This window comes from Danio aesculapii, chromosome 7 (genome assembly GCF_903798145.1).
Source record: "Danio aesculapii chromosome 7, fDanAes4.1, whole genome shotgun sequence".
NCBI lineage: Eukaryota > Metazoa > Chordata > Actinopteri > Cypriniformes > Danionidae > Danio > Danio aesculapii.
Window position 1 is genome coordinate 2772270 of NC_079441.1, and position 71778 is coordinate 2844047.

The window sequence follows — 71778 nt, forward strand, 5'->3', positions numbered from 1 at the left end:
ACAGTACATGTTTTTGTTTAATTTAAATACATTTTTGTTTTACTTTTTTGTAAAATAATATGTTTATATATAGACTTATATAGGGACCCTCCATTTAAATGCAATAAATGAAAATGTATTACTTAATGTCACTTTTTTTTCTAAGAGTTTGTACTCACTGTTGTAGCAGATGAAGAAACGGGTGTTATTACATGCCTCATTAATCCATTGTCCATTATACAAAACAGTACACTCATTACTGCCGACTTTTTCTTTAGATGCCCAGTTCAGAAAGAGCGCAGGATCACCTGAAGACCAATGCCAATTATAAACACTCGTCCTCTGAAGACCAATCCAGACATACTGATTACTTCTATCATTCACAGTCTTGTTCAGCTGGATCATGTCGTTCATGTTGTCAACAGTGGCCAGATCTGTGTATTTCTCTCTGCAGTATCTCAGAGCATCAGCCCAGGTCTTGTTCTCATTTATAAAGTGATACTGATGCTGAACACATTCAGATATGGAGCAGAGAGCTGTGAAAGAGACACTTTGCTTTAATGCTTTTCAGAAGATATTAAAAATCCAAAGAAACTATAAAACATAAATAAAATTACAAACACACTCACCCATGAGAAGAGGAAAATATAATAGTTTGGCCATTTCTGAGGATAATAATAATAATAATTAGATCCATTTAGGAGCAAAACATTTCAGTAAAATCGAAGCATGAATACAGAGTATTAGGGGTTGGCGGATCGATCCTAATATTGATAGTATCGATACCAACGTTGGTATTGATATCGGATCGATAGTAGCTTTCCAAGATCGATACTTTTATTTAAATTTCATCTAATTTACGCTAAAGTACTGTGCTCCTGTTTCATAAAAGAGCGGACATGTCTCTAAACACCCCGCGCTCCTTTTATATCTCGTATGCACCGTTGCTCCTTCTTGCTCTGCTGTCTTTTCAACACGTGACTCAGCAGCGCCAAAGCGCACACACTTTTGGCTGTTCTGAGATGACGGAAAGGAGGATCGCTGTTTGGAGTTATTTTCCTGCAGTAAATGAAAATATTGTAAACTGCGATGTTTGTAGAAAGTCTATTCGATACTATGGCAACACCACAAATCTACACAAACACATAAAACAACACGAAAAAGAAAACGCCGAGCTGCAAAAAAGGAGGGGAGGCAAATCCTCCAGACAGACCCCCAGCAGTGCCAGCCCTGAAACAGAGGTCACTGGCCGAGTCGTTTTGGAGAGGCAATGAATGTCCAGGTAGCTAGCTACAGTGGTGAAATTAATATTAGAGTTATATAGGACATTCAGTATTAGTTAAAGCCAAAAAAAAAAAAAGATTACTTGGTCATAGTTGAACTTGTTACTTTCATCATCAGGCTAATTAAATATAGCCTATATAGTCAGCACATTAAAACCTGCTATTTATATGGAATTTAAAAATATACAGTGGTGGCCAAAATTATTAGAACAGTAGTTTTTTCACTAGCTAAAAATGGTTAAGTCATTTATCTTTTGTGTGTTAGTAGGAAATAATAATAAAAAAACATTTAAAAAAACTTTTTAGCTGGTGAGAATACAGGTGTTCTAATAATTCTGGCCACCACTGTATACCATAAACTTAAATTATGAAAATGTCTGAATATCCCTCATTATATACAAGCAACTGTCTGCACTTTGTTTATAAAATAAGGCAATGTTAAGTGTCTAATGAAAGAGAACCACTTTATTTTGTTATTTTGAACAAAACAGTTAACAAAAACTGAAAATGTTTTAAAATATTTGTTCGCCACTAATAATTTTGTGGTCTTTGCTTAATAAAAACGTATTTGAAATGCATATTTGTTTTACATTTATTTGTTGAAAGGCATTGAAGAAGTGCTAAAAGAGAAATGGATTTGTTATTATAGTATTGTTTCTGAACAAAAACTCCAGACGGAAGGAAAGTTAAAAAATTCATCGTTCTCTAGTAATAAGTTTGTGTTTGCAAATCCAGATCATTACAATAATAAAAATGTTTTTATTTGGCTTTAAAGTGTTTAAAATTTGTCCTGGGTTTTAACATATACATTTAATTATAGCTGCTTTGAAAGCATTCAACTCATAAATCATCACACACTGTTTTCCCTTACAGAAAAGTACATTTAGGTTCAAGTGCATGCTTTTTAAAGTTAAAGTAGCAGTATTGGTATCAACGATACTGGCCCTGGTATCGGATCGGATCGATACCAAACTTTGCAGTATCGCCCAGCCCTGCAGAGTACACAACTGTAGAGCCCTACTAATATTAGATCTGATTATTTAAGCAATTGGTTTATTCCTGTAATTTATTTTTGAATGAACTCTTATTTCTTCTACATTTAAAGTGGTTTAAAATAAACTTAAATCTGATCTTGTATTTCTCTCAGAAAAAAATAACACGTATTAATAAATAAATACATTTTGGTATGCTCAAGTTGATGACCTGAGAAAGAATCCTGAGAAAAGCAGGCAGGATGGAGGTTTACTGTTGTGTTTGGAGTACATGGTGGTGAACATAAACAGCTTTGTGACCGGATTGTGTGATTTATGGGTATAAATAATAAGATGGAGCTTGTAGTGAGTAAGGACTTGACAAGAAATGCAATGGGTGAAATGGAGGAAATTTGGGTGCTAGCCAAACCAGTAAATAAGGATGCTGTCAGAGAACATGGGGTAACATACAGTGGATGTGATGTAAGGAAGAGAGCTGTGGAAATCGAGCAAATGAAAGTTGTAAACAATCTAAATATACTGATCTAAAAATACTGACAAAACAATAGAGGATGGCAAACAGAAGAAAGTAGTGCGACAGTGACGGTGGATAACTGACCAAGTCCAACACAAAACCCAGATAATCAAACATGTTTTAAATAGTTTTTGGGTAAAATCAATATATCTTGGGAGGTAATCAATGAAAGACTGGAAGCAGGAAGACAGGAACAGCTGGAGATAAAACAACCTGAAGGTTATACAATGGAATGCAAGAAACCTGTTAGTAAATGGTAAAGAGTTTAAAGGTTTTATAGTGACTAGAACAAAGCCAGATATAATGTTTATTCATGGCTTAAACCAGTTTCGATTTTAGTATTAAAGTAGATGAGGATGTACATACAAAGATAGAGAAGAAGTGATGGGGGAGGGTGTATAATATTTGTTAAACAAGGAGTACAATATAACGTTTTAGAGAAAGGAAAATATAATGTTAATTTTATAATCCATACTAGATGAATTAATGTTACACTTAGAAAGGAAAGATGTACACTGGAGATTTTAATGCTCTATATAATAATGTTATGGGATTAATGGAGCAGTGATTGGTATGTTTAAATGATGAAAAGGCAAAAGAAACAGATATTGATATTACACTTGTTATAAATTTACTAGCAGGTATATGTTTATGTGAAATGTTAAGGGAATCCTTCCTGCAGGGGAGGCTCGACTTGGCTGTGGCAGGGGAGCAGATTTGAAAGCCACAGACTGACGCTTTTAAATCTGTTTACAAAGATGCCTTTGCCAACCGTGTTGCTGGTGTTTTTGGGAATATTATGTTGTAAATCTTTGTTTACTGTGTTTATTCTTTAGATTTTGTTGTTGTTTTTCAGTGGAACAGAGTTAATTGGATTATATAACTTAAATAGATTTAATTGATGAAAACAATACAATAGCATCACAACAAATAATATGTTGTTTCAAGAGTCCTACTCTCACCTATGGTCATGAGCTTTTGGGTCATGACTGAAAGGACAAGATCTCTGATACAAGCAGCTGAAATGAGTTTCCTTTGCAGAGTGGCAGGACGCACCCTTATAGACAAGGTGAGGAGCTCTGTCACCCAGGAGGAGCTCGGAGTAGAGCCGCTGCTCCTCCACATCAAGAGAAGTCAGCTGAGGTGGCTCGGGCATCTGTTTCAGATGCCTCCAGGAAGCCACGACCTAGGGAGGTGTTCTAGGTATGTCCCACCAGGAGGAGACCTCATGGAAGACCCAGGACACACTGGAGGGACTACGTTTCTCGGTTGGCCTGGGAACGCCTCGGGATCCCCCCGGAGGAGCTGGAAGAAGTGTCTGGGGAGAGGGAAATCTTGGGTTCTCCTAAGACTGCTGCCCCCACGACCCGACCCCGGATAAGCAGATGAGAATGATGATGATGTAGAGTTCACACTTAGTTGATGATTGATTATAAAGCGTGTTTGACATGCTGTCCCGGGAGAGAGTGCTAAGCTCATAAGATCCTCAAGCCTCAAGGGGAGTTTGAGCTCAGGTAGATCTCGAGAACTCCCCTGCTTATTTATGGATACTGCCAAATTCAGGATTTCTATGGAGAGATATACTGCTGATTAACAGCTTGTCAATGGTACCAATTTGGTTAGGCCAATTCACCTGTTCCAATGTTATTGGACTGTTGGAGAAAACTGAAGAACCCAAGCAAGCATGGGGAGAACGTAAACTCTGCACATAAACGTTGACTTGAACCAGTGACATTCTTGCTGTAAGGCTTCATTCCTAACCCCTGGGCCACCGTGCTGCCCTATAGAGGGAAAGGTGGAGGAGTAAGGTTGGAAAGGGGGAATTCTTCAAAACGAAGATGACTGAGATAAGAAACTCTGGTTGTTTATAGTGAGTTAGGAATCATCTGATTGGTGAATCATGCATTAGTTAATGCAGGACCAGCCGTGATCAAACGCATAAGCATGTGATCCTCTCTAAATTACTTTATGAATAAACATCAAATAATAATACATGTAAAAAGTTAATTAAACATCTTCCATTTGTGATTTTCCTGTGAAAATGTGTTGGAACTGAATAGTTATAAAGGTCCAACATGTAAATAAAATTAGGAAATTTAGAATTATATTGTGTAATAAGGATAATGTAAGGAGTCACTTTTACAGTCTAAATAACATTATATTTATATCTGAGACGTGGTATCCTGGTATTGGTATTTCAGTATTGTTTACTCATTGGTAAACAGACATTTCTAATTTAAGAGGTATTTGGATTTACCTCTAACCCAGTTTTTTTCTTTTTATATGTACTGAAATTCTCCTTAGACATACTAGCCAATAACTGCAGAGAGCTTTACACAATCAAATAAGAATATCAACAGATGTCAGAAGTGTATTTGTGTGTAAAGAATGAAGATGAGTAGTTCTTACCTCAGAGGTGGTGTGTTTCTGTCTTTAGTCTGATGTTTCTGTCTGCAGTTTCAGACTGTGATTATTCTATATCTGCTCTCATCTGTCATTCAGCACGTCACAATATTTGTTTAGTACTCTAAACAAAAGACGCATTCAATGTTCTTCCTCGTTCACATATTTGTTTCTGTACATCTGTAGCAGCATGTTCATTTTAATGTGGTCAAGAGACTGTATGTTTCATAAAAAAAAATATTTACATACCAGCTACAAAGGAAAACCCTACTTGGGGTTTTGTTCATGAGTGAGAGAGGGATGGAACGTGAGATTGACAGGCGGATCAGTGTAGCAGTAGCAATAATACGGTTGATGTACCGGTTTGTTGTGGTCAAAATTTTTACCCAGTCAATCTACGTTCCTACTCTCACCTATGGTCATGAGCTTAGGATCATGACCGAAATGACAAGATCTCAGATAAAAGGAGCCGAAATGAATTTCCTTTACAGCGTGCCAGGGCGCACCCTTATAGATAGGGTGAGGAGTTCTGTCACCCAAGAGAAGATCGGACTCAGACCCAGAGGAGCTGGAGGAAGTGTCTGGGGAGAAGGAAGTCTGAGGTTCTCTCCTGAGACTGCTGCCCCCATAACCGGCCCCAGAAAAGTGGATGAAAATGAATGAATGAATTTCTGTTGTCGTTCAGTTAAAGCTATTTTACCTGTTGAAATATTTTCTTTTGTGCAGTGTTTATGTAATCTTACAGAGTTAATTATATAACTTATACAATATCTGAATGTGACGCAGGAATATTTCCTGCTGTGTAGAGGAAAGTCAGTTAGAGCTGCTGTGGAAATTTGAATAGGCAAAGGATCTTGGTCCTCACTTTCCATTTTTTTTATGTCTCCTTACACACAAATGGGTGTATGAGGTTGCTCACCTTATTTTTTTGAAACTGTAGAAGAACTGTAAGGGTGCAGCATGCTATTCACGGTGGATTCCTGAAGATAAACTACATATGTGAGCCTTAAGGCCCGCGCACACAGAGATGTTTTTTGCTCGAGTTTTCCATTGACGTTTAACGCCTCGTGACTAAAAACACCAACGCACAAAATGGCAGCGCCATTTAAAAAAAAAAAAGCCTCATGCTCATTTTTTTGTTTTGACGTGGCACGTCAAAACCTTCTCCACCAATCAGATTGGCACTTTTGTTCATGTGCATGGAGCTGCTGAATTTACAGTAAACAGCACTTGGAGGCGCTCAACCGCAAAGCTGTCAATGCGAGCGCACATTGAAGAAGAAGCCTAGAGGCGATATGAACGTGGAGCTGCTTATTGCACACCTGAACAATAATCATCTCTTCATTGCTAGAGCTGCTACATGAACAATTCATAACAGCAAGCATGTCAACTTTGTCAACTTCTTCTGTGTTACAAGCGGGTGTCTGAAGCTTACAGTTGTAGCACCATCTAACGTCAAGGAGTGATTTTTCATACTCTTTTGCTCAACGCCTGTGAAAATCACTTGGGTTTGAATCCGGAAAAACATCTTGAAAAACGCTGGCGATAAACGCAAACGAAAAGCGTCCCGGTGTGTACGAGCCTTTAGTCTAACATGTATCCTCCTCACCGAATCTAATAAAGTAAGGGAGACTCCCCTACTCCTATATATATATATATATATATATATATATATATATATATATATATATATATATATATATATATATACTATCAATTATTCTAAAAAAAAAAAAAACAATTTATTTTTAGTTGTGTTTGTTCGTGTTTCAAGTAACCCATTACAATTTTAATCAATTTGCAGTTACTGGGCCCTGTCATACACCAGGCACAAGATGTGTGTGGCGCATATTGTTACTATTTTCAGACCAGTGCAACCCTAATTTTCACGTTTTGCACCACATTCTTTAAATAGCAAATCTATTTGGGCCACTTTGTGGACTCATGGCTGTTCCAGTCTATAAAGGAGGTGTGTTAAGGCGCATTGTTGAGACATTGCTATTTGAGAAACTGAAATAGACCGCACCATTGACCAACTTAAACTGCTCTAAAGTCCAGCAGAGCACATCAATTATGTGCCTATGCAGGTCCAAACGCTTACACATTGCTTAATACACACAGGATGTACAGCAATACGCAAATATCTTTACAGATGAAAACAATTAAAGGATTAAAATATTACAAACATTATTATTTTCTACATAAATATAAACACCACTGCCTTCATGCCTTCTTCACCTCGGGGGGCTTTTTCAGTTTATTCATGACGATCTCCATCGGTATAATGTTATTATTATCAGCAGTATTATTGATTATCTGCAGATTTATATTTGTTTAATAAACACAAGTGTAGATTTGTCCACCTGTGGGGTTTTAGAGACGTCTGCATCACCATATGGGTCATCAGAACAGGACGTGTGTTTGGATATAACTCAGTGTTTTGATCACACTTCATTATTATTGTTCATTTATTCCTTTGCTGGAGATTAGAACTGAATTTAGAAATAGTTCTGAAAAAAATCTTAACAAACACAATTAAATATGTTAGTTATTGGATGTCTTCAGCTGAGCATGTTTCCAACATTTGATTAATCCCTCAAAGTAAAGGAGTATCCCTCTTGAAAGATTCATTTAAAGAAATTGAAATGTCCATGTTTATACCTGATGACACACTTTAATCATCCACAGAACAAACCAAATATCTAAAGTGTTTTCTGTATTTAAAATAACAACTAGTCAAGAGACACGAACACTGGCTGTAGATCAGTTTATTTCAGCTGGTTCACATCTTTATCTCATGATTTATGAATATTCATATTTTATATACAGTTGAACGCAGAAGTTTACATACACTGTATAAAAATGCACATAACCACATAAAAAAGTCAGATGTTAATGTTACAAGATTATTCTGCCTCTGAAAAAGCTCAGATGATGGTTTTGGAAGTTTCTGATTGGCTAATTGACAACATTTGTGTTAATTGGAGGCACAGCTGTAGAATTGTATTTAAGGAAAACCTCAATCACACTGCTTACTTGTGTGACAACATGGGAAAATCAACAAGCCAGGATCAACAAAAAAGCCAGATTACAATTAGCTAAATTACACTGGGAAAAAGACTTTTTGGAGACATGTCCTGTGGTCTGATGGAACTAAGATTGAACTGTTTGGCCATAATGACCAGTGTTACATTTGGAGGACAAAGGGGAAAGCTTAGTGCCTAGGAACACCATCCCAACTGTGAAGTATGGGGGCGGCAGCCTCATGTTGTGGGGCTGTTTTGCTGCAGGAGGGACTGGTCCACTTCACAGCATAGATGGCATCATGAAGAAAGAACATTAAGTAGAAATACTGAAGCAACATCTCAAGACATCAGCCAGGAAATTAAAACTTGGCCACTAATGGGTCTTCCATACAGACCATGACCCTAAGCATACTGCCAGATTAGTTCAAATGTGCTTTAAGGACAACAGAGTGAATGTTTTGGAGTGGCCATCACAAAGCCCTGACCTCAATCCTGTAGATAATTTGTGGGCAGAGTTAAAAAAGCTTGTGCGAGCAAGACAGCCTACAAATCTGACTCAGCTACACCAATTCTGTCAGGAGGAATGGGCCAAAATTCCTTCAAACTATTGTGAGAAGATTGTGGAAGGAGACCCAAAACATTTTACCAAAGTTATACAGTTTAAAAGCAAAGCTAAAAAAATACCAAGGAAATGTGTGTAAACTTTGACTGTCTAGAAATTAATAAAAAATTCTCAAAAAAAAAGAATTCTTTCATTATTCTGGCATTTAGCAAATGTAAATCATTTAGGTAATCCTTACAGACCTAAAATAGTAAACGTATGATTTAACACCAGACATTTAAAAAAAATGGTTATGCTCCTTTTTTAGAGTGAATGTAAACTTCTGGTTTCAACTGTATAACGTTTTCATCTGCCTTTTAAAATGTGTACTTACTCTAGACACTATGCTTCGAACTGTGCCTGGCTACGATTGCCCCCCTCCACTCTCCCCTGACGGCCCGCACTAACACTGCATTTTGACCTTTCGACCCGAGCACGCTTACATCATCGATGATGCGACTGTTCAGTTTAACAGAAGAGAAGTGCTCTCAGTCAGTACAATGAAGACTGATTTAGTTCTATTGCTTTGTATTCTTATTAGTTGTTTGGGATGCAATGACACACAGTCAAATCTTTAGCTGAACAGATTCAACACTTTTGATGCCCATAAATGTTTATAAACATCATCATGCTGTAGTATTAGGAGGTTTGCTGAAGGTGGCAGCTGAAGTGCAGTGAGGGGTTTTAGATCTTAGATGAACTATGACAATTTGCGTTTGTTAAAAAATAAGAATAATTGATAAATTCATATGAAATCATTGCTTAAACGTGACATCTCGTCTGCAGTTTCATGTTCGGGCACGCACAACTGAACCACACTCTGGTACACCTCTTCCAACCGGACCAGGGACGACCAACCACACCACACCCAGGCATGGCACGGACCACTCACACTTGTCAAATGAAACAGGAAACGGGTCAAATGCACTCAGGCATGGTTTGGATAGCCTAGTGTGAGTACGCTTTTAGATTAAACCAGATTTCATTCAGCTGAGACACAAATCAGGATTTACTGAAGATCTGCTGCTCACAGAATCACATTCAGCCAGTCATTTATATGATCAGAGCAACACATAAAGATACCAAACACCAGCAGATCTAGAAAACAGTTTCACTTAAACAGACTTAGACATAACTAAAATCTTCACCAGAAGAACCTTAAATCTTAAACAGTGGTGTTAAAACTTTAAAAGAACTTTATATAATGAAAGATAAGTACAGAAATTAAACTGTTGGCTAATTTTAAAGCACAAAGTTCACTGAGAACTTAGACTACTTTCCAAGAACAGAGTCACTCCAATGTCACTCTAGTGACAGTACTAGAGTTATGTCACTCCCTAGCTCTAGCTCCTGCAGGAGCATTCCTCAAGCTTCGACTACCCCCCCCTCCTGCAAGTCGCCCCGCCCACCGATGCTGACTCCCGCAGAGAGTTACCCCGAGCTTCGACTTAATCCCTTTATGACCATCTTCTAATGGCTACTTCCAGCAGGAAAACATGCCATGTCATAAAGCCTGAAACATCTCAGACTGTACTCAAATGGCCTCCACAGTCACAAGATCTCAATCAAATAGAGCACCTTCGAAATGTGGTGGAACGGGAGATTCGCATCATGGATGTCCAGACGACAAATCTGTTGCAGCTGTGTGATGCAATCATGTCAATATGGAGCAAAATCTCTGAGGAATATTTCCAGAACCTTGTTGAATCTCTGCCATAAAGGTTTGAAGGTGAAAGGGGCCCAACTGAGTTTTAGTATGGCGTACCTATTAAAGTGGCTAGTGAGTATGTATATGTGTATATCTATATACTTACCGGCCACTTTACTCTGCATAAAAAAATACTTTTGTTGAACCACATTTGAAGATATAACACTACACTAGACTTTGGGAAACACTGAGAACAGAATCCATCTTGTTGTCAAACTCTCAAACACCAGCAGGAGGCGCTACAGTGAAAACCATCATCCCTGCAGAAACATTCATTCCAGGAAGCTGAAATTTCAATACTAACTCTGAGCCAAACAAATCAACAGTTAAACACACTTTAATATATGCACTACATTAAACTTTCTGATTACTGTGATGCTGGAGAGACATTAGCAAATAAACAGGAGGCAAGAATACTGACTGTAGATCAGTTTATTTCATCTGATGTTCTGTTTACGTCAGGATTTAAGATCAGTCACATTTTATACCCAAACTTCTCTTCTGCCTTCCTGAATAAAGCAGATTTCATTCAGCTCAGACACAAATCATGTTTACTGAAGATCTGCTGCTCACAGAATCACATTCAGCCAGTCATTTATATGATCAGAGCAACACATAAAGAGACCAAACACCAGCAGATCTAGAAAACAGTTTCTGTAAACACTTAAACAGACTTAGAAATAACTAAAATCTTCAACAGAAGAACCTTAAATCTTAAACATTGGTGTTAAAACTTTAAAAGAACGTTATATAGTAAAAGATAAGTACAGAAATTAAACTGTTGGCTACTTTTAAAGCACAAACAGCAGAATCACTGAGAACTTATACAAGAACAAATCTAACATATACGAGTTGAAAACACAGTGAATGTAAGTAAACACAGACACATCTTCTCTCAGTAGTTAGTGCAGATGAAGTTGAGTCTGCGAGATTCAGGAAGGCTGATCCAGGTCTGATCTCCTCCAGACTGAACTGCTCCTTTTCTGTTCTCCAGTTTGCAGTTTTCCGGTGTGCTGCCGTTCCCTGGAGCCCAGTTCTGATAGCACACCATGTCTCCACTCACCCAGAGCCACATGTTCATGCTGCAGAAGTTGTGTAAACCCAACCACACCGCCTCAGTAGTCGCCAGTTTAACCACGTTCATCACACGACGCTGCATCTTCACTGACTGAACCGAGACCAGATCCACATGATTCTGTCTGCAGTATCTCAGAGCTTCAGACCAGGACAGATTCTGCTGGATCACAATCAGTTTATCTGGACACAAAACAAAGCAGAAACTAGAGAGAGACTGATCAAAAACAACATGCAGAACAAACACTGTGGAGGAATTTGACATGTCAGACATGTAGAGTCAACTTTAAGAGATCTGGAGCTGATGATGGATTGAGTGTGTTGAGAGGATCTGCTCACCTTCATGACACACAAAAGGAAGCTGCCATTTACCACTACACAAGTAGTCACTCCATCGTCCCTGATTGACCTTTTCAGTTGCTGCACAGTGTTCATTATCTGGAAGGCTAGGTTTGCTAGTTTTCCAGTATCTGAACGAGGAGTTGCTCTGATCTGACCACTGCCATGAGTCTCTGAACAGACCGATCCAGACTGCAGATCCAGATGAGTTTCTGTCATTAATGAACTTCTCCAGCTGTTGATTCTCATTCTGGTTCCTCACAGTGACCAGATCAATGTGATTCTGTCTGCAGTAATTCTGAGCGTCTGTCCAGTTCATTGACTGATTGACAAACACCAGTCCTGCGCTCACTGAAGTCAATGAATGAATTGATTAATTAATAAAATTACTTGATTAACAGGAGCATCATTAAAATGTTTGTTATTAATTGAATGAGTTGTTATTTTTATCGATATTACAGAAATCTGCCACAACAGAACTTCTGACAAACATATTCAGAATCATATAATGTGTTATTATACAGAATCTTTTTATAACACATGCAGTATCTACATATTTTATTATCAATATTATAATCATTAGAAAAGCAATATAAAGACTTAAACATATTCAGCAATATGTGTACTCACTGTTGTAGCAGATGAAGAACCAGGGGATATTACATGCCCCATCAAACCACTGTCCATTACTCAGAACAGTGCAATTATCACTGCCGGCAGGTTGTCCAGATGCCCAGTTCAAAAACAGTACAGGATCACCTGAAGACCAATGCCATTTACTATCATTTGTACCCTGAAGACCAATCCAGACACCATCATTATTCACTTTCACACACTTGTTCAGCTGGATCATGTCGTTCATGTTGTGAACAGTGGCCAGATCTGTGTAATTCTCTCTGCAGTATCTCTGAGCTTCAGTCCAGTTCTTCTTCTCATTTATAAAGTGATACTGACGCTGAACACATTCAGATATGGAGCAGAGAGCTGTGAAAGAGACACTTTGCTTTAATGCTTTTCAGAACAGAGTCAAACCTAATGAAACTATAAACCATAAATAAAACTACACACACACTCACCAATGAGGAGAAGAGGGAAATATAGACTTTGGGCCATTTCTGAGGAAGAAACACATTGAAAAACTCAAATCAGGATTCCAACATGATTTACAATCATCAAGATAACATTGGTTAAAGACTGTAGATGTGAGTAGTTCTTACCTCAGAGGTGGTGTGTTTCTGTCCTCAGTCTGATGTTTCTTTCTGCAGCTTCAGACTGTGTGATTATTTTATATCTGCTCTCATCCATCATTCAGCACGTCCCATAATTTCCATTTTTTTTGCATATTGAACATCCGTGAAATAAATATATATATATAATCATAATAATAAATAATTCTGAAATGTTAAATATAAACTATGAAAAAATTATTTTAAACATAGTTTACATTTTTTATTTCATACCAAATCAGCTGTTTTTATATTTGTATATCTTGTTTAACTTTTTGGATCACATTTGTTTATTACTCAAAAAACCCTGCTCATATTTAACTTCCTCCATATTAGTTTTCTGTCCTCTTCTTTCTTCTTTTCACATATTTGCATGCTGACATCAGTGTCATTCAGAATCAGTCACGAATGTAGACATTGAGCAAAATATTATTTACATATGAACTTTAATGATGTACTGTATGCTTCATTGGTCACAAATAAATAACTAATGTGATGTAATAACAGGGTTTTTGATGTTATACCATCAGTTTTAGTGCAGGGATGCCCAAACTTTTTTGTATGAAGGGCAAAAAACCAAATATCATTGAGAGCCGTGAGCCAAAATTAAATATACCAAACTATTTTACAATAATGTTGCCATGGTTAATCTTCTAAATAATTTAATAATATTTAAAAATAAATACCAAATATTAACAATAACTTATTGCAATACAATCAAACGATCACATTTATAACACAGAGTTGTTCAATGCTGAATACACAAGTCAAGCAGAATCTGCCTGTTACAACTGGCTCAAAATTGTAACATAAGAGAGACAATGCTGACCAGGTGAATTGAAAAGAGAAATTATTTAGTAGCAAAATAGCACAAGAAACACAAGTATTTAAAGTAATCAAAGTCAGTATGAATGGAAGTCAGTAGTGAAAAGTGTGTGCAAAATAAAGTTATAAAAACACCAGGCTGGGAGGTCCGGCTAATCAAGCTCTCTTCTCATGTAAAATGTTGGACTCTTTATACGCACCACATTATGGGTCTCAGTTGAGATAACCCACCCACAAATCAGCAACCATGCACGCTCTGCAAATCACAAAAAAGAACCAAAACAAACAGCAACACCGTTGCCTTGGGAAACTCGCATTTTGCTAAATTTACTGTGAGTTTCACGAACACGCTCCAGATGCTGTTGCCATGTATCACTGCAAACAACCATGTCATCTAAATAAACTGCACAACCTGAAAACCCAGACACTGGGTTCATTAATCATTGAAATGTTGCTGGTTACAACAGAATAAGAGTATAATCCTGAAAAGATATCACAAATGCAGTAGTCTCTTGTGCTTGAGGTGTTAAAGGAACCTGCCGGTAACCCTTCAACAGATTGAATTTACTTACAGACTTTGCCTCTATCTGTCGGGTGACAGTATGTACATTTTAAATTAAATCTGATTAAATGACATCATTTGAATTGATACATTTAATTTAAGCTTTTTGTAGCAAAAAAAAAAAACAAAAAACAAACAAACAAAAGGTTAAATTAAATTTGAAATGACAATCTCTAAACCATACCCATCATTCTCTCTCTCAGATAGTATGGCAAGCCAAATCAAAGGTTACCCACAGGCCCTAGTTTGGGCATCTCTGGTTTAGTGTGATGTATAGACTAATTACCATGTTTGTAAACATTCAGGATGCATGCACAGTGAGGTGGCAAAAAAAAAAAAACGGGAGCGCCAGCATTTCCAACGAGGGAATGACATCCGATGCAGTACAGAGTTTGTTGTGGTCTTAAAAATAAGTTATTTTGATTACAGATTATATGTATAATTTACATAATGCTTTCAGCGTAATATAACAGCATGTCACCCAGTGATAAGCGCAGTGATTTGGCAAAATTTATGTTAAAGTGAGCACCCTCCAAATGGATATTGGATAAGACGACATGGCGAAGCATGGTATGTGAACTTACAAAAAGAGGTAAAGTTGGTTTTATATTCGCATATTCGGACTTTCTCCTTATGAATATAATTTCATGAAAAGTATTATTTGCAAACTCGAAATAGCGAAATCATATTAGCAGCCAATGACTATCTAAGTCACATTTGCAGGTTATTTCAGACCAAATATTCAGTGCCGTGGTAAACAATATAGGGAGTGTGTCTCACAAGTTGTCACTGAATGAATGTGTGAATATAAAACCAACTTTACCTTAATATCTTACACTTTCACGTTTCATTCTTAGCAGTCAGTATCCGCAGTTTAATTAACCATGTATAACAAATAATGTTACTAAAACAAGTAATGTGCATGATTCATCACAGCGTGAACTTACCTAATATAACATGAGAACTGCAGAGTCCAGCATTTTTAATTAGGTCGTCAATTCATTCAGCTCTCTTTTAGACAGATGTCTGTGGTTGCCAGTAAAAGCCGTGTGGTGTACGGTAAATGTGAAGTTTTCTATTTATGGACTTTGAATTTGGCATCCTAGGTTGGTAATTCATCTATACAGTTGGCTTTTCTATTTCTCTGATGAGCCTCTTTTTATCTTACTTCTAAACAACAGTAACAAATGAGCAGACTGAAAATACTAGTGGTCTGTGGAAATGTTGTGATCTGAGGTTGATTTGCTTTTTATCTCCAAAGTCACTGCTTTAAAGTGTAAATTAATCTAATGGAAAGTAAAACAACACTCCCCTAAACACGTACTTAACATGTTTAACCAGTGAGTCCTTGTTTGCATGGGAATTGGTTGCTCTAATAAGGAAGCTAAAGAGCTGGCCTCAGTTACACATGCACATGTTGTCATCTTTTTTAAAGACTTGTTTAAAGACGCTTCTGGATACTTAAAAAAAGAAAAAAAAAACATGTTATCTCTCTCTTTAATCATCCATCACACTCAATAGCCTCTCTAAATGCATTTCCATCCTCTGCAATGGTTATCTGTCTCCCCATACAGAAAGCACTCTCAATGCTGTGTTCACCCTTTCATTTTTTGGTTTCCTTAGATGCTCAGAAAATCCCTATAACCTCTTATTTCAACAAAAGCATCCACAGTCTCAGATGTAACCTTTATTGATTAGAAAACTACTTTCCTCAATAAACAAAGCAAAACAGATCAATCAATCAAAAGACATTTCATTTACATATTTGATTTTCCCTCCCCCACACGCCTCTTTTAAACACTCAGTTTTTATACATTTCAGGAAGTCCCAAAATCCCAGTCCCCTTTCCCCCCCATCCGTGGATGACAACAATAGCCCGGTAACGCGATTCTGGTTCCAGAAACACCTCAAAGAAATCATCCGCCTTTCAGGCTTCTCTCTAGATTCATACTCCAGACATTCCTTTAGAATCGAAGCAGCCACCACAGCAACGCAAAAAGGTCTCTCGCAACAGCAAATACAGACCCTGGGAAGCTGGTTATCTGACGCCTTCAAGACCTACATACGTCTCAGCCAGTGCCTCAAATAAGCTCAGAAGACCCTCACCAGTCGACACCCACCTCCGGTGCAGCCTTTGTATGGTCACATAGCCCTCTCTGTGGATAATGCAGACACGCACCTCTCAAAAAAATTTAACTAAACATTGCAACATGTAGCGCAAGCTCTGTGATTGGTCGGCTTGATACAGGTGTAAGGCTCCATAATTTCAAACCCTGAGAACTGTTGTGAAAATTCTACGCGGTGAGAATTGTCAGGCGATAAAAAAATGTACTTTCTGATCTGAGAAGATCAAAAAAACAGCTGTTCAACTGTTCATCCTGAGCCCCCCTTCTTGACTGTAAGATTCAGATACCACAGATACTTTGATGTCATTGACAATACAAGCATGGGCTGGAAACACAGAGCTACACCTCACCAGATGGGAATGCGAGAATGCTCACTCCTCTCCTTTCACCATGAGTCCCCCCTTTCTTTTTGAGTATTAGTCTAGTTGAGTAGTAGACTACAGAGTGCCGAGATAATGTCCATGAGAAGAAACGCAATCCCGGTGCGTGGAACTTTGTAGGGCGTTTGGTCCCTAATGAACGTATAACTGAAGAGTATAGGATCCGTTCTTACAATTAGAAATACAGTCTAAATTTAACGATCACTTAAAATTGGAGTCAGATTAAATTCGGAGCTGAAAATAAAATATAAACAAATTCTCATAAATAACACAATTGTTTTCAGAAGCACTAGAAAAGGCTTACATGGATTTAACCTTCGACCATGCTGTTAGTTTCATCATTGGGCTAATAGATGATTATACAGTTGGCTTGGTACAGGTGACGAGCGTGGGCTATGCTGAGAGCTGTGAGCCCGATGTTGCGAGTGTTTACAAGTGTCGAGTCCCATGAAGAAACTCCAGATGGAAACTTTAGTTATGCGATTACCTTATGATTAAAGTTGTTCCACATCCCATGGTTCCTGCCTCTGAATAAATTTTTAGCTACTTGTAGCGTTCAGAAAAAACAAAATACCAGCAAAGAAATGACACGGAGGAACATAAACACCTACTGCCAGCTACCGTTTCAGAAGTGTTATTGCATAGCAACAGAAACAACACGCAGTACTATAAATGCATGACTACATGCAAGACAGGTGCCGTGGGTCATGCCGATCACTTGACACAGAATTATAAATTAGCCTTAACTCCAGCAGGACTTTCCCCTCCCCAAGCCCCCATTGTCACCCCTGCCCACCCCAACATGTCCCCCAACCATTTATATAGTGCTGTTACTCCCCAGCTCTAGATCCAGCAGGAGCATTCCCCAAGCCTCAACTACTGCAGGAGTCAACCCCCCCTATCAGCCCTCCCTTCTCTCCCCTATCCCGCAGGAGTCTTCACAACCCCTCACCCTTTTTCCCAGACTCCAACAGGATTCTGCAAGACCCCGCCTACCCATGCTGACTTCCGTAGTGTTACCCTGAGCTTCGACTTAATCCCTTTATGACCACAGTGTACGTGTACCCATCTTCTGATGGCTACTTCCAGCAGGATAACGCGCCATGTCATAAAGCGTGAATCATCTCAGACTGGTTTCTTTAACATGACAATGACTTCACTGTACTCAAATGGCCTCCACAATATTTCCAGTTATTGAATCTATGCTACGAAGGCAAAAGGGGTTCAACCAGGTTCTAGTATGGTGTACCTAATAAAGTGGCCGGTGAGTATGTATATGTGTATATATCTATATACTCACCGACCCCTTTACTGTGCATGAAAAATATATTTTTGTTGAACCACATTTGAAGATATAATTTGAGGAAATGACCTACACTAGACTTCAGGAAACTTGGAGAACAGAATCCTTCTTCTTGTCAAACTCTCAAACACCAGCAGGAGGCACCACAGTAAAAAAACATCATCCCTGCAGAAACATTCATTCCAGGAAGCTGAAATTTCCATACTAAATCTGAGCCAAACAAATCAACAATTAAACACACTTTAATATATGCACAACATTTAATTTTCTAATTACTGTGATGCTGGAGAGACATTAGCAATTTAACAGGCTGTAGATTAATTTACTTCATCTGATGCAGGCCTGTAGCCAGGGAGGTTTTGGGTGGTTCAAAAGACCCATCCTTTGATGACAAATTTGAAAATAACCCATTGAAAAGGGCTTTAAGACTAAATTCTCTGTGAATTCTCTGACCGTCACACTGGTGTGACTTCAGCTAATCAGTTTTGGCCAATGTAATTTTTCACGAGTCCAACATCTACACTCTCAGCAGTGGCGTAGCGCAAAATGCGGGGGCCCCCCTGCAAGGCTTACTGACGGAGCCCCCTGGTTATAAGCGGGTGGCGGGGCCGGGGTGGGGGGGGGGGGGTGATGTGGGGGTAATAGCCATATGAAACTGAAGAGTGGCGGGAGGGATTTAAGCGATCTGAAACTATAGAGCGGGGGGGGGGGGGGGGGGTGTAATACTCAGAAACTTGACAGCTTCTGTACCTTTATTTCTGAGAGTGTAGTTGTGCAAGAAAACATACAATTGGATATAAGTCATTTTTAGCTATTGTGTTGTTTTTTAACTTAGTAACTTTTACTCTAAATCTTAAACCTTATTTTTGACAGATAAAAAGGTGTGAAGCACCAGAAGCAGGCCATATTAAAATGAATTTGAATATTAATTTGGCTATTGTTGTTATTATTTTCAATCAAATGTACTTTTTTTTACAAGAGAAGCTAGAAGAATCATGAAGCTCTTTTATTATTATTAAATATTGTTTTTTATTATTATTCAAATAGCCAAATCTTGGTTGAGGAAAGTTGAATGTGTTTAGTTATTTGTCAAATAAAGTCTACAGGTTTTTAATTTAAAACTTTAACAGATTCAATTTTTTTATGGAATAATAAATTTTTATTTTTAAAATAAGTATTTATTCATATTTCTTTATTCTAAACTTTAGGAAATATTTTGGTACATTAAAAAGTGTGGTTATGATGACCACCCGTCAAGCTAATCCAGTTATAAATAGTGCTTAAAATGTCACTAAAATGCAGTATTTAAAGCTCATTTTTGAGACATTATGAGAAAAAAGGACCTCACCTTTCACCAGGCTGTCTATGGGCCTGTGATGTTCTGTTTATTTCATAATTTAGGATCAGTCACATTTTATATCCAAACTTCTCTTCTGCCTTCCTGAATAAAGCAGATTTCATTCAGCTGAGACACAAATCAGGATTTACTGAAGATCTGCTGCTCACAGAATCACATTCAGCCAGTCATTTATATGATCAGAGCAACACATAAAGAGACCAAACACCAGCAGATCTAGAAAACAGCTTCTGAAAACACTTAAACAGACTTAGACATAACTAAAATCTTCACCAGAAGAACCTTAAATCTTAAACAGCATAATATATATTTGATAGATCAAATATAAAAATAAAATATTTGACTACTTTTAAAGCACAAACAGCAGATTCACTCGGAACTTACACAAGAACTAAACAAATACATAACAGCTTAAAAAACAGTGAATGTAAGTAAACACACAGACACATCTTCTCTCAGTAGTTAGTGCAGATGAAGTTGAGTCTGTGAGATTCAGGAAGGCTGATCCAGGTCTGATCTCCTCCAGACTGAACTGCTCCTTTTCTCTTCTCCAGTTTGCAGTTTTCCGGTGTGCTGCCGTTCCCTGGAGCCCAGTTCTGATAGCACACCATGTCTCCACTGACCCAGAGCCACGTGTTTATGCTGCAGTAGTTGTGTAAACCCAACCACACCGCCTCAGTAGACGCCAGTTTAACCACGTTCATCACACGACGCTGCATCTCCACTGACTGAACCGAGACCAGATCCACATGATTCTGTCTGCAGTATCTCAGAGCTTCAGACCACGACAGATTCTGCTGGATCACAATCAGTTTATCTGGACACAAAACAAAGCAGAAACTAGAGAGAGACTGATCAAAAACAACATGCAGAACAAACACTGTGGAGGAACTTGCATTGTTAGACTTGTAGAGTCAACTTTAAGAGATCTGGAGCTGATGATGAATTGAGTGTGTTTGGAGGATCTGCTCACCTTTATGACACACAAAAGGAAACTGGCGGTCACAGGAGATGTCATGCCATTTTCCCTGAGCATGCTGATTCATTCCTACGCACTTTTCATTACCTCCATAATTATCAGGTTGATTGGTATCCCAGTATCTGAACGAGGAGTTGCTCTGATCTGACCACTGCCATGGGTCTCTGAACAGACCGATCCAGACTGCAGATCCAGATGAGCTTCTGTCATTAATGAACTTCTCCAGCTGTTGACTCTCATTCTGGTTCCTCACACTGACCAGATCAATGTGATTCTGTCTGCAGTAACTCTGAGCGGCTCTCCAGTTCACTGTCTGATTGACAAAAACCAGTCCTGTGCTCGCTTTAAAATAATCAAATGGAAACATTTTTGTCAGAATAACATTGTCTATATTTTTGGGACCCCTTCACAAATCATGTTTTCAGGGGAGCCCATGCCTTATTTAGGGGAGCCAAGCTCCCCCTAGCTCTTCTGTAGTTCGCACCCTGGGACTGGTGCCAAAACAGTGTCTGGACTGATAGTTTTGAGCCACAAATTTATGGTGGATGACTTTTTATTTGACAAAAAATATTTTAATTGAACAATATAATTAGAGTTTAAAGTATTTATCAATTCATTCATTCATCCCTTTATCTGCGGTCAGCACAGCGGAATGAACCGCCAACTTATCCAACATATGTTTTACGCAGCGGATGCCCTTCCAGCTGCAACCCATCACTGGGAAACACCCGTACACTCCCATTTACACTACGCCAATTTCAAACAGTCTTTGGATTTGTATGGGAAACCAGAGAACCGGGAGGAAACACAGGGAGAACGTGCAAACTCCACACAGAAATGCCAACTGACCCATCCGAGGCTCGAACCAGCAACCTTCTTGTGGTCAGCCCCCAAAACAGGGGGATGAGGAATGGGAGGCATCTGGACCTGCATTGCTAGCTGAGGCAACTTCATACTAGAACTGTCTGAAGGGGCTGTGGCCCAATAGTAGAGAAGAGGGTTAGGAGTTGGAATAATAAAAGACGCTGATGATGCATATCCACTGACACGCTTGAAGTACAGAGAAGAGAGCACTTCCAATTAATTCCTCTAAACTTTAAATACTCTAAACCAATGGTCAGGAATCTTTTTTCAGCAAAGAGCCATTTCAGATATTTTTTTTTATCAAATGTGTTTTTAAAGAGCCATATGGGGTGTGTGTATATAACAAAACCTTTATTTATTTATAAACAAAACCATTATTCATGTCCATGCACAACTCTAAAATAAACAAATATGATGTATAATAATGTATAAAGAAAGGACAATTTACTGATTTATTTTTTTCTTTTTGCCAGTCACTCATGAATATTTGAAGTTATGTTTGTGGGGTTACAATAGAAATGTAAATTACCATAGAAATGTAAGAAATATAACTTGTCCTTTATTGTTGTCGCGATTCAAGTTAAACCACAGCACCACATATGCGCATTGGTTGAAACGTCCTTTTAATGTAAACAGAGTTTATTCATTTTGCTGTAGAAAATACAATATTTGTAATTGTATTTTCAATAGGAAACTAATTTCTAGTAATAGTTATATTTAAAAAAAATCTGAAATATTATTGAAGAGAGACAGCAGGAGAGCCACATACTTTTGGTCAAAGAGCCACATGTGGCTCCCGAGCCATAGGTTCCCTACCCCTGCTCTAAACTATACTGTTGGCCCAGTAGAGTTCAGTCTGCTACAATCCATCCCAAGTTCTGTTCCAGCTCAGGACAACACAGGATCTTCTTTAGGTCCAGTGAGCAGACGTCGACTCTGACTAAGATGGGAGAACAGCACAGCCGAACGTTTCCATCTCCATTACATTTCTCAATTTTCTTTCCATCAAGACTCTAGTTAAGTTCGTTCAGTGTGCCGCAGAATCGCAAAGTCTTTTGCCGCATAAAACTTGCACATCCAGCCTTCACTCCAAGCGTTACAGGGACAACATATTTTAAAAAAACAGTGCCTGTGCATATTTATAAATCTACCGCCTTAATCTTAGATCTTGATACCCTGCTTAAATATTAAAGGCTTTTACTTTATTTGGATAGCAATATCTGTCGGTGGAGTCAACTGTCCATTTGAACGATCGCTGGAAGATTCGTTTGCTCAGATCTAAAGAGTTGATTCTTTTGAAGTCCCCTTTAATTTAATCTTTAATTCCTTATGATGAGCTAATTTATACATAGACACCCCACATGGCAAACATTGTAAAGCTGCGGTCACACTGGGCTTTGTGTGTGCAAAATTCTGTTGTGCGGCGCTGCGAAAAGGGGCGGGATTAAACAAGATGATTAGACATTAATAAAAGTGAGCGATTGTTCCATATTTTACATTTCTGCCCAGAGAGATCCTGTTTTGATCCTCGTTTGGTCTCACGCAGTCAAGTGATGCGATTTCGCAGGTCAGAGTTCACCAAGCTTGAACTTTGCACTGCAGCAACCTGCGAAACTCGACGCATGACCCTGCGTTTCCGGTCTGACGCATTCGCGCGCGTATGAATGGAAGTCTATGGGAGGAAAAGTCAAGTGTGACCGCAGCTTAAAGCGGTGGGCTGACACTTGATTGATCCAGGCCAGCAACACATTGATTGGTTTGCTCTGCTGAGGAGCTGTGAAAGAGGAGCTGTTTTGTTAAAGGGAATAATATGATTGTCAAATATGAATTAGCCTAGTTAATGATCTGCTTATGCTCCTCTCGAAATTAGTTCATGAAACTTCCCTACGATATTCTTTGACTTTAAGTTATATCTTTTAGATCAGGATTCAGTTTCTCTTTATATTTATTTTTGTTTTCCATTTAGATTAGCCAGATATTCAAAACGTTTTCATCTTTATTTTTTCATAGCTCTCTCTACAAAGAAGATTGTGTCAAAGCAGCTTAACATAGATGACAAAAAGAGAATTAAAAAGCCACAGCAGTATTTCAGATTGTGGAACATTTCAGCAAACTCAAGTCAATTAATCCATTCTATTCTTCAGCATTTTCACAATGTAGAATGTGTAAAGCAGCTTAACATAGATGAAGCTCTAGTTAACTGAAATTGGTCCAGTACAGATGCAAATGTCACTGCTGAAAGCTGAAAATCATAGAGTGGTGTAGTTGTAGGCTAGAATGGTTCTAGTTAAATTAAAACTGATTCAGTTCAGTTTAGTACAACTGTTATTGTTAAAGACAGATGCACTGAAGAGCAAGTCCACTATAGGTCTTTCACCGAGAGACAGAACAGCCCGACACAGAAACAGTTTCTTTCCTCAGGCAATCCATCTCATGAACACTTGATGATAATTGTGGAACCAACATCACTACTTGCTATACACTTTTATACACATATACACTTATTTAACAACACACTTTACATGCCAATTTGCACATAACAGCTGCACATATAACGTTGTATATAGTAATAAACATGTACATACACTTGTCAATCTGTATATTTGCATTCACTACTTCAATTTTTTTTTAATATATTTATTATCTGTTTTTTGTCCTGTCTCTGTAATGCTGTTGCACAGTAGAAGCTCTGTCACGAAAACAACTTCCTAGTATGTGTGAACATACCTGGCAATAAAGCTCTTTCTGATTCTGATCTGATTCTATTGAAATAAGAGCGCATATATCTGCCACAGCATTACAAATATTTGACTGTTTTTGTTTTGCATTTATACTAATTTAGTTTATTATTGTCTCATATACATTTCAATTTGAAGCTTCATTTAATAATAAAAAAGTTACTTTAAGGGTTTGTACTCACTGTTGTAGCAGATGAAGAATGAGATGTTACTACATGGTTCATCAAACCACTGTCCATTTTTCATAACAGTACAGTTATTACTGCCGGCTGGTTGTCCAGATGCCCAGTTCAGAAAGAGCGCAGGATCACCTGAAGACCAATGCCATTTATAAACACTCGTCTTCTGAAGACCAATCAAGATAATCTCAAAACCTCTCACATTCACAGTCTTGTTCAGCTGGATCATGTCGTTCATGTTGTCAGCAGTGGCCAGATCTGTGTATTTCTCTCTGCAGTATCTCTGAGCTTCAGTCCAGGTCTTCATCTCCTTTATAAAGTGATACTGACGCTGAACACATTCAGATATGGAGCAGAGAGCTGTGAAAGAGACACTTTGCTTTAATGCTTTTCAGAACAGAGTCAAACCTAATGAAACTATAAACCATAAATAAAACTACAAACACACTCACCAATGAGGAGAAGAGGGAAATATAGAGTCTGAGCCATTTCTGAGGAAGAGAACTATAGACAGTCAGATTCTAAAACGCATCAGCTGGTTAAAGAAACAAATGCAGAGTACACAATCAATGAGAACATCAACAGATGTCAGAAGTGTTATTAATCCTGATAAAAGACTAGATGTGAGTAGTTCTTACTTCAGAGGTGGTGTGTTTCTGTCCTCAGTCTGATGTTTCTGTCTGCAGCTTCAGACTGTGTGATTATTCTAGATCTGCTCTCATCTGTCATTCAGCACGTCACAGCATTTGTTTATTGCTCTAAACAAAAGGCTTTTTCATTTTCTTCCTGATCCATATGCTTTCTGTATTTCTGTGGAAGTCTGTTCATTTGAATAAAAAGTCATAAAAGTAAAAATAATACAATACTTCTTCACGTAAAAAATCCACCTCAAAATGGTGTGGTATTTTCTTGTCTTTTGTATTGATGTCATTCATTTTCATCTATTTTACCAGTAGAAACACTTTCTGTTGTGCTGTCTGTATTTTATCTTAGAAAGTTAGTTTCTAAACCTCAACAAATACTGTACCTGCAGTTTTCATATATGCCTGTTGAAAAATTGGTTGGCTTTTAGTAGCTCTGCACCATAGACTTTTAGTTGCCAGTTCTGATTGCTGACCCACTAGAGACTATCCGATTAGAGATGAGGCAAAGATGAACATTTGTGTGAACAACCCATTTATTGTCACCACTCAATAGACTGGTTTTATAACACTTGTGTTGTGGTTTTTCAAAATTAAAAACACAATGAAAAGAAATATGAATATACATCATGATAATCAAACAGATCACAATAGTAAATTACAGTCAATAACACAGCACAAAACATTAAGCTTGATAATAACGTAATGTGCGAATGATTGTGGGCAAAATGTGACAAGCTGCTACTTCAACATACCCAAGCATGCATAGATGTAACTTGACACCTTGTTAACAGAGCTCAGATTGTACAGCGCCTCACTCACAAAGGCTATAAGGGCGCATGCGCCTAGCGGATTGTTCAGAACAAAGGATTAGGTTACACTTCAACACTCAACTGTACTCACACTAAACATGTTTGCCTTGAACTGAGCCTGGACATGATTGTTCCCCCTCCCCACTCCCCTGATGGCCCACTCTCACACTGCATTTTTACTTTCCGACCCGAACAGGCTTACATCATCGATGATGCGACTGTTCCATTGAACAGAAGAGATGTGCTCTCAGTCAGTACAGTCGACATTGCTTTAGTTCTATTGCTTTGTATTATTTTATTCTTGTGGGATGCAGTGACACACAGTCAAATCTTTAGCTAAACACTTTTGATGCCCATAAATTTGAATAAACATCATCATGCTGTAGTATTAGGAGGTTTGCTGAAGATGGCAGCTGAGTTTTGCATCTGGGTTAGCATCTTTGATGAACAATGACCATTTATGTTTGTTGAAAACTAAGAATAATTAATAAAATTCATATGAAATCATTGCTTAAAAGTGACATTGCGTCTACAGTTTCACGTTTGGGCACACTTTGCACTCATACCGAGCCTGAACCCAACTAATTCACGCTCTGGCATACCTCTTCCAACCAGACCAAAGCCGACCAACTGCACCGCACCACACCGGGGTGTGGCATGGAGCACTTACACTTGTCAAGTGAAACCGGAAACGGGTCAAATGCACTTAGGCATGGTTTTGATAGCCTAGTGTGAGTACACTCTTTGATTAAAGCAGATTTCATTCAGCTCAGACACAAATCATGATTTACTGAAGATCTGCTGCTCACAGAATCATATTCAGTCATTTATATGATCAGAGCAACACATAAAGAGACCAAACACCAGCAGATCTAGAAAACAGTTTCACTTAAACAGACTTCAATTTAACTACAATTTTCAACAGAAGAACCATAAATCTTAAACATTAGTGTTAAAACTTTAAAAAAAACTTTATATAATAAAAGATAAGTACAGAAATTAAACTGTTGACTACTTTTAAAGCACAAACAGTAGATTCACTCAGAACCTATACGAGAACAAATCTAACATATATAAGTTGAAAACAGTGAATATAAGTAAACACAGACACATCTTCTCTCAGTAGTTAGTGCAGATGAAGTTGAGTCTGCGAGATTCAGGAAGGCTGATCCAGGTCTGATCTCCTCCAGACTGAACTGCTCCTTTTCTCTTCTCCAGGTTGCAGTTTTCCGGTGTGCTGCCGTTCCCTGGAGCCCAGTTCTGATAGCACACCATGTCTCCACTCAGCCAGAGCCACATGTTCATGCTGCAGTAGTTGTGTAAACCCAACCACACCGCCTCAGTAGACGCCAGTTTAACCACGTTCATCACCTCATACTGCATCTCCACTGACTGAACCGAGACCAGATCCACATGATTCTGTCTGCAGTATCTCAGAGCTTCAGACCACGACAGATTCTGCTGGATCACAATCAGTTTATCTGGACACAAAACAAAGCAGAAACTAGAGAGAGACTGATCAAAAACAACATGCAGAACAAACACTGTGGAGGAATTTGACATGTCAGACATGTAGAGTCAACTTTAAGAGATCTGGAGCTGATGATGGATTGAGTGTGTTGGGAGGATCTGCTCACCTTCATGACACACAAAAGGAAGCTGCCATTTACCACTACACAAGTAGTCACCCCATTGTCCCTGATTGAACTTTTCAGTTGCTGCACAGTGTTCATTATCTGGAAGGCTAGGTTTGCTAGTTTTCCAGTATCTGAATGAGGAGTTGCTCTGATCTGACCACTGCCATGGGTCTCTGAACAGACCGATCCAGACTGCAGATCCAGATGAGTTTCTGTCATTAATGAACTTCTCCAGCTGTTGACTCTCATTCTGGTTCCTCACACTGACCAGATCAATGTGATTCTGTCTGCAGTAACTCTGAGCGTCTGTCCAGTTCATTGACTGATTGACATACACCAGTCCTCCACTCACTGAAGTCAATGAATGAATTGATTAATTAATAACTAGATTAACAGGAGCATCATTAAAACTGCTTATTATCAATAGAGTGAGTTGTTATTTTTATCGATATTACAGAGATCTGCCACAACAGAACTTCTGACAAACATTTACAGAATCATATAATGTGTTATTATACAGAATCTTTTTATAACACATGCAGTATCTACGTATTTTATTATTAATATTATAATCATTAGAAAAGCTATATAAAGACTTAAACATATTCAGCAATATGTGTACTCACTGTTGTAGCAGATGAAGAACCAGGAGATATTACATGCCCCAACAAACCACTGTCCATTACTCAGAACAGTGCAATTATCACTGCCGGTAGGTTGTCCAGATGCCCAGTCCAGAAACAGCACAGGATCACCTGAAGACCAATGCCATTTACTATCATTCGTACCCTGCAGACCAATCCAGACACCTCTATCATTCACATTCACAGTCTTGTTCAGCTGGATCATGTCGTTCATGTTGTGAACAGTGGCCAGATCTGTGTATTTCTCTCTGCAGTATCTCTGAGCTTCAGTCCAGTTCTTCATCTCATTTATAAAGTGATACTGACGCTGAACACATTCAGATATGGAGCAGAGAGCTGTGAAAGAGACACTTTGCTTTAATGCTTTTCAGAACAGAGTCAAACCTAATGAAACTATAAACCATAAATAAAACTACACACACTCACCCATGAGGAGAAGAGGGAAATATAGACTTTGGGCCATTTCTGAGGAAGAAACACATTGAAAAACTCAAATCAGGATTCCAACATGATATACAATCATCAAGATAACATTGGTTAAAGACTGTAGATGTGAGTAGTTCTTACCTCTGAGGTGTTGTGTTTCTGTCCTCAGTCTGATGTTTCTTTCTGCAGCTTCAGACTGTGAGGTTATTTTATATCTGCTCTCATCCATCATTCAGCACGTCACACAATTTTCCCTTTTTTTGCATATTGAACATTCGTGAAATAATTATATATATATATATATATATATATATATATATATATATATATATATATATATATATATATATATATATATATATATATATATATAAAGACAGCAAATTAAGTCTGCAATGTTAAATATGAACGATGATTTTTTTTATTTCAAACATAGTTTACATTTTAAATTTCAGAACAAATCTGCTGTTTTATCATTTGTATAACTTGTAGGATTGTTTGTATAACCTTTTGTATCACATTTGTTTATTACACCAAAAATCCCTGTTCATATTCTCCATATTAATTTTCTGTTCTCTTCTTTTCCCATATTTGCATCATGACATCAATGACATCAGTGTCATTCAGGATCAGTCACGAATATAGACATTGAGCAAAATATTATTTACATATGAACTTTAATGACGTACTGTATGCTTCATTGGTCCCAAATAAATAACTACTGTGATGTACTAACAGGGTTTTAGATGTTATAACATCTGTTAAGTGAAGGGATGCTCAAACTTCTTTGTATGAAGGGCCAAAAACCAATCATAGCCATATCATAGTCATGGGCTGTTTTACCATAAAGTTGGCATGGGTAATTTTCAAATTAATTTCATAATATTTAAAAATAAATACAATAAACAAAATAAACAAAATGCCAGGCAGGGAGGTCCGGCTAATCGAGCTCTCTTCTCATGTAAAATGTTGGACTCTTTATACGCACCACATAATGGGAGTTTCAGGTGAGATGACCCACCCACAAATCAGCAACCATGCAGGCTCTGCAAATCACAAAAAAGAACTGAAACAAACAGGAACGCCGTAGCCTTGGCAAACTCGCAATTTGCAAAATTTACAGGGAGTTTCACCTCCAATAACCGCGAGAACAAAGCACGAACACGCTCCAGATTCTGTTCCCATGTAACAACTATGTCATCTAAATAAACTGCACAACTCGAAAGCCCCTACACAACCTGATTCATTAATCTATGAAACGTTGCTGCGCGTATCACAATCTGAATCTTATTACAGAATAAAAGTAATATCCAGAAGATGTCATAAATGCAGTAATCTCTTGCGCTCGAGGCGTTAAGGGAACATGCCAGTAACCCTTCTATAGATCAAATCTACTTACGTATTTTGACGGTATTGTGACGGTATGTACATATTAAATTAAATCTGATTAAATGGCACCATTTGAATTGATAAATTTAATTTAAGCTTTTTGTAGACTAACAATACAACAAACAAACAAATGGTTAAATTAAATTTGAAATGACAATCTCTAAACCATCCCCATCATTCTCCCTCTAAGATGGGATGGCGGGGCAAATCAAAGTTTACCATGGGCCAAGTTTGGGCATATTTGGTTTAGTGTGACCTATACATTTCGGTTTCTATTTCTCAGATGAGCCTCTTTTTATCTTACTTCTAAACAACAGTAACAAATGAGCAGAAAATACCATTGGTCTGCATGTGGAAATGTTGTGATCGGTAGGTTTGGCTCATCTGAGGTTGATTTGCTTTTTTTCTCCAAAGTCAGATGTTAATAGAAATGTAAAACTAAAGTCACTGCTTTAAAGTGCAAAATAATCTAATGGAAAGTACCACAATATTCCCCTAAACACGTACTTTGCATGTTTAACCCACGAGTCCTTGTTTGAATGAGAATTGGTTGCTCTAACAAGGAGGCTAAAGAGCTGGCATCAGTTACACATGCACATGACATCTTTTTTAAAGACTTCTTTAAAGACGCTTCTGGATATTTAAAAAAACAAAAAACATGTTATCTCTCTATTTAATAACCATTTATAAACCTTAGATCAGTTTTCTAAAAGAGTTTTCTGATGTTAGTTCCGACTTACTAGTTAAAACTGATAAAATACTAATTGTAGGAGATTTCAACACTGACTCCAGGCTGTCCATCACACTCAATATCCTCTTCAAATGCATTTCCACTCTCCACAATGGTTATCTGTTACCCATACAGACAGTACTTTCAACGCTATGTTCACCCTTTCATTTTTTGGTTTCCTTAGATGATCAGAAAATCACTATAACCTCTAATTGCAACCCAAGCATCCACCCCATGGTCTCAAATCTAACCTTTATTGATTAGAAAACTACTTTCCTCATTAAACAAAGCAAAACAGATCAATCATTGACATTTCATTTACATATTTGATTTTCCCTCCCCCACACACCTCTTTCAAACACGCTTAGCCTTTATACATTTCAGGAAGTCCCAAAATCCCAGTCCCCTTTCCCCCCTATTTGTGGATGACAACAATCGCCCAGTAACGTGATTATGGTTTCAAAAACACCTCAAAAAAGTAATTCGCCTTTCAGGCTTCCCTCCAGATTCATTCTCCAGTCACTCCATTAGAATCGGAGCAGCCACCACAAAAGCGCAAAAAGGTCTCTCACAACAGCAAATACAGACCCTGCGAAGCTGTTCATTTGACGCCTTCAAGACCTACATACGTCTCAGCCAGTGCCTCAAAGAAGCCCAGAAGACCCTCACCAGTGGCCATTCAACGAGGTCGAGGGCATGACACAGCCACTTTTTCTTCTCTTTCTTTCTTCCTTCCTTCCTTCCTTCCAGCACTAAGTACTACTCAGCTTTTTACCCATATCACTCATCTAAAGGCTGATTCATACTTCTGTGTCAAGCGCATGCTCCGGCGCAGCCTTCACGTGGTCACATAGCCCTTGCTGCGGCTGACATCAAAAAGTTGTCGCTCGTCCGCCGGTTCCCGTCTCTGAATAAGCGAGTTTGAGCTAATTGTAGCGTTTAGAAAAAACAAAATACCCGCAAAGAAACTCAACATGGGGGAACATAAAAACCTACTGCCAGATAGCGTTTTAGAAGCGTTATTGCAGAGCAACACAAACAGCATTTAGAATTATAAATGCATGACTACGCACAAGACAGGCGACATAGGTCATGCTGATCACTCGACGCTGAAGTATAAATAAGCCTTAACTCCAGCAGGACTTTTCCCCTTTCCAAGCCCCCCTTGTCACTCCTGCCCACCCCCCCTGTCACTCCACTATCATTCTAGTGTCACTACAATGTCACTCTAGTGACAGTACTAGAGAGTGCTGTCACTACCCAGCTCTAGCTCCTGCAGGACCATTCCTCAAGCTTCGACTACTCCCCCTCCTGCAAGTCCCCCGGCCCACCCATGCTGACTCCCGCAGAGTGTTACCCTGAGCTTCGACTTAATCCCTTTATGACCATCTTCTAATGGCTACTTTCAGCAGGAAAACATGCCATGTCATAAAGCCTGAAACATCTTAGACTGTACTCAAATGGCCTCCACAGTCACTAGAGCTCAATCAAATAGAGCACCTTCGGAATGTGGTGGAACGGGAGATTCGCATCATGCATGGGCAGACGACAAATCTGTAGCAGCTGTGTGATGCTATCATGTCAATATGGAGCAAAATCTCTGAGGAATATTTCCTGTACCTTGTTGAATCTCTGCCATAAAGGCTTGAAGGCAAAAGGGGTCCAACTGAGTTTTAGTATGGCGTACCTATTCAAGTAACTGGCGAGTATGTATATGTGTATACCTATATACTTACCGGCCACTTTACTCTGCATGAAAAAAATACTTTTGTTGAACCCCATTTGAAGATATAACACTACACTAGACTTCGGGAAACAATGAGAACAGAATCCTTCTTGTTGTCAAACTCTCAAACACCAGCAGGAGGCGCTACAGTGAAAACCATCATCCCTGCAGAAACATTCATTCCAGGAAGCTGAAATTTCAATACTAAATCTGAGCCAAACAAATCAACATTTAAACATTTTAATATATGCACTACATTAAACTTTCTGATTACTGTGATGCTGGAGAGACATTAGCAAATAAACAGGAGACAAAAATACTGACTGTAGATCAGTTTATTTCATCTGATGTTCTGTTTACGTCAGGATTTAAGATCAGTCTCATTTTATACCCAAACTTCTCTTCTGCCTTCCTGAATAAAGCAGATTTCATTCAGCTCAGACACAAATCATGATTTACTGAAGATCTGCTGCTCACAGAATCACATTCAGCCAGTCATTTATATGATCAGAGCAACACATAAAGAGACCAAACACCAGCAGATCTAGAAAACAGTTTCTGAAAACACACACACATCACATCTAAAGAATCTTACACCTTAAACAGAAGAACCTTAAACCTTCATCTTAAATGTTGGTGTTTTAACAGCACATTATATTATGATTGATAGATACAGAAATTTGGCTATTTTTAAAGCACATATAGCAGATTCACTCAGAACCTTAAAAAGAGCAAATCAAACATAAAGAAGTTTAAAACAGTGAATGTAACTAAACACACAAACACATTTTTCCCTCTGCTAGTTAGTGCAGATGAAGTTGAGTCTGTGAGATTCAGGAAGGCTGATCCAGGTCTGATCTCCTCCAGACTGAACTGCTCCTTTTCTGTTCTCCAGTCTGCAGTTTTCCGGTGTGCTGCCGTTCCCTGGAGCCCAGTTCTGATAGCACACAACATCTCCACTTACCCAGAGCCACATGTTCACGCTGCAAAAGTTGTGTAAACCCAACCACACAGCCTCAGTAGACGCCAGTTTAACCACGTTCATCACACGACGCTGCATCTCCACTGACTGAACCGAGACCAGATCCACATGATTCTGTCTGCAGTATCTCAGAGCTTCAGACCACGACAGATTCTGCTGGATCACAATCAGTTTATCTGGACACAAAACAAAGCAGAAACTAGAGAGAGACTGATCAAAAACAACATGCAGAACAAACACTGTGGAGGAATTTGACATGTCAGACATGTAGAGTTAACTTTGAGAGATCTGGAGCTGATGATGGATTGAGTGTGTTTGGAGGATCTGCTCACCTTCATGACACACAAAAGACAATGAGCTGGTGCAGGAGATGTCATGCCATTGTCCCTGAGCATGCCGATTTATTCCTACACAGTTTTCATTACCTCCTTGATTGTCAGGTTGATTGGTATCCCAGTATCTGAATGAGGAGTTGCTCTGATCTGACCACTGCCATGTGTCTCTGAACAGACCGATCCAGACTGCAGATCCAGATGAGTTTCTGTCATTAATGAACTTCTCCAGCTGTTGACTCTCATTCTGGTTCCTCACACTGACCAGATCAATGTGATTCTGTCTACAGTAACTCTGAGCATCTATCCAGTTCATCGTCTTACTGACAAACACCAGTCCTCTGCTCGCTTTAATGGATGAAAAATGAACAGGAGCATCATAAGAAATGCTTTTGTTACCAATGGAGTGAGTTGATATATTAATTTTACTCAGATCTGCCACAACAAAGCATCTCACAGAAATATATACAGAATATCTGTTATATATTAAGCTTTTTAGAATCTATAATTAGAAAATCTGACAATATATTTACATGTATAGAAGTATGTGGTTTATATTCAGTAATACACTATTTTAATACTGCATGTTATAAAATATGCTACTGCATTTGTAGAATAGGTTACCACCTTACAAGGACGCACTTGAAGACGCAGACTGAAACATGTTCCGACGCAGTACTCATGCCATCAGAAAATTTACAGAAATGGTTGTGGGATTTATAGGGGAACAAACAGATGATACTGAAGAGAAAACTACTGTCAGAACATTTCCCAACCAGAAGCTGTGGGTGGATAAAACATGCTCATGACACTCTGAGATCCTGTACCGCCACCTACAATAAGGGAGTTACTTTGATCCCATACAAAGTCATGTTATCCAATGTCCTGAAAGCAGTGGAAGAGGTGAAGCAAAAATACGGGCAAAAACTAGAGTCACCGTTTCAACAAAGTGACTCCAGGAGCCTGAGGTAGGGACTAAAAACAATAACAGACTATAAAGCACCAACATATGGTATGATGAGCACAGATGTGTCTCTAGCAGATGAGCTGAACACCTTTTATGCTCACTTAGAGGCTGCAGGCAATGTTTCTAGCATTGCTAATGCTAAAGGTACCCCTAAGTGCCAGAACAAATATGGGTTCACCATCTCTGACCATGACAGGAGGAGAGCCTTCAGGAGAGTGAACACCAGTAAAACAGAAGCACCAGACGGCATCTCCAGTCATGTCCTCAGAGCCTGTACAGACCGGCTAGCACCTGTGTTCACAGAAATATTCAACCTCTCCTTATCACAGTCAGTAATTCGCATATGCTTTTAAGAGTCCATCATTGATCCAGTCCCAAAGAAAACCCATCCTAATAATGAATATAGACAAATAAAGATAAAAAACTGCATGGTTTGCCAAAAGTGAAGATGCTAGTGAAGCCATTGATCTTCAAAGCTGTTCAGTTAAAAATAGCCCATCATCTGAACTCAAAGCATGTTTTAGCAAGCTCTGCAGTCACACCAACGTCCCACCCCTCAATTAGAGGCATACAAAGTTAGCATTAGCTCTACTATCAAAGATCTGGGTGTATATTAGACAGCAACTTAACTTTTGAAAATCATATCTCTCATGTCACAAAAACCACCTTCTTTCATCTGAGAAATATCGAAAAGTTACGAAGTATGCTATCCATCTCAGATGCTTTTATGACTTCTAGGCTGGATTACTGTAATGCTCTGTTTGCTGGTTGCCCAGCATCCTCTATTAATACAATTCAGCTAGTACAAAATGCAGCTGCCAGAGTTCTTACCAGGTCTAGAAAATGTGATCACATCACCCCAATTTTATCCTCCTTACACTGGCTGCCTGTTAAGTTTCGTATTGAATTTAAAATATTGCTTATTACATATAAAGCTTTAAATAATCTAGCTCCTGTTTATCTAACCAATCTTCTGTCTTGCTACAATCCAACTCGCTCTTTAAGATCTCAAAACTCAGGGCTTCTGGTAGTACCTAGAATAGCAAAGTCTACTAAAGGAGGTCGAGCCTTCTCATTTATAGCTCCTAAACTCTGGAATAACTTTCCTGATAATGTCTGAGGCTCAGGCACACACTCTCAGTTCATTAAAGATTAAAGACCTATCTGTTTAGTAAAGCATACTCACAATGCATTTCATAACAGTATGATGCATGAGTGTGCTTTACAAACCACCTGTAGGACAAACTCCTCCTGTCTTAACGCACCAGACATTTTGTTAGAAATACTCATCTGCTTTACATGTTTGTTTATGTAAATAGTATTTAAATTTATAGCACTTCATTTTTGCATCTCATGTTTAAATACACTATGAACAGCAGCTCTGCTAATTATTTTCTTTATTCTCTATTTCCTCCTGGGGATATACATCCAGAGGTCTCTAGAGATTATGCAGCGCTATTGGTGTGATCCAAGACCTGTGAAGAAACGATGCCAAGGTATTTATAATTCTGAACCAGGCCTTATCCTAAAAATTATTCTAAAAATTAACATTAATTAAGTTAGTCTTATATTCAATAATAAATGGTAAAAAAATGCAACTTGTAATGTCTGACACCTACACTGCAGCTCTGCACAGGAAGTTTGGTCAGAAGAGAAATGGTCGTGCCCAACTGAGCCTGGTTTCTCTCAAGATCTTTTTCCTTCACTGTCAGATATTTCACACTGGATGAAAGATCATCATCTTCAGCGAAAACGGAAATGCTGCCAACCTGATTCTACACCATAACTTTTCAATCCAGATGTATGGGGCAACCATTACTGCATCCAAAATGGTAAAAAGCCTTGGAGTAACAATTGATGACCAACTAAACTTCTCTGACCACATTCTAGAACTGCTCGATCTTGCAGATTCGCACTCTATAACATCAGAAAGGTCCGACCCTTCCTATCTGAACATGCAGCTCAACTCATTGTTCAAGCTCTTGTTCTCTCCAAACTGGATTATTGCAACTCTCTACTAGCCTGGCTTCCAGCTAACTCTATTAAACCTCTTCAGCTGCTTCAGAACGCAGCAGCACGAGTGGTCTTTGATGAACCCAAAAGAGCTCATGTCACTCCGCTACTCACCCGTTTGCACTGGCTGCCAGTTGCTGCTCGCATCAAATTCAAAGCTCTGATGTTTGCTTACAAAGCGACCTCTGGCTTTGCTCCTTCTTATCTGCTCTCACTTCTGCAGATGTATGTGCCCTCCAGAAACTTGCGTTCTGTAAATGAACGTCGCCTCGTGGTTCCATCCCTATGAGGGAAGAAATCCCTTTCCCGAACTTTCGCATTCAATCTGCCCAGTTGGTGGAATAAACTCCCTAACTACATCAGAACAGCCGAGTCACTTGCTGTCTTCAAGAAACGACTAAAAACTCAACTGTTTAGTCTCCACTTTCCTTCCTAATCTGTAACTGCCTCTCTGGCTTTACCACTAACTGTACTCTCTCTCTCAAAAAAAAAACTTACATTACTAATGCTTTGCTTCTTAGACTTTACACACCTGAAACTTGTTTATAGCACTTGTTCACTGCTGCTCTTATAGTTGTGTAAATTACTTCCTTGTCCTCATTTGCAAGTCGATTTGGATAAAAGCGTCTGCTAAATGTAAATGTAGTCAGTTTGTAAAGTTTGTTCCTCGCCACTGTCGCCACTGGTTTGCTTGGTTGGGACTTGTGGAGCTGCGCATCGATGGATTTGCTCTTCAGTGTTTGGACTTTCAGCAGTGAAAATTAAACCACACTAAACAGAACTTCAACTCTGAAAACTGGACTGACACAAGCTATGTTTCCATCCACCAATTTGAATGCTCATTTTGGATATGCGCATAAAAAAACTGGTTGATGTAAACGCCATGATACGCATACATTTTGAAAATGTGCATAAAAAAACATATGCGCATAACTGAGTAGGATAAACTTTTTATTCGCTAAGAAAAGATGCGCATCAACTACGATGGAAACACTTTTACCGCACAAATTCCAGTGTGCGCATTAAAAAAGGTGATGTGATTTTGCTTTAAGAGATAATGTGAGGATAAAATGTTTGTGAATGGACAAACCAGCAGGCTGAGCACACTGTAAACCATCTGAACTGTTGTTTTGGTCAATCTTAAACACCTTAACCATTTCAGTATTAGTGTTATTATATTATTAAAGACCTCCGGAATCAAGAGCGTCTGTGCTCCACATCTCACGCCTTCAAATGCCACCGTATGTTCACTGCGTGTCAGAATCACCTTCTGAGGCGCAAGTCATTTATAACATGAGGAAGAGATTCAGACAGCCTCTCCTATCACAGCGAATTCCATTTTCACTGTTGATATTTGGCACCAGTTAATCAGGAAGTGACGATTTTGTTCTCTTTGACTCGTCGGATGAAAACGCTGCTTTATTTGTACGTCTTTTATGCCATATTCCAGTTTTGCGCTTAAAGTTCATTCGCATTTTTGGATGAAACACAGCTACAGTTTCAATTTACTAGAACGTCTGTGTTAAGCTGCTTTGACTCAATCTAATTGTAAAAGCGCTATAGAAATAGGCATGAATTTTATTTAATGTGCAATTATTTGTGATTAATTCGGTTAATTAATCACTATATCATGTAATTAATTGCTTGACACCTCTACTTTTTGCTTTTATTTTCTATTGCATAACTCCTATTTCTCCATAATTTAGTGTGTATAGTTATATTTTTTGTTATTGTTGTTATTATTTTAAGGTCACAAGTGGTTGTGAAAGCATTTCACTGCATATAATACTGAGTGTGATTTTACTCTTTAATTAAGTAACATTTAATGCCATACGTTTTCATAACATATCTAATGTTTTCAGATATGTGGCTTGTTAACCAATAACTAGGCCCACACGGACTCTGCGCATGCAGAATTCCGCAGATTTTCCGTAGATTCCCAGCCCATCATTAATTCTGTTTATTTACTCGAGTAAATGTGTGTAAATCTATATTTATTCAGTTTTTAATTTAATTACTGTAATATTATTGATTAATATGAAAATGTTGATCTGATTTATGTACAATAAAGTTTATACAGTAATATTTCCTGTCTTTTAGTAGAGATATTATATGAGAGACTTGCTTTGTTTAACAAATAAAGTGAATCTAATTGGAATTGCATTTTAAACATTAAATTAAATTTACAAAGGTATTACTTTTTATTCCATATATTAGGTTTAGTTTTGATACTCCCAAAATAATTCTGCAGAAATCCACAGATTTTTACCAAAATTCTCAGCAGAAACAGCAAAAAACGTCAGCAGATTCCGTCTGGCCCTACCAATAACACATGCAACATGTGCATAATTATTACGGCTTATTAATTATTATTATTATTACAAAAACAATATATAGACTTAAACATATTCAACTAATTGTCTTAGACGCTTAAACAAGTAACTTAAAAACGTATTGTTTTGTAACATAAACTCCCGCCTAGCTTTGAAACAATAACAATAATACAATTTTGGATAATATATCACATTTTCTAGCATGATCACACACACACATATATATATATTATATATATATATATATATATATATATATATATATATATATATATATATATATATATATATATATATTTCATAAGGGTTTGTACTCACCGTTGTAGCAGATGAAAGTCCAGGTGTCACTACATGGTGCAACAAACCACTGTCCATTTCTCATAACAGTACAATTATTACCTCCGGCTGGTTGTCCAGATGCCCAGTTCAGAAAGAGCACAGGATCACCTGAAGACCAATGCCATTTATAAACACTCGTCTTCTGAAGACCAATCCAGGCGCGTTTATCATTCACATTCACACACTTCATCAGCTGGATCATGTCATTCATGTTGTCAATGGTGGCCAGATCTGTGTATTTCTCTCTGCAGTATCTATGAGCATCAGTCCAGTTCTTCTCCTCATTTATGAAGTAATACTGACGCTGAACACATTCAGATACGGAGCAGAGAGCTGTAGAAGAGACAGCTTTTAATGCTTTTAATGCTTTTAGAGTCAAACCTAATGAAATTATAAACCATATAAAAAACTACAAACACACTCACCAATGAGGAGAAGAGGGAAATATAGAGTCTGAGCCATTTCTGAGGAGGAAGAAAAAACATATCTATTCAGGAGTAAAACATTTCAGTAAAAGAGAAGCATTAATCCAGAATACACAATCAATAAGAGCATCAACAGTTGTCAGAAGTGTGTTAGTGTGTATAATGCAGATGTCAGTTGCTCTTACTTGGTGGTGTGTTTCTGTCCTCAGTCTGATGTTTTCTGCAGCTTCAGTCTGTGTGATTATTCGATATCTGCACTTCTCACGTTTATTACTCTAAACAAAGGCCTTTTTCATCTTTCTTTCTCATTCACATATTTTCTGTACTTCTGTAGGATTATGTTCATTTGAATGTGGTCAAGAGTCTGTATGTTTCATAAAGTATTTTCATAATGGCTACAGAGGAAATGTCCAACATACAATTTGCATTGTATTTTATTATCATTTTTCAAGTCTTTCAGGTGTCATTCATCTATTTGAGTTCCATCAGCAGAAACACATTCTACTGTGCTGTTTTCACTTTATCTTACAGTGTTCATTTCCAAACTTCAACACACACAGTACCTGAAGAACTGGATCAGGAGTTTAGATTTAGGTTGAAGCTGAACTCTACAGGTCTACAGAGACTGACTCCACTGGCATAAACCATCTGGTTTGTAGTATTATTGGCAATATTGCTATTGTTTATTGCATTATTCATCTAATAACTTACCAGTCTATTTTTCTGGAATGTGTAAGATTTTATTCAGCTTTTCTCTAATACACTCTCAGAAATTAAAGGTTCACAAGTTGTCACTGAGGTGGTACCTTTTCAAAAGGTAATGTATATTGGTGGGCATTTGTATGTAAAGCGCCATATTGATACCTTCAAAGTACATTTACCGCTTTTCACACTGCGTGTAACTCCAGGTTATTGTCATTTTAAACACCGCTTGTAATCGTAGGTACAGTCACGTTTCACAGCAGAACGTTTATTTGTCCGGGGTTACGAAACCAGGCTTTAGAGCATTTGTAGTGTTAACATTTGTGGGTTAACATTCTTATTCGTTTACATTTGTGGTTTTAAAGATGGAGATTGTGTAAATAGGAGAGATCAAGAGATGGCAAGATGTCATAATGTCTTCCTTTATTTATTTGTACCTTTGTCTTTTTTTACTTGCCTTTGCCAGTGTAGTGAGACGGGTAACAATGTTGCTAGGGAGCTACGCTAAAAGGGACACATGTTTGTCTGTGTAACAATGGAGCAAAGATGTGGATTCTCAAAATAAGTCACCGACTGAGCTTACAGCTCACATGATCACACATCTGTACAACCAAGTGCAAGAAAAATCTCAACACACACACACTGCACCCAGTCAAGCCACACATCAACACACAGCGCTCAGAAAGTAGGGATCCACCACTGCACACGACTGGTCAACCGTCTAGCCAGGACCCCGGCTTAAAACAGCAGCATAATGAAATGTGGTCAACACTATTTACTTTAGGATGTCAGCCATTTCTTCAAAAGAGCTGTGATAAATAATCTTATTAACAGCCAAAGCAAACACAGTCAGATGCAGCAAACATAATTACAACCGCTACAGCAAGGGAGTAACTGCATGGATTCAACCACACCACGTAAATAAATCATCAATTTGGTCAGACAGCCACTGCACTAGACGTAGTGAAGAAAGTGGAAGTAACAAAACCGGAAGGTGCGACATAAGGCCTACACCACAAACTGTGCTCCACCAGGCCTGAAACTGTTCTGCTTTTATATGTTCTGGGAAGGGGAGAGTACCAAAATGGCCTATACAACACATGTGAACTTATTCAGACCAGTTTGTCTTTCTACACTAGCTGAAGACCTGTGCGGTAACATTTAATATAACCGACAAGCTGCAGAGGGCTCATTTAGGCACAATCCCAATTCTACCCCTAGCCCTTACCCCTCGTTTTGTGCATTCCTGTGAAGGGGTAGGGCTGTCCCAATTCTATTAACTTGAAGCCGTAGGGCTAAGGGGAAGGGGTAGAGACCCCTTAAAACAGATTTTTCAGGGCCACATTCTAAACCAAGGGGTAAGAAAATTTCCCAGAATACACCAGCCACAACCGCAGGATCACTGCACCCGAAAGGAGATTCACAAATTAGGATTTTTTGTCATTATTACAAAGTTTTACAACAAACAAGCTCATTTTTAATACATTCATAACCGCATTCGTTTTACTATCATGCTTTAGTAAAAAAATGTTTTAAAAACGCTAAAATAAAAGCCGTTTGGCTATCTATGATCCACAATAATAACTCCTGTACAGCAGTTCCACAACACTCGATGACACTGGAATACCCTGTCAGAAAAGTCTAGTGGCTAGGAATGAGCTTTTCACAGTGTCTGCTATAATGTTAATGTTGTGTTGGTGTGTTTACACAGATGAATTTGGCCACTGTGTAAATGCACAGTACAGTTACGATCTGATTGCTACATTAGATCATTAAGATAACATGATATATGCCTTCGGTGAGTTCTTGAACATACATACCAAAAAATAACTGGAATAACTACAGCAGTCAGTATCGTCTGATCTCATATAAAGCAAGAGATCGCAATGACATATGATGATGTGTGCAGGTGCTGTAGTGCTGTCCCATTTCTGTTGTAAGGGCCATGGGGAGGGGCTAGCAGTACAAAAATAGAATTGGGATGGGGCCTTACTTTTACGGTTATTATCTTTGTAAACACTTGTTCATGCACATGCATGAATAATACACTTACGTGCTACACACATGACCACAGCATTTTTAAGATGGTGTCTCAAATAACTTAAACTTTCACATACCCGAGATTATTCGTTAACTCTCTGTATAGGATGAACAGTGTAAAACCTGATTACAGATAACCCAGGGTATCGTTTAGGATGACCCAGGGTTAACAATGTCGTGTATGAAAAGACCTATTACTACCGAAACAGCAAAAAAAAAGTAACTTTTGTACTGTAATTTACAAATATGTATCTTTTTATAAGGTATCGCCTCAGCAACAGCTTGTTTATGTTTATTTCTGATAGTTAAAAGATTAAGGGTAAACATAAAAAAATTATTCTATGACAGTTTACAATAGATGATTGAACGTGGTGTTGTATAATATCATGCAAAGCAAATATCCTGCTTGCTTATTTGTTTACAGCCTGTTGTTTTGTTTTCAGTATATGCCTTATATTGTGTACAGTATTTGATAGTCATGTTTCTGTGGGCGTGTGCATTTGTGTTGACACTGAATGATGACTATGTTTTCACAGAAGTGTGTGTGGTTTTACTCCTAACCTTAAATGACCATCAGACCTCTAGATAAGAGTTTACTTCAGGACAGAAATAATTAATTATTAGTTTAATTAGATTATCCTATTGCTTATAAGCTCAGAACTGAGGAAGAGAATCTCGAAGCTGAAGTCAAAAAGCTCAGAGCTGATTATGGCTTTGATTAAAAAAAGACTACTGTCATGATTCTGTTCCATGTGCTTGTGTTAGATCATGTGATTCTTGTTCTGTTTTCCTGCCTTTGTTTAGTATTCGTTAGTGTCATCTGTTCATGCCTCTGTTTGTTCTCCCTGCTGGAAAAAACAGCTTAAACCATCCTAGGCTGGTTTTAGCTGGTTGACCAGCTTGGTTTTAGAGGGGTTTTGGCCATTTCCAGGCTGGTTTCCAGCCATTTCCAGCCTGGTCTTAGCTGTTCAGGCTGGAAGATGACCAGATAAAACCAGCTTGACCAGCCTAACCAGGTTGGGAGCCCAGCCAAAACCAGCTATGTCCAGCTTAAACCAGGCTGATCAAGGTGGTTTTAGCTGGTCATTTTCCAGCCTGACCTGCTAAGACCAGGCTGGAAATGGCTGGAAACCAGCCTGGAAATGGCCAAAACCCCTTTAAAACCAGGCTGGTTTAAGCTGTTTTTTTTTCAGCAGGGATCAGTTACCGTAATCATGTCTTTTGTATTTATACTCCTTAGTTTTGGTTATGTCTTGTCCGGTTTTAAACATCATTCTAATTGTCAGTCTGTTCTGTTTATTTACATTGGTTGTTCCTGTTCACCTGTAGATTATGTAAATAAATAAGTGGACATTTTGATAATATCTGTTTCCTGTGCGTTTGTGGGGAACGTGACAGAAATACTAAAAAAGTTTATTCATGTTTTCCTGTCTATTTTTAACGTGTCTGCTCCTCAGTGTTTATTTTTCCTTCCTGTTTCTATGAACACAACCACCCTCCCTGAATTTCTTCTCCTGTTGAAGAAAGAGGGACTGAGTCTCGAGGCCCATCCCAAACTGTTTTTGGCTATCGCTTACTACATCAGCTATCCAGATGACATGCTCTGTGGGTTCTACTATGCCAGCCTTAACATTGCTTGTAGAGTTCCATCGTCCGAAGATGGTCCTCGGGGATATTTTGCCACAAATCCCCGAATTCACTGTCTGTCCAGAGGAAGACCTCATCATTGCCACTCTAGACCCAGAAACTAGCAAGCCATCACTCAACAGCTGGAAGCGCATACCAGAGCCCACCGCAGATGGAGAGCCACTCACGGTGACAGAGCCATTACCATTGGTAGCTGTAAGGATGGCTAAGTCTCTCCATAATATCAAACCCTGAGACCACAAGAAATGCCAGGTGCTAAAACAATAAACTTTTTGATCTGAGAAAAAGATCAGGAAACCAGCTGTTCAAATCATCTTGAGCCTGCCATACTGACTGTATGTCTTTGACAATACCAGGGGGGGATTTTGAGAAAGTACACTCCTTTCCTTTTACCCCAAGCCCTCCTTCCTGACCTTTCTCCACCAGTGTACATCATTCACATTTCACATAAAATGTCCAAGCTTCCAATATGGTGTATCTTGTAGTTCTATACTTATGTTTGGTATCGTTTTAAATGTCTCTGTGTGATTGGTAAAATGGTCTTAAATTCACTGTAATATTTCACTTGTATATGTTGATTTGGCTTTTGGCTTTGATAAAATCTTTGCCAGATGCTCCCCTTATAGAGATGGTTAACACCTCAAACTCATTACCAGGCAAGGGTCTCACTGACGCTTTTATTGTCTTGAATTTATGGCTGTTTGTTCTGAGTTGAGTACATAAGAAAAAGGTGGGACATGGGTCATTGGAGTCTTGTAGCCAGGATAACTCCTTGCAGTGTTTGAACAGACTTATTTACTTTATACATGTATAACTCTTGGATTTATCGTTGAGTATTGATGTTGCACATCTCTGAATTGGATTTTTATTCTTTGATTCTGTAATTGGCATGATACACTGTCATCTAGAAAATAAAATGTCAAGTGTTGATTTATTCTAAATTCCCCTGAAATCTTTTATATCCAGTAGATTTAGTGGAGTCTGTGCTTCCATTATGATGCGACTAACCCAGGCTCATTCTGAGAACATAGTCCCGGGGACGTTTCTGGAGAACGCGAAATACGTAGCCGGGGGTACGTACGGCTGCATTTCATTTTTTTAAGCGAACGCTGCGGGGCCGTGTGGAGGGCTTTCCCGCTGCAACCAGTTTGTCCGCTTAGCTCTTCGTGTACTCTGGCGGACTCGAGGCGCAGAGAGGGGCTGACCACGACGACGACCGGGTTCAAGTCCGGGGAAGAGCGGTTCCAGAAATCAGGTAAGAAAACAAAAACAAAATCCAAAAAATTACGCGAACAAGTTCGTCACAGGGTGAGAATGTGGTCAAAATCCGAAAACGTGGTAAAAATCAGACGAGGGCTTTTCTTTTTCTGGACGGCTTTTGTGAATCGTCGTTGGTTGGGTTTAGGGACGGAGGAGGGTGGGTCAGCCGATTGGCCGGTCGCACGGTCAATCATTCTGTCATCCAGGCGGAAGGTCGTTCGACAGCGGCCTCTAGCGGGTTTACGCGAGAACGGCGCAGGAAAAAGCGCGCACAGCAGCCTCTCGCGGACTCGCAAAAACAAAAACTGCAAAAATACGTACCTCCCGGGACGTATTTCGCGGTCTCCAGAAACGTCCACGGGACTACGTTCTCAGAATGAGCCTGGGTTGGATGCAACATAGTTAGATTTTGTTAGAGATGCATTTGACTGTATGGAGCCGTTTTGGCACGGCAGCATGAAGACATCTAAAATCATCTAATCACTGATATTAGCAAGTTGTATGGAAATGACTAAATTAACTACTCTTTTAGTATTAGTGAGCAGTAGGCAACCAGAATATTTAAGTATAAGTTAACCCTGCACCCTCTGACTAACTTCAGTGTTGAGACAATGTCTGTGAGAAGACACCAAACCCTGGGTGTGAAACTCTGAGCAAAGTTTGGTCCCTAATGAACTTATAACTGAAGAGTATGGGATCAGATATAAATCAAAACTCTAAATTGATTCATAAATAATACATTTGATCTGTTCTTACAATTAGAAATACAGTCTAAATTTGACGGTCACTTAAAATTGGAGTGAGATTAAATTCGGAAATGAAAAACAAATATAATAAATTCTAATAAATAACACTAATTTTTTTCAGAGGCACTAGGAAAGGCTGACACAAACAGTTCTACTGGTAAGTTCTGTTCATTGGTAAACACCAACATAAGAATAGTCACTTCCCTTAAACAGGTGCATCCACAGGAGGAGGAAAGCATCCATGGAAGAGCACAGGAGAATACGGGAGAGGAGACGAGGAGAACCATCCATCTTTGATTCCAGCTGATGAGTGAGTGAGAGAGGTGAGCATATATAGTGCATTGGTGATTGCAGGTGCGGGTGATTAGTAATCAGGTGAGGGTTTATGTGTGTGGTGGATGGTGAGTAAGAGCAGTGATTGGGAATGCAGGAACGAGCAGAGTGTGTGACACATATAGTAAATACTCCTTCGTAGATCTCAAATTGTACTACGTAAGAAAAGGTAATGTAATTCCCCATGCTAACTTCTCTTCATTACTACCAGTCTGTTTTTTATTTCAGTTTAAAGTTTAGATCCTAATTATTTTGGCCTTTTCATTTGTATTTAAGATCAACCAAGAAGCTTCATGAGTTATATCCATGCCACACTTTAGCCACTGCTGGCTTAAAAACAAAGATATAACATGCAAAAAATGAATGTATAAAATAATAAAAAAAAAGAAGAGGGAACGAGAAGATTCTGGTTTTATTGTTGACATTAATAATTAATTTTTTTTACACATTTAAAATACAACACTAACAGAATGCAGAATCGGATACATTTAACCAGGATAAACACTAGAGAATACACATCAATATGCAACTATCTAGTAACCTGCAGTGTTGTAGACAGTGGTTTATTATGAAAGGTCATAAGCTAACAGATGAGACTGAAGTGGCTTGCCTTTTAATGAACACTTAAACTGATTGATAATCTGAATAGAAGAAATTTTGTAATTCCATTTATATAAATCAGCCCCTGCACCATTTTCCCATGTTAAACAGTGATCTTCATTGATTCATTTCATCTTCTGTGCGTTTGTTCATTTCTCACCAGAGTTTTCTGAGTCCAGCTTTCAAGTAATTAAGAAAACCTTTATTGGATTCTTCAGCTACTGCTTGTCTCCTCATCTCCTCCAGTTCTCAAGCCCAGTCTTCTTTCCCAGCCTCCCTCACTCTGGGGATGAAGAAGTCCAGATGCTGGAGAGTGAAGGTGGAGTCTGGTTTTAGAGCCACCTGAGACAGATGCTTGATGGTCTTGCAAGCATTGAACACAATCATGTACTTTTGATCTTCAATCACCTTCAGATCTTGGTCAATATCCTCCACTGTAACTGATAACCTCTTATTTTGAGGATTTTCATAATCCTTTTTTAAATCATCAAACTCCATCACAATGTCTGAAGTGCTAATAACATATTTCTTGTTCTCTTTGACGTGTTTGCTGTAGTGGCACTTCCCTGTGCACACAGTGCAGTAGTCGCTTTTCATGACTTCACAATTCTTGGGACCAGAAACCCACCAGCAGTCAAACTCATGGCAGTTTTCCTCACAGACGTTGCAGGTCGTTGCTTTCCTGTTCTTCCATGATGCACTTACTATGGGAACCTTTTCTTTGACAGTCTTTTTGACTCTAATGCTAAAGTTTGTATGTCTTTCAATCTTATCCTTGTTTTTTCTCATTGCCTCCTGAATCTGAAGTTTTTCAGATTTCTTCGACTCTTTCTCTTGGACTCTCAGTCGTAAGTTGCTGATGGAAGCTTCTAGCTGAATCCGCTCTTTCAGGACATCTGAAGTCAACTCTAAACTACATCTTTTTATTTCATCCAGAGACTGAAGCAAATGCTTTGTCCCTTCCAAACTGTTATCCCAGGCGTCTCTTTGAGAATGAATGTAGCGTTTCTCATTATGTCGAGCTTCAGCCTGACGATTGTTAAACAAGAAATACACAGGTTGGCCCTTTCTGTCTCGTCTGCAGGGGATTTTAGCTTTATTAATGGCACCAAGAACATTTTTAGGAGGAAGACCATCAGAGTGTGTGATTAAAAACACAATGTTGTTCACAATGTCTTTCCCAAACAGAGACAGAACTGAGCTGATAATGTAGTGTTGTCTGTCTGAGAGACGATTATTAGTTGCTTGAATCACAAAACACACAGCATCGACTTCTCGAACTCCATCATTGCTCTGAAACAAAGAAGCTAAATTTTCAGCAACTTCCAGATCTTTCTCCAGTCCTCTAGTGTCTCCGTAACCTGGAGTATCAATGATGGTGAGAGAAATGGAGCTCTTCACAGGAAAGACCTCATACATGGTGATTTCAGAGGTTTGGGATTCTGTTTGATCTCCACCTTCTTCTTCTGTGATTTCATTCCATGTTTCATCTTCAAACTTCACTCCCAGTATGTAGTTCACTAAAGAGTTGATGAGGGTCGTCTTTCCAGCACCAGTCTCTCCCACCAGCAGAAGGATTTTGTTTTGTTTACTGGCGTCTTTTGTACCATAAGTCCATTTTCTGACTTTCCCATTATCATCAAGTATTTTCCTCTCTGTATGTAGACGGTATCGTTTTGGAGGACCTTGATGAATCAGAGTTGATCTGCATGATAAACATATTAACAAAACAATATGTTAATGTATAACAGGAGAACATGATAGATTAACAGTGTTCTGGATAATAACAAAGACACTTCAACAAAAACCCTTTATTTGCTCTCTCACTTGGACATCACTAGTCTACCACATGACAACCCCACATCACTAGTCTCTGACAGGACATCACTATTTTCTCAAAGCACATCACTATTCTCTAATAAATAGGTGTCAAACTCAATTCCTGGAGGGCTGCAGGTTTGCACAGTTTTGCTCCAACCCTAATCACACCTAATCCAACTAATCAAGGTATTCAAGACAACTCTTTAGGAATTGAGTTTGAGACCTATGCTCTAACAGGACATCATTAGTCTCTCTCAGGATCTCAGAGAGTTTCTCTGAAAACAACATCAACAAAACCCCTTTATTTTCTCTCTCACTTGGACAACACTAGTCTACCAATCCTACTAGTCTCTCAGATCGATCGGAATCTGTTTAAAGCGGTGCATCCTGTCACACGTGGCATCAAAGTACCATGACAATGCTCCAAGATCAGACGACTGATTCAGCCGGTGCAGCATCTGAAGAGTGACTGCTGGAGCTACAATGACGACACGGATATTACACGATTGGCTGGATTCACCGCATGACAACAACCATGTGTGTTCGGGGTTTATTATTGGACAAATTCCGATTCACAAATTTCAAAACAAACAATTAACGTGTCATACCCTTGTATATATGATGCTTATTAAAAGTCTACAAATACTTTACTGCAGGATCATATTTTATTAAATAATTAGTTTATTAAGGCTAGATTGTTTGCACAGGTTTATTTTCAACCTTTTATATACAGACAGTTTACTGCATTCAGCTCCATGAAAGATTTAAATGATATATTTTAGTGAATAACCTAAATAATAACTCAAATAAGTCTTACAGACTTATAATAATTAAATAATTGTCATCATTAATCCTGACACCCTAAAGATTTCTTAACAAATTAAGTTAAATACCTGTTATTAATTTAACTATTATTAAATAAATATAATATTTATAGCGTTAAAATAGAAATATTTAAAGCGTTAAAAAAAAATGCAAATAACTGTCACAATTACCAGCAATCTCTAACCACCAGAGGTCGCTGGTAAGCACTCACTTTCAAATGGACTACATCTTATGAACTACAAATTCAGTCATGCCACACACACTTACCTACTCCAAGTCTCCACTGATTGGACTCCCACAGCTGATGCTGCTTCTGGACTGATTTCCACACTACTTAAGCAGCACACGCAGTCATTTACATTGCCGAGTCTTGTTTACCTGTAAAGTGACAATTCAACGCGGTTTCCTTAGTCTTGTTTCTCCGTGTTTTGACCTTTGCCAAGTTTGTCTGTTTGTCCCTGTTCACTGCCTGCCCTCCGACCTCTCGCCTGTTATAGTGACTACGATTCTGGATTTGCCTTTATTCATCTGTTTGCACCTGTGTTGACCCTTGCTTGCCTGACTACCGAATAAACCTGCACTTGGATCCTAACGTTGTCTCTGTCACTCCACGTGTTACAATAACACAGTTGCAGTTTTTTTTTTTTTTTTTCCTGTTGTGGCCGACGTGTGTTCTGGGACTGCGTGTGCATAGAGGCAACCTAGGCGGCAGCCTTGCGCTGCAGAATAGTAAGCGGACCCCCAGTCTTCACTTTCATCCGCTACCTCCTCCCTCACGGTCCTTTCATCCGCGAACCGGTCACTTTAGGGTTGAGGGCGGCGTGATTGCCGTTTGCCTAGAGCGCCAGTTCAGCTTGCTCAGGCACTGCGTGTGTTTAACGTGCAAAGAAATTTGGATAAGACCAAGGACGCACTTTTAGAAGGAAAGTTTCAGTATAAAACAATTAATGTGGCATCACCAGGCTATCCAGCATTTCCTCCAGAGTTTCATACAATTTCGAGTGTTTAATTTTTAATCTTTATGTAACACGTGGATGACAGAGACAACGTTAGGATCCAAGTGCAGGTTTATTCGGTAGTCAGGCAAGCAAGGGTCAACACATGTGCAAACAGATGAATAAAGGCAAATCCAGAATCGTAGTCACTATAACAGGCGAGAGGTCGGAAGGCAGGCAGTGAACATGGACAAACAGACAAACTTGGCAAGGGTCAAAACACGGAGAAACAAGACTAAGGAAAACACGTTGAATTGTCACTTTACAGGTAAACAAGACTCGGCCAGGAAGTGAGTGTGTGAGCTGCTAAAGTAGTGTGTGTGATTAGTCCAGAAGCAGCATCAGCTGTGGGAGTCCAATCAGTGGAGACTTGGAGCAGGTGTGTGTGTGGCATGACTGAATTTGTAGTTCATAAGATGTAGTCCATGTGAATGTGAGTGTTTACCAGCGACCTCTGGTGGTTAGATCGCTGGTAATCATGACACTTTAGACTTTAACTGCAGTTCAGCAGTTCACTCTCATTCAGCATATTTTCATTCAGGATGTTTTAAGGAAATTCGATACCGCATGTCGAATGGAAAGAAACACCTCCGCATTTTGGGACTCACATGATCCTTTAAGGTAATTAAAAATCGCTGCTTACATAGTGGAAATCGTTTTGGTTTGTTATTGGCATTGATTGTTTTGAAATTCAAATGGCACTTACATGCCTGTGTTTTTATTTCTGTAATAAATACGGCGTTTTGGGATTTAATCATGATTAATTGCAAAAGAAGTGTGATTAATTACGTTCTTTTTTTTAGTCATTTGACAGCCCTAGTTTCATGTAATACATTAATGCTTATGTGCCTGACTTAACCTTAACAAACAATTCATAATATTTCATTGGAATGGGATCCACTTACTTTGTATTTACAGAATTTTTACAGCCATTCATTTCCCTGTGATTTCAGTTGTTGACATGGTTATCAGTCTGTTCTTTATGTCATGCAAAAAACAGTAAATTACAAAAAAAAAGAAAAAAAAAAAATGACTCCAGCTAGATTTTCGCAGACTGGGTCAGTCATTAGCATGTCTGCTCAAGGAGAGACTTGGGGTACGAAGAACTGTCTGACTGTGCTTTGATTTTTGTGAGCTCTGTCTCTGCGGGAATGCTGCTCTCCGGAGGCATGTTGTCGCACGACAGACCCGCATGAGCCACACAGAATGCTCTCCGACAAATCGTGCAGTTGGCTTGATAACAATTTCTAACTCATAAAATGCGTCTGGGTTGATTTGCATGAAAAGCTACTTTAAAAAAATGATAACAAATACGGGACAGAACCCATCCCGTACTGATGCAAAACGGGAAGCGCAATTTCATTCTCAAATACAGGACGATTCCGTATTTTAAGGGACGGGTGGCAACCCTACTCGAACCATCTTGCTGTGAAGTGATAGTGCTAACTACTGAGCTACCGTGCCGCCCAACATAATTCAGTAGAAAGTATAAAAGTGCCAACTCACCTGGAACTCATGATAGCTTGAATGATCTCAGCAGAAGAACTTCACGGTCTCTCTCCAGTCTGCAAAACAATGCATTACCTTAATATTGGCACCATATTTTGAAAAATCTTACTATATTTAATTATATATTCCATAATTTAGTTTTCTCTTCTCCTGTTGCTTCTTTAACACAATCTGTATTGCATAAAGTGCTGTAGAAATAAACGCTGATAAAGGAAGTTTTCCTACTAAATATAAATGCATATTCTTACACACCAGCTTTGCTCTGTCAAGAGTCTGGTTGAAAATCAAAATCCCTGGAAAATAAGGCTGATTTAACAAGCCTAACTGGTTGAAGTCCCTCCCAGCTCAGACATTTGTCAAAAAAACCTGTCAGGATTTATTGAAGACATGAAGTGAAACATGTATGGGAGGACAGTACTGCAGCATTACTACACACTAAAAAACGTTGAGTTATTTCTTCAACCCAACCCAACCTTTATTAGGTTATTTAATAATAACTCAACCAGTTGGGTTGAATATTTGATGCTTTGTTGGGTTATTTTTCAACCTTTATTTGGTTATTTATTTTATAACCCAACCAGTTGGGTTTAAATTTTGAATTTCAACAGTCAACTGATTTAACTGACACAGAACAGCTGCATTAATATGCGTACAAATGTTGTTTTTGCGTAGTAATGTTTATTTAAGCTCGAGCGTAATAATATCGTTATTTTTTAAAATCAAATTACCTCGTGTGTTGTGTTTTTTCTATTTGTTTCACCAGCACTCTTAATTATTGATGATTCAAACGCATGCTTCATGGCTGATAAAACGCTTTCTCTACATCCCTTGTTCATCTCTACAGTTTTTTGGGGGGGAGAAAATGATATACAAATGTGGGATATTCGGCTGTCATTCTCGCCTTTAGGACCCAGCGAAGACATTCATTTATTTACACAGCAATAAATCTAAAATAATAGTAGTACTTCAATAGTAATACCAGAATGGAAAAAATAACATTTAATCAAAATAACCCAATGCATTGGGTTAAAATAACCCATAGTTGGAAAGGTGCTATAATAACCTATAGTTGGGTTATATGTTGGGGTATTCTTAACCCAACTATTTTAACAGAGTAAGACAGACAGCAGCATTTACTAAGGTTTGCTATGCGCTTGTTAAGTTCAATTCAATTCAATTCACCTTTATTTGTATAGCGCTTATACAATGTAGATTGTGTCAAAGCAGCTTCACATAAAAGGTCACAGTAAATAGGAACAGTGTAGTTCAGTTTGTAGTGTTTAAGTTCAGTTCAGTTGAGCTCAGTTCAGTGTGGTTTAATAATCACTACTGAGAGTCCAAATATTGAAGGGCAAATCCAACGATGCGCAGCTCTACAAGTTAAGTGGTGACGTATCGGTGACGTATTGAATACTGTTTCCAGGTCCAAGCCGCCACTCATTTGAATTGACAAAATCCTCATTGTTGGAGCCATTTCTTTCTTTCATTATTATTATGTTTGGACTAAATGGGTTGATTGGATGATGATTATTATTATTATTATTATTATTATTATTATTATTAAGTTTACATTTGATAACTATTGTTTTCAGGTTTAAGTATTTTGTATTCGTATATTATTCATGTCTAAGTATTAGCTTTATTGTTGTGATTTTGTGAATGAAGACTTTTATTTTGTCAAAATTGGGATTTAAGGAAGCCAGGTAGTAGGTGGAGGAGTAAGGGAAGAGGAAACAATTTTCAGACCGTGAGTTTGTTTGTGGTGACTGGTGCTATTGAGGAGCAATGATCTATTTCACTGATTTGATGGCACAAGATGTGATAAAATAAATATGAGAAAAAAGGATTCACAGCGGACTCACGTGTCATTGTTTACCCTTACCGTGATAGCGGCTTAAAGCAATAATGCCGCTACACTAATTTATGACCAGTTTTTATTTATATCACACATTAAAGTGAATTTTATATAAAGTCATAGTGTACGCAACAATCTCTGGGCTTGCTGCATCACAAATACCAACATTTTGACAATTTATAAAAAATGTATCACTTTCTGGCCATCGGATTTTAGGCATAGATATATATATATATATATATATATATATTGCGATTGTGATTTTTGAAAGTATTACATCGCTTTGTAAGCAGTTATTATTAGCGTTTGATGTGTCTCCCCATTCAGTTTCATAGAGCGCTTGGACCCGGAAGCCCCTTCGCCTGACGTCACACTTAACAAACGGATAGTGAGTTTACTGGTCCTTCAAGGCAATCTCACGGCAATTCGTAACTTTTTGATTTAGTGGCTAATTCGTATGAATTCGTATGATCTAATTTGTACTATTTAGTACGATTTGCTCGTCACCCAATGACGGTTGGGTTTAGGGGTGGGGTTAGGTGCCACGCCTCCTTTTTAAAACCGTACATTTTCGTTAGACAGAACTCGTACAAATTAGCTACTAAACTGACAAAACGTAAAATACTTGCGTTTCCTCGTGAGATCAGGCTGAGTCCTTGCAACGTTATTTAATGCCCCCCAAAAAAATCATTTTTACAGGGATAGTTTAGCCAAAAATGAAAATTTAGACATTAGATTTGTTTCTTTTAATCTTTAAATTCTGAAAATGTGCATGAAAAACTTTAAACTTTTTATTCGATAAGAGAAAATGCACACAAACTACAATGGAAACACATTTACCAAATAAATTCCAGCACGTACATAAAAAAAGTCATGAGACAAATCATGTAATAGCAACAATAGGTGTGATGGAACAGCATTATAGGACATTCATTTCTTGAATGGTTGAACAATTATTTTGATGTGACTTGTTATGAATTAAAATAGCTGATACACGCCTCGATTTTCAGTCATACTAAAAGCTATTTAGAAGATACGCCTGGGAATATGTCAGACTGAATTACTAGAAAATCTCCATCCAGCTGTACTTCAACCTCTCTTTCCATCAGTGCTCATTAATGCAGACTTATAGTGTAAGTAATAATCTGCTGAGTCATATGGATTCATTTCACAATTTCTTTATCAATGTATTCATAAGCATTGTGTGTAGAGAATACATTTGAGCTCATATTAATAAAAAGAGGCTGACTAAATGTTCAGTCATCGCAATAAATCAGAATGTGTCATGAAAAAAGTAGTCCTTACATGTCTGAAAATCAAATGGAAATGTCTTACCTTAGCTTGCAGAGTTTCTTTGCTTGACGCGCTTGGGTTGATGTTCACTGATCTACTGATGTATATCTTCTACATGAGGCAGAGGAATAAAAATACATCCACATACACTCACCGGCCACTTTATTAGGTACACCTGTCCAACTCCCTGTTAACGCAAAATCAGATGGCCGTTGAGTATTTACGAGAATTTCCACTTATTTTATTTGCATTTTTAATTGAAGTTCTTTAACAGCTCCCTTTTACGTTTTCTCATCCATGACATCATGATAATATTTCTTTATCAAAATAATGTTTGAGATATAAATAAGAGCTTCAGACAGAGATAAGATAAAAGCTGAAGACAAATAATAAAGAGCAGCCTTTAATGTGTAGTTTCTTGACACTCAGTAGCAGGGGTGTAGCGAACATTTTAAAAGTGGGGGGGGGGGGGGGGCTGTATGAGAACATACGTTCATATAATTACATATAATTATTAATCAGCTGTTTCTAAATGGTCTGTCTCCCCCCACGCCCCTGCTCAGTAGGTATTCATTATTTCGAGATTTATAATAAAAAGCAAATCCAAAATTACAACTGTGAGGTGGAGAAATATAGTGATAAAATGTGTTAAGATTAAATATAGAGAGATTTATAAAGCATTTAAAATAAATAAAGACAAAACAAACCATTACAGATACTAACACACATTGTAGGTTGTTTGTTGCGCATTGGAGAGGTTGTGAGGTTGCTACAGAGACGCGTCTCCCGCTTTCGGTTAGAGCATGCGCATGCCTATGTTGGAATAATGGCTGAAGTTTAGGAAGACGTGTGAGTTTATACTGCTTTCCCACCATGGCCATCTGCGGTTCCGAGAAGGACGGTCACGCTGTTTGTGCAGTAAGTTTATGGGACCAGGTCACCCGGCCTCAAGTTCAGTCTATGTTTTTACTCCAAGATGTCTACAAGAATAGTTTCATAATGCGAACTGACATAGAAACATATACATGAATTCCAGCTCAGACCTGAAAAAAACAGGTAGTAGTCAGTATCAACATTATCCCAATTTGAACCTTATTAACTATGGGATAAGTAAAGAATCTGCTGTTTAATGGAATAACTGATTAGCCCTGCACATATTAGTCATTCACACTGTTAACCATCAAAAATAGAACATTTTATATATATATATATATATATATATATATATATATATATATATATATATATATATATATATATATATATATTCACTTGTTTTGTATGATGTTATTATTAGCTGTATTATTTATTATATGCATATTTATATTTGTTTTATTAAAAACAAGGTTTTGGACCATATGGGGCACAGCAGGTGTGTTTGGAGACTCATTCTTTATCCTCGCGCTGTAGATGCTCTGTTTAACTGTTTTCTCACTAGTGAAGCGTTCAGTTTTTCCACTTACAAAGTCTGTCATGTAAATAGCAAAAACACCATGGTGCGACGCATCTGACTCTTAAGGGGAATGAGAGATGAGACTCTGATTGGTTTATTCTCAAAACACACCCAGAACTTATTACGAGAATAAGCTCAACTCTGTTAGACCATGCACCATGGCGCAGAGCGTATTTTGAAATGGATTCGGACACGCCCTTAATGCTTTTGCGCCCTGCGCTTTGGATTTTGCACCTAGATCATTAAAATAGAGCCCTTAGATTTTAACATTATAAATCATTTACACATTGTTGAAACATTAATAAAAAGTATTCAATTGTGCAAAAGTGGATTTATTTTATTTTTAGCATTTTTCCCTCATTTGAAAAAAAAAATTAAAGGAGAAGGATCGATGGAGGCGCTGGAGCTGGAAGCAGTGAAGAAACAGATTTGTGATATTGAGATGAAGCGAGCACAACTGCAGGAACAACAGGCCTTGCTCTGTGTGCTCCGAGCTGCGGCTCGCTCATCTGAGGTAAGTATGGGATACAATCTCAACACTCTGTCTACCTCAACCCCGCATGTTTCTCTGTCCAGGCCCAGCGCACCAAGGACGAGGTTCGCCCAGGCGTCGTTCATGCCAGCACCCAGCCCCTGGGTGCAGCCGCGTAAAGTACTTACCAGGTCCTAGGGCAGAATGTCTCCCCCCGTCAAGAATGTTTCTGCCCAGGTACCCACTATCCTGAGTGCTGGCGAGAGCATCGGAGCTGTTGTTCTCCACATGGGGACGAATGACACCAGGGTGCGGCAGACGGAGATCCTGAATAGGTACTTCAGGAGCCTGATCGAGGCGGTTCTTGGACCGATTCCTATCTACCGCAGAGGAAATGAAAGGTTCAGTAGACTTTTTGTTCTGAATAAATGGCTATTAACATGGTGTAAAGAACAGAAGTTGTTCTTTGCCAATAACTGGAATCTTTTCTGGGAGCATCCAAGGCTTTTCCGTGCTGCACTCCAGTCGAGCTGGACATCTCCAGGACAATTCCTTCTGTCTGACTAGTAAGTGAAAATTCACTAAATTCACATTTTAGCCATATAGACTTGTTCATCCCACTTAAATCTCAATAATGCATGTCTGCACAGACTTCCCACAGCTCTGTTGTTTCCAGACAGCTCAAAAACTCTACTGGTATTAGCAGCATCCATTCCAACCCTCCCGCTCCACCTCCACAAATGCCAATTTCTGCAGACAGTCAACCAACTCTATCAGCGCTGCAGTCAGCAAGCCCTCCACTCACCCTCAGGTTTTGTATAAGGAGTTTTCACTGTGGGTCCACCTGTGGGTCTGGGTCGGACGTCTTTGCCTACTGCTCCGCTCTCTGCTCACTTGCTTTTATATCTTAAACCCTAATTTTAACTTGAGCCTATCAGCACAGTGCTCAAACGACACAGCTTGAAGATCAGCATCGATTCTACAAACTTTCTGGAATATAGCTTTACTAACAAGAGGGGAATTATCGTCTAAACAATCCTCCCGCTACCAGCTATCAGCTGCTCACATTCCTGAGACGGGAAAACACGGCTGTGAAAATGCCTCTGGATCGGATTAATTCAGATTCTCACTGCTGTACAAACTGCCACAAACTTCTACAAAAGATTGCAGTTCTTGAAACAAAGTTACTTGCGATCCAACCAGAACTGCAGCGTCATTGTGGACGCTCACAGCAAATAGCCGGTGAGTCCCATAAATCTATTCCTACCACTATTTCGAGCACTGAAAAACAGATTAAAACTGTGGAAAATGAGCATTGGCATAAACAAGGTGCGAGACCAAAGGGTACTCGTGGGGTCAGATCATACGCTGCCGCATTAGCGTCCTCTACCCCAAATACAGCTCGGACTCAAATACAGCTTGAGAACAGATATGAAGTACTGAGTAATATGGGTGAAGAATCCCCAAATGCAGTCAGACAGAGATCGCATGACTCAGCAGCTAACTCTGCATGGAACAGAGGCTCAAGGCCGACTAGACAGCGGCATTCTGCTCCGATCGCACCTGAGATAAGAACACTAGTTGTAGGAGATTCAATAATCAGGAATTTTAGGAGCAAATCTACAATGACATACTGCTTCCCTCATGCAACAGTTTCTGATGTAAACAAAGAACTTAAGGAAATTCTGAAAAAGCACAAGACTGCAAAACGGATTATCATCCATGTGGGGAAGAATGATATTCGAAAGGAACAGTCAGAACTGCTCAAGAGAGATTTCTGTGAGCTCTTGGAAACAGTTGAAAGAGTGAAAATTCAGCCGTTCATCAGTGGACCACTGCCTGCAAGAGGGACAAATATGTTTTCACGGCTGCTTGGTCTAAATGTATGGCTGCAGAAAGCATGTAACAGGAAAGGACTGAATTTTATTGACAACTTCAATCTCTTCTGGAACCAAAGACAACTGTTGACATCAGACGGCCTTCACCCAAACAAACTTGGTGCAAAGGTGCTAAAGGACAATATCTTCTTCTCCCTCCATCATCCATCAGCTGTATGTGCCACTGACCTCAATCCAAATGGCACATACACACCTAGCATCTGTCCGGATGACCACAGGACCTCAAATCAGCTCCCGAGTGGACTTGGGGCTGACGCATCACCCAAGGACAGTGATAACGCCACGCAGCCAAAACACCCACTGTTGATAGAGACACTATCGCTGGCCCTCTGCTCAACACAGACAGACTGTGACGCATCAGAACAGCATCATGTCTCGTCACTAAAAAATGATCCTCAGGAAAACACCCAGGAAAACATATTTCAGCACCCAGAATCTCCAGAGCCACAGCCTCTGTCACCAGACACGTTCCCATTATCATCTTGCTCGCCTCTCTTGGGTTTCTCAAAAAAGATGGAGGAACTGGTGCATGCTGGAACTAAACTTTCACACTCCATCGCCGCAAGCCCCCAGTTACCAACCAAAAAGCGGCCTGCTCCACAACCACCTCTGAGCCCACCTGGAAGAGCCCTCCGACATTTGCCCCACCGCCAGGGCCCAAACAACAACGCACCATCTTCAGCTGGTGAACAAAACTGCTCTCCATGATGTGTCTCGGGTGCCTGCTTAGATAACAGTGTCTTTATCAGATGTTTACAGAACAAGCAGGAACCCAGTGTGCCTGTAGCTTTCTCTACACATATATGTGTTGTATTACGTGACAGAAAACCGAAGACTTTTTCAGGCCGTATAGCAAATCACTCAAATCTTGTGTCTATTAAATATAAATCTGAGACTACTGTAAAAAAAACAGCTAAAACTGTTAAGTTAGCACTTTTAAACATCCGATCACTCAACAATAAGTCACTTTTAGTCAATGATTTTATCAGCTCAAATTGCCTTGATTTTATGCTTTTAAATGAAACTTGGCTAGATGACAGCTGTAGTGCAGCAGTTCTGAATGAAACAGCTCCTTTAAACTTTGACTTTTTGAGTGTTTGCAGAGCCAATAGGAGAGGTGGAGGCATTGCTGCCCTGTTTAAAGATGTCTATGAGTGTAAACAAGTGTCATTTGGTGACTTTTTGTCTTTTGAATATCTGAGTATAGCACTAAAAGGTGCTCCACGTATCTTACTGATCATTATCTACAGACCTCCAAAATATTCTCCAGCTTTTATTGATGATTTTACAGAGCTGTTATCAATAGTAACCTCTGAATTTGACTATTTTACCATTGCTGGGGATTTTAATATTCACATTGATAATCCAGAAATCAATGCTGTAAAAGAACTAATGACTGTTTTGAACACTTTTGATCTGACTCAGCATGTTCAAGGACCCACACACAATCGTGGACACACTCTTGATCTACTTATAACTAAGGGTTTACACATTTCATCAACTGTTGTTAAGGATGTTGCACTATCTGATCATTTCTGTATCTTCTTTGATATATTGATCACTCCAGCTATTAAAGACAGATCTGTCTCTGTCAGGAAGAGATGCATAAATGAGAACACTAATGAGCAGTTTATGAAGGCCATATCGCTAGCACCAAGTATATCTGCAGACTCTGCTGATTCTCTTCTTGATTTGTTTAATTCTAAAGTTAAGAATGTCATAGATGACATTGCTCCTGTTAAAGCCAAGAATATAACTAGCAGGCAAAGGGGATCTTGGACTAGGTCCCCAAAATTAAAAATGACGAAAAGACAGTGCAGAAAAGCTGAGCGTATGTGGAGAAAGACGAAACTAGTAGTCCATTATAATATCTATAAAGACAGTCTTCGTGCTTTCAATATGGAACTAAAAACTGCTAGGCAGACTTTCTTTTCAAGCCTTATAAACAGCAACGTAAACAATGCTCGTAAACTCTTTGCAACGATAGAGAAACTCACAACCCCCCCCAGTCGGATTCCCAGTGAGCTACTCTCTGAAAGCAAATGTAATGAGTTTGCTCATTTCTTTACTGACAAGATCAATAATATAAGAAATGCAATCAGCTCATCCAATCAGCCAAATTGTGTCGACGTCAGACTAGCTCAACCACAACTTAAGAAATCAGACATTATGTCCGATTTCATGGCAATTAATGGCAAAATCTTAGAAGAGATCGTGCAAATTATGAAAACATCAACCTGCAGTCTCGACACGCTCCCCACATCATTCTTTAAAACGGTGTTGACCTGTTTAGAAATGGATCTTCTAAAAGTGGTAAATGCTTCACTTCTCTCGGGGATTTTTCCTAACTCACTTAAAACTGCAGTTGTTAAACCCCTCTTGAAGAAGAGCAACTTGGATAACACCATATTGAGCAATTACAGGCCCATCTCAAATCTCCCTTTCATTGGCAAAATCATTGAAAAAGTTGTTTTTAACCAGGTTAACAAGTTCCTAAACTACAAGGGGTGTTTGGACAATTTTCAATCTGGTTTCAGACCACATCACAGTACAGAGAGCGCCCTTATAAAGATAATCAATGACATCCGCCTAAATACAGATTCAGGCAAACTAACAGTGCTGGTACTGCTCGATCTCAGTGCTGCATTTGACACTGTCGATCACAGCATACTCCTGGATAGGCTGGAAAATTGGGTTGGGCTGTCTGGGACGGTCCTCAAATGGCTCAGATCTTACCTTGAAGGAAGAGGTTACTATGTCAGTATAGGTGACCATAGGTCAGGGTGGACACCCATGACATGTGGAGTCCCACAAGGCTCGATTCTGGCACCTCTCCTGTTCAACCTTTATATGCTCCCTCTGAGCCAAATAATGAGAAAGAACCAAATCTCCTACCACAGCTATGCTGATGACACTCAGATCTACCTAGCCTTACTGCCTAATGACTACAGCCCCATTGACACCCTCTGCCAATGCATTGATGAAATTAACAATTGGATGTGCCAAAACTTTCTTCAGTTAAACAAAGAGAAAACTGAAGTCATTGCTTTTGGGAACAGAGATGAGGTTCTCAAGGTGAATGCGTACCTTGGCTCTAAGGGTCAAACAACAAAACATAAGGTCAAGAATCTTGGTGTGACTCTGGAGTCAGATCTGAGTTTCAATAGTCATATCAAAGCAGTTAGTAAATCAGCATACTATCATCTCAAAAACATTGCAAGAATTAGATGCTTTGTTTCCAGTAAAGACTTAGAGAAACTTGTTCATGCTTTTATCAGCAGCAGGGTGGATTACTGTAATGGCCTCCTCACTGGCCTTCCCAAAAAGACAGTCAGACAGTTGCAGCTCATCCAGAACGCTGCGGCCAGAATTCTGACCAGAACCAGGAAATCAGAGCACATCACACCTGTCCTCAGGTCTTTACACTGGCTCCCAGTCACATTTAGAATAGATTTTAAAGTATTATTACTGGTCTATAAATCACTAAATGGCCTAGGACCTCAATACATTACAGATATGCTCACTGAATACAAACCTAACAGATCACTCAGATCTTTAGGATCAAATAGATTAGAAATCCCAAGAGTTCAGTCAAAGCAGGGTGAATCGGCTTTCAGCTACTACGCCCCTCGCTGCTGGAATCAGCTACCAGAAATGATCAGATGTGCTCCAACATTAGGCACATTCAAATCAAGACTGAAAACACATCTGTTTAGCTGTGCCTTTACTGAATGAGCACTGTGCTACGTCCGACTACTATGTTTTTCTCTTCTTTTTAATTCTTTTATAACACATTTTATCAGCTTTTATTTTATTTTTATTCTTACCATTTTTATGTTTGTTTTTATTTCTCTTATAATTGTTTCTTTTATTCCTGTTTATGTAAAGCACTTTGAATTGCCACTGTGTATGAAATGTGCTATATAAATAAACTTGCCTTGCCTTGCCTTGCCTTGCCTGGACACCCTTCATTCATTTGCACCTTCGTCCTTGCCTCAAGCCAGAGCTGTGGATTCCACCTCGACCCTCCAATCCTGTGGCTCCACGTTGGCCAACTTCTCTCTGTCTCCACCATGCCCCATCATTCCACCAGCTCTGCCAGGCTACCTTGGTTACTCGTTGCCCTGTCTTGGCCTCTAGACTCCCTCCAACTCCACCTTGGTCAACTTTTGCTCTGGCTCCACTGGGGTCTTTCAGATCCATGCCTCCATCTCAGTCAGGTGTGCCGCCTCTGCGATTGTCCACACTTCCTCCTCGCAACTGGGGGAACTGGATTAAGTGTTGGAGACACACACACACTCCCCACACCACATAACACCAGTTGTGAACACAGCAGGCGAAGGCTACACTACCACCACAACAAATCTTCCACACCAGCATGCCCCAATTCTGAAGGAAGAAGAGACACAAGATAAAAACCAGTATAAAATTAGTGCACACACATATAGCTGGAATACAATTAAAACAAGGACTCGCAGCTTAGTGTATGGCCAGTTCAACAAAACATTACTGTTACAGTCAAATGTATATTATGCCTGTTTTGCTTGTGTGTGCTCGCTCGCGCTCTCTCTCTCTCTCTCTCTCTCTCTCTCTCTCTCTCTCTCGCTCTCTCTCGCTCGCTCCCTCCCTCCCTCTCTCTGTCAATTCTCAGGTACGCCCATTCCAGTTTCCCATTCGTCCGTGAAGATGTCAATCTCTATTCCACCCTGTGACGTCATCAACATAGCTACCAATCAGAATAGGAGCTCACAGTTTAAAGGGACGCGAGCGGGGAAGCTCGTTCTGCTTTTTGCTCTGTCTTGCTTGCCTTGTGTTTGCTTGCTTTTTGTGTGTGTTTTGGCTTGTTATGTGATGTGATATTGATGTAAGTTTAGAGTTTTGATTTTGGTCTTGTTCTTGTTGGGTTCATGGCTGTTACCGTCTTGTATGTGTGCTTGTGAAAATCCCCTGATCTCTGGCGTCAGCCTTTCCTTGGGATTCGAGGAGTTTAGAGGTCACGTGACATACATCTTGCATCACGTAGATAAGTCCACTGTCTAAACACACTAGTTTAGAAGTGAGCGCCACCCGCTGTAAGTTTTCTCCATATTTTTGGTTAGAAGAGTAGGTTTAGATATAGAGTGAAAACGCTGAAGATGTTCTGTTTGTTTTTTTTCTACTAGATAGTTTAGAGGGTTATATTAGCTAGATTTGGGCATTTTGTTATATTGCTTTCATTTATTTGGCGCCACTTAATTCTCATTTCCCCAACCATAATACGTTGATTTATTCTCTTTTGTGTGATCTTGTAAATAATACTTTTTTTGCTTTTCTGTTGGACTTTTTCACTATTGTAAATAAATTCACTTATTTTGGCAGTATTTTGGTTGTGGTTGTTGTTGTTGTTGTTGTTGTTGTTGAAATTTTGCCACCAACTCACCACAAATTTTAACCACCTTTAAATATTACCTCTTAAACCCTAGAGAAAAACTATAAAGTCGTAACATTTCTCACAAAAACTCACAAAATCAGAGCACCAAAAATTACAAAGCACATCACTTAAAGGGAATCACAACATAAAACAAAGCATTTTCTGACAAATTGGACGAAAAAATAGCAAACAGATAACTCAGAATACAACTTTAAATCAATAAATCCATTAAGACAAAGAAAATAAGACTGCAACATAACAGTGGTGACTGGTCAAAATGTTCTCGATTAAACCCTTTAATTCATAATACAGAGTACCTCATTTGAACTGCACCTTTGAAAGTCGACGTTGCAACTGGCCACACAGTTTGTCCTGGTTAAAAACGAAAGTCACAATAGTAAAAATGAAATCACTTGACTTACATTCATCTCAGATGTCTTGTACAGCCTTCCGGCCAACGGAAGGAACAAGACTGCAGCCGCGCTGACTTAATCGCCAAACACCCAAAGCATTCAGTCCCACGTTAGCAGCGCTGCAATGCCCAAAGAGTACCATGCTGATACAGCCTCTTGTGGACTGCGACTGGAGAGAAAAAGGGGAGAGTAAGAAAAACTTTTCCCACGATGCTGATGCTGACACTAACTGGTAGCAAATGAGCCCGATGTAACCCTTCTGACTTTCGTATTACTTCAATAAACAGATGTTAAATGAAGCTGAAACCACAATACAAATAGACACCATCCCCAAACCAGTAGTTACTAAATATGTACCTGTGAGTGGAGTTCCAGTTTCAATGTCTCACTTAATGCTCCCCAAGCCACACTGTAGATACCCCTCAACCAGCTGACCATAGCACAACACAAACAGGTCCAACCTTTCAGATGGCACCCTGAAGATCACGTCACTGCCCAAAAACACACAGACGCACATAGTTTGATGTCAAAGCATTTATTTATACACCCCAAATACCCTAATTAGATGATCCACCCACAATATGCTTAGCGCTGGTCGGTCGCATCACTACACATATACACGAATGTGTGGGACACTCATTGGGTTCAGCTTTACTGCACTCAAGATGACGGTTGTGTTTCCGGTAAGAGAAACAGGAGATGGAATCACGGTTTTGTACGTTTAAGCTAGTTGGTATGTTAAAACACAAATGTGGTCCATAATCGATTGCACACTGGTGACAAACATGTATTAAATGCATTACACACTCCAGCCAGCCGGATTTGCAGCCTACAGTCCTCTAGTCAACATTACTGCTCTTTTCTGAGCTGTGTATATACTGTACCACTAGGGGGTATTGTTTGGCTTTATCGCACCAAACATGTTAAAACAAATAATATATATATATATATATATATATATATATATATATATATATATATATATATATATTGAGGGGACTCAAACTGCACCTCACATGCATTCAAGAAGTGGATGTGGCGAGAGCTGTGGGAACAGGAGGAGGCTGGTGATGCTGATGAGTGGGAGGAGCATAAGTATAAAAGGAGGAGTGAAGAAAGAGAAATATGAAGACCAGGCCTGGAGCTTGGGAGTCCTGGGAGGAAGGAGGACAACACTGTTGGAGACCTCTTGCCGATGAGGGCAGTTACGGGGTGCCATCGAACCAGAGGAGCAGAGTCTGCCACTGTAGATGCTTGAGGCCAGTGCTGGAGCAGTTTGCCGGGAGGACGGGTGTACTTGCCACTATTCACCACAATCTGGAAGGGTCGGTTGCCATCTATGAGGAGATGGAAAGCTCACCTCATTCAACAGAAGCTAAGACCCACTGCCTTCCGCTGGAATGGGGAAGAGCAGGAGTCAGTGGGCTTCCCACCACTGATGAAATCTGAGAATGTCAATGCTGTCTGCTGAGAGCCGAAGCTTGCTGCCATCCGCCAGGATGGGGGGAAGAAAATAGCATGAGGGAACCAGGAGGAGCCATCCCTTTCCAGCTAGTGTCATGGAATTCTCTTCCTTCAATGATCAGTTAAGTCTGATGGTTTTGAATTTGGAAGATTATTTATTGCAGACAACAAAATAGACATTTTAGGAGACCCCCAGCAGGATCTTAGCTGAACCAACCAGGTGCCAGTGAGCCAGAGGAGCCGCCACCTGCCAGCCAGGAACGGGGGAGTCTAAAGCTGTCCACCGAGGAGCAGACAGTGCCAGGCACCATGAGTGAGGTTTTTACATTTTAGAAATCAGACCCCTGATGCAAAAGCCGCTTAACTAAAACTGAATGAAAAAAGCTATTGCAGTCCCTGCAAAGATACAGCAATGAGAAGAGAGCACACAACAAAAAAAACGTTTTGTCCAAATGGAACAGAAGAAGAAAAGATTTTTAAAAAATAATAACAAAATAAACATATACATATAAGTGAAAAGTTTATAAAATGGAGACAATGTGAAAACACTGTTAGACTTGATGCACCATCACTTCAGTTTTCCAGTAGACTGGTGCTGGAGCCAGAGCACAATCAGCTGCTGTGAGATCTGGCTCTGGTTTTATACTCTTTTGGTTTTATACTCTATACTTCGGACTGCTGAGCGAATCACTGGTACAACCCTTCCTACTCCCCAAGAACTGTACTTATCCAGCGCGAGCAGAAGGGCTGCCAAAATCACTCTGGACCCCTCACACCCAGCACACTGCCTCTTTGAACTTTTACCTTCTGGTCGACGCTACAGAGCACTGCGCACCAGAACAGCCCGACACAGAAACAGTTTCTTCCCTCAGGCAATCCATCTCATGAACACTTGATGATAATAATTGTGGAACCAACATCACTACTGCTATACACTTTTATACACATATACACTTATTTAACAACACACTTTACATGATAATTTGCACATAACAGCTGCACATATAACGTTGTATATAGTAATAAACACATACATACACTTGTATATTTGCATTCACTACTTCTATTTTTTTTATATATATTTATTATCTGTTTTTTGTCCTGTCTCTGTTATCCTGTTGCACTGTAGAAGCTCTGTCACCAAAACAAATTCATCGTATGTGTGAACATACCTGGCAATTAAGCTCTTTCTGATTGTGATATAATGATTGTGTTTTAAATATATCAAAGCATTTAGAGTTTTTGCATGATTCATATATTATCTTCTGACTCCTTCCTATTGTCAGACTAAAAGGTAACACCAATTGTAACACCAAAAGGTTTAAGAACTTGAAATGTCCATGTTTATAACTGATGACACTAATCATCCACAAAACAACTCAAAAATTAAGTGTTTTCTGTACTTAAAAAAGAACAGGAGACACAAATACTGGCTATAGTTTATTTCAGCTTGTAAACATCTTTATCTCATGATTTTTAAATGTTCATATTTCATATATAAATTTATCTTATGTCTTTTTCATTCAACACAAGTCATGTTTTACTGAAGATCTGCTGCTCACAGAATCACATTCAGCCAGTCATTTATATGATCAGAGCAACACATAAAGAGACCAAACACCAGCAGATCTAGAAAACACACACATCACATCTAAAGAATCGAACAGACCACATTTGATCTTAAAACAATGATTTAAAAAAGCACATTATATCATGATAAACAAATATGAAAAATAAATCTGTCCATTTTTTAAAGGCAAAAACTTCAGATTCTCTAAAAACATACTGAAAAAAATCAAACATATAAATGTTAAAACACAGTGAATGTAAGTAAACACACAGACACATCTTCTCTCAGTAGTTAGTGCAGATGAAGTTGAGTCTGTGAGATTCAGGAAGGCTGATCCAGGTCTGATATTCTCCAGACTGAACTGCTCCTTTTCTGTTCTCCAGTTTGCAGTTTTCCGGTGTGCTGCCATTCCCTGGAGCCCAGTTCTGATAGCACACCATGTCTCCACTGACCCAGAGCCACGTGTTTATGCTGCAGTAGTTGTGTAAACCCAACCACACCGCCTCAGTAGACGCCAGTTTAACCACGTTCATCACACGACGCTGCATCTCCACTGACTGAACCGAGACCAGATCCACATGATTCTGTCTGCAGTATCTCAGAGCTTCAGACCAGGACAGATTCTGCTGGATCACAATCAGTTTATCTGGACACAAAACAAAGCAGAAACTAGAGAGAGACTGATCAAAAACAACATGCAGAACAAACACTGTGGAGGAATTTGTCATGTCAGACATGTAGAGTCAACTTTAAGAGATCTGGAGCTGATGATGGATTGAGTGTGTTTGGAGGATCTGCTCACCTTCATGACACACAAAAGGAAATTCCCATCTACCATTACACAAGTAGTCACCCCATTGTCCCTGAGAGAACTTGTTAACTGCTGCACAGCGTTTATCATCTGGAGATTGAGGTGCACTACTTTTCCAGTATCTGAATAAAGAGTTGCTCTGATCTGACCACTGCCATATGTCTCTGAACAGACCGATCCAGACTTTATGTTCAAATGTCCGACTGTCATTAATGAACTTCTCCAGCTGTTGACTCTCATTCTGGTTCCTCACACTGACCAGATCAATGTGATTCTGTCTGCAGTAACTCTGAGCGTCTCTCCAGTTCATGGACTGATTGACAAACACCAGTCCTGCGCTCACTGAAGTCAATGAATGAATTGATTAATTAATTACTTGATTAACAGGAGCATCATTAAAATATTTGTTATTAATTGAATGAGTTGTTATTTTAATTAATATTACAGAGATCTGCCACAAAAGAACTTCTGACAAACATATACAGAATCAAATGTGTTATTATACAGAATCTTTTTATAACACATGCAGTATCTACATATTTTATTAATAATATTATAATCATTAGAAAAGCAATATAAAGACTTAAACATATTCAGCAATATGTGTACTCACTGTTGTAGCAGATGAAGAACCAGGGGATATTACATGCCCCAACAAACCACTGTCCATTATTCAGAACAGTGCAATTATCACTGCCGGCTGGTTGTCCAGATGCCCAGTTCAAAAACAGTACAGGATCACCTGAAGACCAATGCCATTTACTATCATTTGTACCCTGCAGACCAATCCAGACACCATCATTATTCACATTCACAGTCTTGTTCAGCTGGATCATGTCGTTCATGTTGTGAACAGTGGCCAGATCTGTGTAATTCTCTCTGCAGTATCTCTGAGCTTCAGTCCAGGTCTTGTTCTCATTTATAAAGTGATACTGACGCTGAACACATTCAGATATGGAGCAGAGAGCTGTGAAAGAGACACTTTGCTTTAATGCTTTTCAGAACAGAGTCAAACCTAATGAAACTATAAACCATAAATAAAACTACAAACACACTCACCAATGAGGAGGAGAGGGAAATATAGAGTTTGAGCCATTTCTGTGGAGGAGAAATATAAACAATCAGGTTCATTCTAGAGTAAAACCTTTCAGCAGGTAAAAGAGAAGCATTAATCCAGAATACACAATCATTAAGAGCATCAGCAGATTTCAGAAGTGTGTTTGTGTATAAATAATATAGATTTGAGTTGTTCTTACTTCAGAGCTGGTGTGTTTCTGCCCTCAGTTTGATGTTTCTGTCTGCAGCTTCAGACTGTGTGATTAATCTATATCTGCTCTCATTCAACACGTCACATTATTTGTTTATTACTCTAAACAAAGGCCTTTTTCATTTTTCTTCCTCATTCATGTTTTTCTGGACTTCTGTGGAAGTCTGTTCATTTGGGTGGAGAGAGCGTATGTTTCAAAATCACATTTTCATACTGGCTTCACATGAAATTCACCCTCAACAATAGCGTTTTCTCTTCTTTTTATCTGCCAGGATTTCATTGTTTCAGGTTTCAGTCAATTCTAATTATTTTACTCATAGAAACACTTTCTGTTCTGCTGCTTTTTATTTGATTTCTTTCCAAACTTCAACACACACACACACACACACACACACACACACACACACACACACACACACACACACACACACACACACAGATTTCACATACGCCTGAAAGACTTAAAGTTTAGATTTAGATTAAAGCTAAACTCTACAGGTCTACACACTCTCGAAAATTTGATGAGATACACTTTTGTACTTTTTACTTTTTATTACATACATTTAAGATACCAATATGGACCTTTGGGTAGAAATGTGTACAATAATGCCCCAGTAACAGCTCTCGTACCTTTATTTTTGACAGTGCAGAGTTTGACTCCATTGGCACGAACACTGGTTTGTAGCACAAGAGTTGTAGTTTTTATGTCCACACGCAACATGTGTGACCATAAAAATACTAACATTATAATCTACTGACTATACTTATACTTTAAATACTTAACTACACACATAACCCTAACTAGACATGACAAACAAGTACTTTTTAACATTAGACTGAACAATATTGCGCTAAAGATTCATTTGTGGTACAGTCACAAGTAAACATTGTTTTCCTTATTGAGTCCTTGTAAGATGGAGGTTAGCAAAAGATTCCGAACAGTGTTTGTACAGGTGGTGTCAAGCCTACTCACCTGTGTGAGGCACACCTAAAGATTGCACAATGTTTATCTATAGATATGGAGTGATTATGAAAGCCATTTGCATAGACCAATCAGAGGATGGAAAACCAGAGAAAGATATCCAACCTGGTGTTCGTTAGTGCCAAACAGTGATCAGCACAGAGGTCCAACAACAAAACACCACTTTGAACGCCTCTCCAGTTTTCACTTTTGTTATTCATGTACTGTAGGTGTTGACTTCCCTCAGTAGAATAACAGATTCCCCCGTCGAAGCACCCCTCCAAAGGACTCCAAGAAGGCCGGGTACTCTGCACTGCTCTTCGGCTGTAAGCACAAACTACAGTGAGAGACATATCCCTGACCCAGAGGCATAAGAAAATGACCCTCTCGTTCACTAGGGGAAAACTCAAACACATGGTGGCTGAGCTGAGGATTTATAAGCAAAACGAAACCTGCCACACCTCTAGAAGTTGAGTTCCAGAGCCCAATCTGTAAATATAAAACTAAGTCAGTCAGTCAAATTAATAAGTTTGGTTTGTTTCCGGTGCATGTTGAACCCCACCAGGGTTGCACTTTAGT

At 39.0% G+C, this 71778-nt stretch overlaps 7 protein-coding genes across 9 annotated transcripts in view; all 7 read right to left on the reverse strand.

The window, feature by feature from the left end:
- Positions 1–642, reverse strand: part of LOC130232658 (macrophage mannose receptor 1-like) — a 1903-nt gene extending 1261 nt beyond the window's left edge. Inside the window, exons 1-2 of the mRNA XM_056462634.1 lie at positions 609–642; positions 159–515 (exon numbers count right to left, since the gene is read on the reverse strand). Of these exons, the coding sequence (XP_056318609.1) occupies positions 159–515; positions 609–642 (391 nt within the window). The remainder of the gene's footprint in view (positions 1–158; positions 516–608) is intronic.
- Positions 643–11310: 10668 nt separating this feature from the next.
- Positions 11311–12867, reverse strand: LOC130232652 (macrophage mannose receptor 1-like). Its single transcript, XM_056462626.1, has 3 exons — positions 12550–12867; positions 11920–12270; positions 11311–11763 (listed from the first exon to the last, which is right to left on the reverse strand). Exons 1-3 carry the CDS (start codon positions 12779–12781, stop codon positions 11402–11404), a joined length of 945 nt encoding a protein of 314 aa, XP_056318601.1. The 5' UTR covers positions 12782–12867; the 3' UTR covers positions 11311–11401.
- Positions 12868–20128: 7261 nt separating this feature from the next.
- LOC130232653 (macrophage mannose receptor 1-like) lies at positions 20129–24947 on the reverse strand. The gene is made up of 4 exons (XM_056462627.1): positions 24911–24947; positions 24462–24818; positions 20765–21019; positions 20129–20515 (listed from the first exon to the last, which is right to left on the reverse strand). Exons 1-4 carry the CDS (start codon positions 24945–24947, stop codon positions 20154–20156), a joined length of 1011 nt encoding a protein of 336 aa, XP_056318602.1. The 3' UTR covers positions 20129–20153.
- A 2083-nt stretch (positions 24948–27030) lies between these two features.
- Positions 27031–28655, reverse strand: LOC130232654 (lymphocyte antigen 75-like). Of its 2 annotated transcripts, XM_056462629.1 has the most exons (4): positions 28619–28655; positions 28175–28528; positions 27549–27899; positions 27031–27392 (listed from the first exon to the last, which is right to left on the reverse strand). In XM_056462629.1, the coding sequence occupies exons 1-4, from the start codon at positions 28653–28655 to the stop codon at positions 27031–27033; spliced, it is 1104 nt and encodes a 367-aa protein (XP_056318604.1). The 2 variants fall into 2 exon arrangements, with proteins under 2 accessions (XP_056318604.1, XP_056318605.1); XM_056462630.1 differs by lacking the exon at positions 27549–27899.
- Positions 28656–33262: 4607 nt separating this feature from the next.
- LOC130232655 (macrophage mannose receptor 1-like) lies at positions 33263–39891 on the reverse strand. Its single transcript, XM_056462631.1, has 4 exons — positions 39855–39891; positions 39409–39762; positions 33778–34125; positions 33263–33621 (listed from the first exon to the last, which is right to left on the reverse strand). The coding sequence occupies exons 1-4, from the start codon at positions 39889–39891 to the stop codon at positions 33263–33265; spliced, it is 1098 nt and encodes a 365-aa protein (XP_056318606.1).
- A 7151-nt stretch (positions 39892–47042) lies between these two features.
- zgc:195077 (uncharacterized protein LOC100170780 homolog) lies at positions 47043–52392 on the reverse strand. Its single transcript, XM_056462632.1, has 2 exons — positions 52330–52392; positions 47043–48887 (listed from the first exon to the last, which is right to left on the reverse strand). The coding sequence occupies exons 1-2, from the start codon at positions 52338–52340 to the stop codon at positions 47432–47434; spliced, it is 1467 nt and encodes a 488-aa protein (XP_056318607.1). The 5' UTR covers positions 52341–52392; the 3' UTR covers positions 47043–47431.
- Positions 52393–68389: 15997 nt separating this feature from the next.
- On the reverse strand, positions 68390–70067 carry LOC130232707 (macrophage mannose receptor 1-like). Of its 2 annotated transcripts, XM_056462681.1 has the most exons (4): positions 70031–70067; positions 69585–69938; positions 68963–69313; positions 68390–68806 (listed from the first exon to the last, which is right to left on the reverse strand). In XM_056462681.1, exons 1-4 carry the CDS (start codon positions 70065–70067, stop codon positions 68445–68447), a joined length of 1104 nt encoding a protein of 367 aa, XP_056318656.1. In that variant the 3' UTR covers positions 68390–68444. The 2 variants fall into 2 exon arrangements, with proteins under 2 accessions (XP_056318656.1, XP_056318657.1); XM_056462682.1 differs by lacking the exon at positions 68963–69313.
- Between the last annotated feature and the right edge of the window lie 1711 nt (positions 70068–71778).

Coding starts and splice junctions, on each gene's coding strand:
- LOC130232652 (XM_056462626.1), bottom strand. CDS start 12,781: ATGAACGACATGATCCAGCTGAACAAGTGTGTGAAAGTGAATAATGAT. Junction 12,271..12,549: donor GTTCTTCATCTGCTACAACA/GTGAGTACACAT, acceptor CATTGACTTCAG/TGAGCGCAGGACTGGTGTTT. Junction 11,764..11,919: donor TCCTTTTGTGTGTCATGAAG/GTGAGCAGATCC, acceptor TTTTGTGTCCAG/ATAAACTGATTGTGATCCAG.
- LOC130232653 (XM_056462627.1), bottom strand. CDS start 24,947: ATGGCTCAGACTCTATATTTCCCTCTTCTCCTCATTG. Junction 21,020..24,461: donor ATTCTTCATCTGCTACAACA/GTGAGTACAAAC, acceptor ATTATTTTAAAG/CGAGCACAGGACTGGTTTTT. Junction 20,516..20,764: donor TCAACCTGATAATTATGGAG/GTAATGAAAAGT, acceptor TTTTGTGTCCAG/ATAAACTGATTGTGATCCAG.
- LOC130232654 (XM_056462629.1), bottom strand. CDS start 28,655: ATGGCCCAAAGTCTATATTTCCCTCTTCTCCTCATGG. Junction 28,529..28,618: donor TTTCCCTCTTCTCCTCATGG/GTGAGTGTGTGT, acceptor TCTCTTTCACAG/CTCTCTGCTCCATATCTGAA. Junction 27,393..27,548: donor TCCTTTTGTGTGTCATGAAG/GTGAGCAGATCC, acceptor TTTTGTGTCCAG/ATAAACTGATTGTGATCCAG.
- LOC130232655 (XM_056462631.1), bottom strand. CDS start 39,891: ATGGCTCAGACTCTATATTTCCCTCTTCTCCTCATTG. Junction 39,763..39,854: donor TTTCCCTCTTCTCCTCATTG/GTGAGTGTGTTT, acceptor TCTCTTCTACAG/CTCTCTGCTCCGTATCTGAA. Junction 33,622..33,777: donor GTCTTTTGTGTGTCATGAAG/GTGAGCAGATCC, acceptor TTTTGTGTCCAG/ATAAACTGATTGTGATCCAG.
- LOC130232707 (XM_056462681.1), bottom strand. CDS start 70,067: ATGGCTCAAACTCTATATTTCCCTCTCCTCCTCATTG. Junction 69,314..69,584: donor GTTCTTCATCTGCTACAACA/GTGAGTACACAT, acceptor CATTGACTTCAG/TGAGCGCAGGACTGGTGTTT. Junction 68,807..68,962: donor TCCTTTTGTGTGTCATGAAG/GTGAGCAGATCC, acceptor TTTTGTGTCCAG/ATAAACTGATTGTGATCCAG.